Source organism: Cyrtonyx montezumae, unplaced genomic scaffold (assembly GCF_038088225.1).
Source record: "Cyrtonyx montezumae isolate F1298 unplaced genomic scaffold, pur_monq_1.0 scaffold_2, whole genome shotgun sequence".
Classification (NCBI taxonomy): Eukaryota; Metazoa; Chordata; class Aves; order Galliformes; family Odontophoridae; genus Cyrtonyx; species Cyrtonyx montezumae.
Window position 1 is genome coordinate 60,156,368 of NW_027071936.1, and position 72,089 is coordinate 60,228,456.

The following is a 72,089-nucleotide window of genomic DNA, read 5'->3' on the forward strand; positions in this document are numbered from 1 at the left end:
TCAGCAGCCGTGCTTTCCAAAAGCACTGCAAATAACAAAAGCTCTTCCAGATAGCAAAGGAATTCAAAACCCAGTTTTGAACAGGAATGTAAGTTCTTCCCTGACGTTTTAAAAACAAAATAAATTTCATGGGTGAAACAGTAGATTTATGATGCATAAAGGATCGACTGAAATGCAGCAGTGCAGGCTAAGCGGCCCCTTTTTGGGCAGGATCCAGTTATTTTTGCAAAGACTGAATAGTGAGGAATGAGATTTGAGAACTGTGCTGGCAGCCAACAGAACAGCATTTAACTTTCTGAACTGCTCTGCAATAACAACTTCTAACAGAAAAGTTAGATTACATTTTGTATCCTATTTATGGGAAAGAAAACAATAGGTAGTCACCTCTCTCAGTTACACACGGACAGAGACCACAGCCAGGACTTCACTTTATAGAAATCACATGAGCTAGTGGATTGCTTCACAGTTTATTCCGATTGTATAGACACACAAAGCTTAGAGACTTATAAAAAGGTTCTGCAAAAAGGACTGAAAAATCAAAAACATCCTAAGTTCAACTTCTTCATTCATCAGAAATTATTAAACCTCACTGACAGGTCTTACATAAGCTCTTACATCCTGATTTAGAGACAAGAGGCTCTTACTAAAGCAAGGCCAAGCTGAAATCCCATAAGTATATCAGTTTTGCTTTCCAGTCTAAAATCAAGTCTTAGCACAGTCCTAACTTATTACAACAGAGAACAGTGTCACTAATGTTAGACTGTCAAAATAACATCCACTATTTCATGCTACAAAATCCCATTTGCTAATACTTCTGCTGTTCTGAACTCCTCCTCTGAGGTGCAGAGACTTGGGAGGGAAGAGGCGGACAGAATCTAATTTCCAGATCTACCATCAGTGCTACAGCACTAATTAAACATTAAACGTGCAGAGAATTTCAAGTGACATATAGTCAGACTTTTTTTTTTAAACAAGAGCTTATCCTTCAATATGCAATTTATATCTGAAATATAATAAATCTGAAAATGAAATTACTGCCACTGTTCTGCAGTATCTCATTTTTGTCGATGGATTTGCTGAAGAATGACATCATAGATTTAAAATAATTTCTAGTAACATTCATTGCTACTTATGATTATGTAATGAACACTAGCAAAAGGAAAAGTAACATTAAGAAAGTTATGGGCAATTAGTGTAGCTGCGCTGGCAGTTTATGAAATCACAAAAAGAAGGACTAAGTAACAGCATGCCACCACCTGGCAACACAGCTGTGAGCCAGCAAGAAGCAGCAAGCCCAAGCTCACACTTCACATACCTTTGGAGATCCTGCAACAAATGCCCCCAAGAAAAAACAAATCCTACTTCATGAGACTGGCAGGTCAAGATCTTTGAGAAGGAACTACCTGCATACGCACGGTGACGAGATGCATGAAACTCAGCCATTATTTTCTGGCAGAGAATGCAAGCAACTCAGGAACTGCTGCAGTGACTACAGAGCGACGCTGCAGCCAGCAGCCTTGATACACTGAAGCATTGCTAATGGGTGTGCTAGCAGCCAGAGCTAGGAGAGAGAGAACTAGGGTACATAAATGATGCTGATGCTAATACGGAGACTGGAGATTCCACAGAGGCACAGATCAGGCAGGTAAAGGCAGCCGAGATGTTGGATTTTTCATGAGTGCATCATTCATGTTTACCTGAGGCTTTCATAGGTGGCACTCCCCAGTTGTCTTAAACTTTGATGGGAGAGGGAGAAAAGGACAAAAATCCTATTAAAATCCAGTACTAATTTAGTTTTTCGATACAGTAGAATCGTTTGGAATGCTAAAATCCTGATTCAGAAGGAAATAAGTATCTTTTATAAGTTACTGTTTCAGTTACTAAGAAATACACATCAATATGATACAGTCTGACATGCTTGAAAACTTAACCTCAAGAAACTAAGTATCTTGCTATAGTAAACTTTCTAATCCATGCAGAAAAACCAGAGAACACAAAGCTAAGATCAATTTTGAAGTAAACCTTCCCTGTGAGACTTTCACATCACTTTCAAACAAAATCTGATCCAAATGCAAACCTTTAGCATGCATCATCATCCTATTTCCAAGTCAGCTAACAGCCAAGCTTATTTAAATTCAAAACACCTCCCTTACAAGGTGGTGAACCAGGCATTTCTAAGCCCTTCATGCAAAAGTATAGGAAGATGAAGTGGTCTGCATCATTCTTCAACCCTGCACTGAAAATTTCTGAGCACTGCCTGGTACACACATCCTAAATGACAGCTATTAACATCTTCAGAGAGGCCTTGGAAGTGAAGGCAAGACATAGTTCATCCCATTTCACAGTTCCCAAATCCAACAGCATGTTGTTTTCTGCCTCTTGGAGTGGCCTTAGTTTTAATTGAAAGATGAAAGACACGAAGTATGCATAAAAATGTTACTGGAACTCATTTTCCTGCATTAGATTATCATCTGTTCCATATGAGGAAATAGCATATCAAGATGTCCCAATGAATTCTATTTTAGGAGCAACTCATTTCTGCTTTTCTTTTAATGTAGGGGAGTGACAACACGCTCCCAACTCTAAAATTACACAGTTGTGTTTCCTACTTCTGGGTAAACCTCAAGGGTCAAGCACACCCACACGGCAAGAGAAGAAACACCACAAGGAAGCAGCCTTGTGATGATGCCACCTCCATCATCAGGCAACCATTGCACAAGCAAATACAGCTGCACAAACCAGCATTATGCAAACTCAGGCCTTCCACCTGAGACTGTCGCTGTCAAGTGAAAATGAATAAATAAAATGAGAAAGAGAGTGTTTGCTTTGCATTTTGGGGTTTCAGACTCATATCGGGGAGAAGTGCATGAATCCCATTTCTGCAGACGCTGCAAATCACACTAACAGTGGTTATGCCCATGTTAGCAAAGCTCCCTTCAGAAGCACAGACTTCTTCGTTTCAGAAAGCTTGACCATTCTCACTTTTACTGGGACTATTTCTTCATTTCTTAACAAGGACCATTTTAATCTGAGGGTTACATTAATCAACTGAAAGAAGGTGGACAACATACGCAAAAACAAGTCACAGCAGGAAGACAAGGAAAGGACAAAAGCAAGTTACTGCTCAGTTACTGCCACGGAGCCTCTCCCACACAAGCTGATAAGCTATAAGAATGGCTTGCACGGAGGGCCCAGTTCCAAGCACCTTGAGACCCTATGCAACAGAAAGCCTGGAGAGAACCGGTCCCAAGCACACAAGAACCCTTGTAAGGAAAAGCCCAACAGCACAGCAAGACAGGGGTGCATATTTGCCCCAAATAGCCCAAATCTCCAAAGCTTTTGCACAGACATATACAGTTTTTAAAAAACAAATACAACCATAATTGAAGTTGAGAGAATAAAACAAAACTGGGCCTTCTGCATTTGCTGAATTCAAGTCCCAGCATAAAACTTGGAAGGTTACTGTTGGACAAACCACCACTGACACACAGAAGACTTCTGAAAATGTGGTAAAAACTCCCATCTCAAATCTGCTTACGCTTGCCTAGCAGTAACCAGAATCATACAGAGAACCACAGAATATCCCAAGTTGGAAGGGACCTATGAGGATCAGAGTTCAGCTCCTGGCTGCACACAGGACCACCCAAAATTCAAACACTATGTTTGAGAGCACTGCCCAAACATTACTTGAATCCACTGTGCCCTAAGAATCACACAGCATTATGCTTGGTATCTCAGAAACAGAAATTTAAGTTAAATTACCAAACATCAAGGATAAACAGTCGTGTCAAACCTGCTGGGAATCAGACAATGACTCTGAATCATCCACACTCAAGTTGTCAAATGAACTCTTCCTAGAAGTCCTACTGCTGCTCTATTTTACTATCTACAGAGACACACAGTAAGTTACATTTGCTATGCCATCTTTAACTTTAAACTGTTACCTTTCTATCTGTATCACGACACCAGCATGTTCTATCACATCTCCCCCAAAAGCCTCCCCTGTGAGGGATGCACTTTGTGCAGGCCATTCAACTCCAGCTACCTCCAGCCCAAGAAGTTAGTTGCTTCAGATTTACTTTGGTTTTGTTAATAAATACATAGAAGTCTGACAATTCTAGTGCTCAAGTATGAAGTCTATTACTTACTTAGCCAGCTGCCCACTATTATTTCCAACTGCACTGACTTCATGAGGAAGAGATGGTTTCTGTAGCTGCCAGAGTAAACACCACTTGGGGTTTTATGGCAAACACCAAAACGTAGTCTAAGTAGACAGAAATTGCCAAATAGACAAAGTAGTGGCTTAACTTTTCAAACTCTGATAAATACTCTGAACAGCATAGCTAACACACACATCTGCAGAGATTTTCTGTTCTACTTTAGACCATGAAAAAAAAAAAACACCACACATACATTATAACATTCTCATATAACCGATACAAAGAGTGTAATCTTACTTTATACTGAGTTAAAACTCCTGAACATAACATCACGATGCTGTAAGTCCCGTGGGCTAATATGACTTGATAAAAACAGTGTGTTTGAAATACATTCTGTGTAAAAATCCTAGTGAAGATCCTCTACATAACGTAATCCAGACTTTTAAGGTTGTTCCTGCCCTTATGGTATCAATCTATTTTTTTCTTCTCTTTCAATTTGTTTTTCTCATCTCTCTTTCCTGAACTAAACCAACCCCTCCTGACTTGTATTTGCCCACTATTTTCTTTTCTATGTGTACCTGATCTCACTGCAGTTTCAGAAGTCTATCAGCAAACAAAGGAATGGGAAATATTTAAATGCTTTCTTCCCTTTAACTTCAGGCACCTTAAAGAACACCACAGAAGTCTTTATGAAGATGTTCAGTGATACACAACGTATCTCACTCATTTAGGTTATACCAATTTATGAAAGTTATCAGCCCTATCCTTGAGATTCCCCTGCATCAGCCTCCAGTTCCTTGCTCTGTTCCAATGACCTATACAATACCATCACCTGAAACATCATTTGTTTAGGTGTTTAACATACCTTATAATAATTTCAGAAGAAATGAATGTTAGTAAAAACTTAACAGACCATTATCTGGCCACTGCACCCTATATATACTACAAACTTCTCCCAAGTACATAAGAATCTCTAATTCTATAGGACCTAAAACATACTTTAAGAATAAAATGTCCAGACATTCAACTTTTACAGTCGACTTAGTGCTCAAACATTACTATATTCTTTCAAAACAGGAATATATTCTCCTTGTTGAAAGAGCTGCAGCGTGTCTGCTGAGTCATCTACTCGCTGGATACGAGTGCCAAACACTCACAGTCTCACAGTGGACTTTTTTCCTTTTCTTATCTGATGATGCCTCTAGTTCACATGCATTTAACAGTAAATACGAGGATGAATGCCTACATAATTAAGGAGATTAAATATAATTTTAACAATGTTCATATAATAGTAAACAATTCCACACACACAGCAACCTTTAAAATAGTATTTACCTACTTTTGAAACGTAGGCTGTCAAGCACTTTTCCCATCAAGTTCCATTTCTGGAACATAACATGGCTAACATTAACATTTAAGCGTGTGTAAAATGCCATTTAAGTCCTTGACGTTACAGCTAAGAAATCATTTGAGGCAATTTGAAGGACTAAGATCCAGCACTCAGCTTCATACGTTTGTTCTGAAAACATGAAAATACATTGAGCTTATGAATAAAGAAAACATCCCACCTAAAGCACACAGACAGGTCACCTGCCAGACACTGCTCTGGAAATTACTTCTACCTAAAATGAAAAGGAAATTCAACTAACAGCTGAAAGGAAGTCAATAATACACATTAAGCACAGTCAGGAAGGAACCTTTCAAACACCATCACATTTCTATCCTGTCCTAACCACTTTCTATGCTTGAACTTCCTTCCAAAAATGAAGCTTTCTACAAGAACATTTACAGAAAACACTTAGAACAGAAGAACATAAAGCAGATGCTATATTTCTCTTTGTTTCTGTTCACATCCAATAAGGTACACCACTGATACAGGCAAAACAATGGTACGTATGAGCACTTACAAGTTCTCCCCTGGGTCTGAAATACCTCCACAGGAATTAAAGCATGATTTAGCGTGCCATAATAACTGCACAACTTACACTGGGTCCTCGGGCACCATGAATTCCCCAGTCTGCGGATTAGTATGTTTCTGTTAAGGAGGGACGAGGCAGCACAACCCTCTTCTTTCCAGGTCTTCTGCAAAGCCACCCATTTTTTATTGTGCAGATACAAGCAGTGTCTCTTGTTAGCTTATGACACGAATGGTATTAGTTCACCCCCGCCAAGTCACAGGAACAGCAGCACAGTATGTTGCAATATGGCACGCAGGGTTTTGCCACCTCCAGCGCTCTTTATAAAGTCTGCTTATACTGTGTTGATTTGGGGTTTTATAATGAAAATATGAATTCCGTAACATATATCCACTACATGAGATACAATGTCGTGCATTACATAAAAAAGTACTTAAAGCCTCCTACTTGCCTACAATTTTTTTATTCCTTGATATAAGCATTTACATACATCAGAATGCAGCTGCTCTATCTTTCCAAGAAACAGCTCCCCATGTACCTGCAGTCTCTGGTCAAAGAACTGTGTTGCAACAACGGACAGGACAGGAACCATGGAACCAGAGGAATATTCATAGCCCCAGGCACTGTCAAAAACATGTTACACCCCCTCCTCCCCTTACATAAGCTAACTAGCTCCATCTTATAGACAGTTGTATGCCACTACTCCTAAGGGAAGGATGCTGCAGGCTCTTCTGCCTCTGTTGCTTAGGAACCATCTTTTCTCATTTCCAGAGTTGGTTTATTCTTGGACAGTTTGTACCCATTTGTTCTCATACCCTGAGCTTAAGAAGCTCGTTCTGCTCACCTGTGTTATTTCACTCATTTTTATGGAGAATAACCTCTTCATGCCTTGTTTTATGGGCTCTAAACAGACATGCTAGGTGCCTACCCTTATTGAGATAATTCTCAGTTCCCTAGGAAAGAGATCCTCTTCCAGTCTAAACTGTCTCTTTTCCTCCTCTTGATGATGGGTGAGAATTTAGGTAACACTCTCTACTACTTGTGTCCCAAGGCCTCAATTCCCTCTACGCAAAACCTTCAGTATTGACAGCATCTGATGGCAAAGCGTAATGCTGGCATTGGTAGGAACAAATCAACAATAAATGCAAAAACTAACTCTTGGAACTGATCCTTGACAAACACCACTACCAACATACTTTCAATACATTATCTGGTCATCCAGTTCAATTCATACTCAGCAAATCCCAACACCAGCGTAAGTGGTTTTTCACATAAACATCACTCCGGTCCTCCAACTGAACTATATTATGCTCCAGCGAAACGTGAGAGCAGCCTTTCAGTATCTAAAGGAGGCTGAAAGAAAGAAGGGGACAAACTCCTTAGTGGGGTATGTTCTGATGGGACAAGGGAAAATGGGTCCAAAAAATTAAGAGAGCGCAAATGTAGATGGGATGTAAACAAAAAAAAAAAAACCACAACTTCTTCCTTGTTTTTGTTTTTTTTTAATAATAAAGGTAGAGAAGCACTGAAACAGGCTGCCCAGAGAGGTAGTGGATGCCCCATCTCTAGAGACAGGGAACCCCTCCATGTAGTTTTTCATCAGTACCTAAATTATTTTCAGTCTTCTTTTATTGCCTCCATGCTTCCTGATAAGATAGATCAGTCTTCTTCAATTTTCTGCTTATTCCTGATGTTCTTATTCAATTTGCTATTAACCTAATTAGTTCTTGCATTTCCAATAGGAAAAGAAGTCATACTTCTGTATAATAAAAGGTAAGATTTGGTAAGAGAACAATGATTTTATTCACTTGCCAGAATTATTTGCATGTTCTGCTGCAGCAGCGATGCCAAAAGTGGCTGAAAGCACCTCATCTGACAAGCCCTGAGCATTGCTGCAGAACTGGAACTGCAAGGACATTTGGATGCTAAATCAAGTTCTGGTCTTTGCACTATGAATGCTCCCTCCTGTAGCAGCAATTATTAACAATTTCCTGGGACACTCACAGATGGATCTGAGTTTCTGGGGTGTTGGTTTTGTTTGCTGGTTGGTTTTAGTTGGGACTTCATTTGTCCACCCCCAGAAGATGCCTGCTTGTAACATGAAGGAAAACATTAATGCCACCAGGTCTCCCCAGAAGAAAAAAACAAGCTAGGGATATTTAATTTCTTTTACCTCTGATACTAAATCCAAATAAAAAAAAAAAGAAAAAAAAAAAGAAAAAACAAAAACCCCCACCCTTCATTATCAGTATTTGGTTTGAGAACACATCACGCTGCGGCTATCACTAAGCTCAGTTTAACTAAAAAGAGCAGAAATAAGGTTCAAATTTAGGATTACTACAGAAACAGAGGAGGACAGAGGGTTTTCTGGATTACCAGATTACACACTGAGTTCATCACATCTTTGCTAGAATAGATTTAGTGTCAGTCAAATGAAATAAATCTAAATTTATCCCATTCATTAATGTTTATAACACATCAGATTAAGGACTAAGTTACACAAGCAGAAATTGTAGGACAAGAAGTCACAAATAAAAAACCTCAGATTGAAGGACCTGGCTTATTCCTTCTATCATTAACACCTGATTATTAGGACATATCTTCAAACCAGTAATTCAAAAATCAGAAGTCATATTATCCTGGATGATACTCTGCTTAACAAAGAGGGCTTCTAGCACTAATTAAAGGTATGCAAAGGATACAATGCATTAAAAATCTGCCTTATTCTTAATTAAGTGCCTCTAATATCTACACTACTGAAATTGAGTGATAATGTGTCCCTCTAAGACACAGTGGTGATGTGAACTTCCAAACACATTAGTTCTGTAAGTCACCTATGTATTTCAACAACATACGTGAACACAGTAATGACTTAATGCCCTATAAACCTGGGAACACAGAAATAAGCTCTTTAAAAAGGTAACATTAGGATATCCTGGATTTGTGTTTATAAGTAACTAATTACTCTCATCCTTTTCTTTATGTTATGCAATCCTTAGCATTCCTCTTATTTTGGGGCAACAAAAAAAAATTAATGCTTATATAAATAATTAGTGATGGACACTATTCCAACATCAATAAAGAAGTACATTAATAACAACAACAACAAAAAAAAGATGAGAGACACTGGTCTCAGCCTTTTTGGGAGACCAGTTATTTTCGTTCCCTACCCCACTCATATTAGAAAGGATCCTAAACCATGAAAGAATGGAGCTACAAAGGTTTCTTTCTGATGCTGGTAGTTGTGCTTGTGCCCCAGAGGGCTGTCTCCCCACTTCAGTGGCAAGTATTGACCCATAAAGACTCTGCCCCAGGAAACTTTTCCACCAGTCAGAATGTTACATTAATAAGGCTGCCCTCATAATTTGCAGGACTGCCTAGAGTCCAGCTTTTCTGGCTGACATTCAGATTTTAACCACGCTTCCCAACCTTCTGTTCACCACTTCTGGCTTTCACTGAGCAGCTGCCAAAATACCCTTTATTTTCCAGTTTCCAGGCAGGCCGGAGGACAATTTGAGAGACTATTTTCCTCTAATTTGTGCTGCTAACAGTTCTCTGCTCCTGGCTCCTCTCCAGGTTCCTGCAGCAAGGGGAAATTGGAAGCTACTGGAAGGAGTACTGTCCCACAAGCAGAGGTACAGGCACCTTAACTGGGGTTGCACTGCCCATCTCCATTAGAGATGGAGCAGTGTCAGTGTCCCAGATCAACAGAAAAGCCTATGGCAGATGTAGACGTGGAAGTCTCAGTTGCCAAAATGGTTACTCAGTGCTATAATCACAAATCCTTTCCTTCCAGGAGAGAGAGAAGAAGCTCAGTGTAAGATGACCCACATAACTCAGCAGTGTCAGGATTAGCACAGGTTCTCAAGGAGATGGAAAGCAGCGTGGGAAAAGCACCGCAGCAGCCATCCAGATACGGGCAATAACAAAAGCAAAGAGACTGGGAGGGTCCTCTGCCACCAAGGCATACAAGTCCACCATCTCTACTTGCCCTACAGAAGATGTAACAACTTACCCCTAGATTAAATATAAGTCTATATTAATCTGCCTCTCCACTCACACCATGTATGCTACTAGATCTACAGAATGGCAATACACGGAATAATGGAAGTTCCATAGTTGGAGAAAACCTCTTAGGTCATCAAGTTCAACATCAAAACAGAACCAGAACGCTCTGCACTTTATCTCCTGAAGGCCATTCACTTCCTTTGGGAATGCCTGATAGAATTAACTGCTGCCAAAACAAAGCACCTTTTCACCTATACCAACATATAAGCAAATAGGAAAAATAAATATTTATTTCACAGGTACAGCTGATATCTAAACAAACATCTAAGATCGTTATTTTTCACAAAACTGAATGCTTCAGGTAGAACCAGAAGTATCACAAATTACCTCTGAAATTTCACCATCTCATAAGTTCTACTTTAAGCTCCAGAAGTGGTAGAAAAACAACCCCTTGCTATATATACTAGTAGAGTAAAAAACTATATTCAAAAAAATTACTCTGGAATCAAAATTGATCTTTCTGCCTTATAATGAACCTGTTCAAATCATTTGGAAACTTGAAGTCACAATTAAAACATGAAGCAATTCCTTAGTTGTTTACAATTTTACCCAAAAATGATGAAAACCTTCTGTAATCTAGAAAAATATGTCATTAACAAAGAAACACAATTCCCTATCAGTTGAAGTCTGCTACATTTCCCTATTTATCCTCCCTATCCCAAGTCCTCATATTCCTCTAAATGTCCTACATGTCTGTCCTTGCTCCCCCCACACAACTGAGCACAGACCCAGTTTAAACCTCACATTCCTCTGGAAATACCTGCCCCTTCTGCTTCCCCCAAGTGCCCATACACCAATGCAGGCAGCGTGGAAACAAACAGGGCTAACGAGATCTATGTGCCCTCATAGAGCCACAACCTCACTGGGATCACAGAGAAACGGTGAGATGGCTCACATGACTGAGCCCAGGAGAGCTGGTTGGTGCTTAAATGCCACTTCTGAACTCAAGGTTGGTGCATCCCTAAGAATAAGAAATCAGAGAAAGGTGGCAAGAGGCCTGTATGGATGAGCTTGTGTCCTGGTGGACAGCAGGTTGGCCATGAGCCAGAAGTGTGCCCTGATGGCCAAGAAGGCCAATGGGATCCTGGGGTGCATTAAAAAGAGAGTGGCCAGCAGGTCGAGGGAGGCAATCCTCCCCCTCTACTGTGCCCTGGTGAGGCCACATCTGGAGTGCTGTTTCCAGTTCTGGGCTCCCCGGTTCAAAAAAGAAAGGGATCTCCTAGAAGCAGTCCAGCAGAGGACAACAAAGATGCTGAAGGGCCTGGAGCACATTCCAAATGAAGAAAGGCGGAGTAACATAAGTGTGCTCAGCCTGGGGAAAAGATAAGTGAGGGAGAATCTGAGAAAAGCTCATAAATATCTAAGAGGAGGTGGGAGGCAAACGGATGAGGTCAGGCTCTTCTCAGCAGTGCACAGTGACAGGACAAGGAGTAGCAACCTGAGACTTGAACATACGAAGTTCTGTATTAAAATGCATGCAGAAGAACTTCTTTACTTTGAGGATGACAAAGCACTGGAATGGGCTGCCATGAGAGGCTGTGGAGTCTCCTTCCATGGTGGATGCTGTACGCCTACCTGCAAAACCCATTGCAGGGTTCCTGCTTTAGCAGGGGAGTTGGACTTGATCTTCTGAGGTTCCTTCCAGCCCCTGTGATTCTGTGATCTGTGGGGCACAAGTGCAGGACTTGGGTCACCACATTAGCGATAGAAATCCAGTATGCCTGAAATAACCACTTCACTACTTACAGTTGGCTGAATGCAGCTATGCGTTCAGAAACTGAAGTGACACTGCAAGGAACTAAGTCCCTGTGCTTGAGGAATACTTCAAGATGTTCTTATTCAAGATTAATAAGCAAAGCTGAGCTAGGAAAGATTTTCTGGAAGAAAAACACAACTAAGTATGCTGCATCTCTTGGTTAACACACATCATCAGTGATGCCTTTTCACTTAATTTTACATGGAATGGATGTTCTGCACGTAAACATACTTTACAAACTTTCAGCAGTACTTCATGGTGACAATTCAAGAAACTGCATCATCTGTTAGCAAAGAACTGAAGTCACTGAGCAGTCTGTACCTTTCACCTTCACAGTAGGAATGCAGGGACAATAATGTTATGCACAGTACTAAGTAACCTTAAAAAGACACAAACCAAAACCCAGACCAACCAAGCAGAAAAGAACAGAAAAGCAGACAACCTTCATGCGCCCATGGTTGCCTGAGCACTTGCTTGTTCTATCAGGCAAAACTTCATTAACTAGAACAAAGCTGAAATTGTATACCAGACCTTGTAAGATCTGAACCACAACAGAGATAAAAGACACAGATAGCACCACAGAAATTTGATATATAGATAGAAAAAGAAAAATCCAAAATAAGCTAAGTTTCCACATCTGTAAGTCAAATTACAGTTTCTTGCCCCAAGTTTTTTTTAAATACTTACTGACTCCAATCAAAAAGATCTTTGTTAATGATTGCTCCCCTTATCTTTAGTGTGTGAATGGATAAGTACCATGACTCAACATTTATCTACTCTTCTGATGAGAAAGTATCAAAGATGCCATAAAGTGCTACTGATTAACTGCTCATTTATTGCTCACATATTCCATGGCCTCTTCTCAGCGATTCAATTAGGTATATGGAAGAAAATCTCAAAATTCAAATATTTTATTCCCTCTTTTTTTTAAATTTCACAAGTCAAGATCAGAAAACCATACACAACACACGGTATAAAAGATTGTAATTAAAAAACAACAATGCATTTGTCAATTACAAATTGAAAGCGGTATCTGACCCACCTGAAAAGCATGGAAACTCCAAAATCTCAGTTTTGAAAAGCTGTTCTTGACATCCCAGTCTTAAAAGTGAGCTGAAACATGCTCTCTTGCGTGTATTTTGATTTTTAATTAATCTGCAGGGAAACTACTCAGCCAACAGTGAAAGACTCCTTCAAGTCTCACACGTTAATGCAACTGGTTGGAGGTTGAAAGGCAGACCCACCACTGAATAGTGACTGCACCCAAGAAAGCAGGAAGAGATGGTTTCTCAAACCACAACCCAGGAAGCCAGGCTGCGAGGAGGAAGCTGGGCAGGTGTTCAAGCAGTTGTTGCTCTCTTCAGCCACACCTTCAAGGACAACACCTCCAATTTCTCAATAGCCAAAGAGCCAACCCACCAAAGCCTGCAAGCATGCAGACGGGCCAGCCAGCCCAACTGGCAGCATATGCTCAAATCCAGCTCTGCACTAAAATTCAGCTTGCCCTTATGTGACGAGCAGATAAATTTTAAAACTCAAGTGTCAGTAATACTTGACCTGTATTCAGGACCTGGGTGGTTGGTCAGAACACTAATCCAGAGTCCCTGTGACAAATGACATCAACTTACACCTGATGTGAGAAAAGAGCAATTCTAGAAATGGTGCTTCCCAGTCTTTGCTCTTACTTCAGCCCCTACAACTTTTGCAACTACTAACCACACTATGATTTCTGAGCTGACAAGACTGCAGTAAACAATGTCCTCTGACTGAGAGAAACAACTGCTTTCTTTCCTTGACCTGACCAATGGTTATCAAGATGAGTTTCAATAAACAGCAGAAATGTACTGAAATGGTACTAGATGTCATCCAAGTGACGTCGAACATTCCATTCCGCCTCCAAATAAAAGGGCAATTTTAAAGTAGAAATTATCATAAATGGAAATATCTGTACAATTTACTCTTTTTAAGCATCACCATCCCTCATGAACAGATGCACTGGTTTACATGATTCACACTTCAGAACTTCCTTAACCAACAGGTTTGTGCAGCTGCCATTCTCAACCCCATCCAAAAAGGAGCACTTCTGCAGAGAAATGTTAAAGAAGAGGCAAGACTGGACATGGATGACAGGAGCAAAACCTCCAAAACTCATGTAATTTAAGGACAGCTACCTAAAAGAAGAAAGTGCTCTTGAATCTGCTAACACAGAAGTTCTATGAAGTAACGGAAGGCTTCCAGACAGGTTCCTCAGCAGATTCAAATGCCCCACGCAATGGAACCAGAAGGTATAACTTGTGTTCAGATCTCCTCAATCAGTTTTTAAATATGAAGCACCAATAACTCTAAAGGTGTCTAAAAGCCATTAAAGTTAAAATTCTAACATTACTTTTAATTTGCCATGCAGCAAGGACATGTCAAACACGAGAACACTGAGGCGATACCTGTTTGATATGCTCCCTCATAAAGGTAGAGAGAAGCTTTCTTACATAATTTCCTCCCCTCTAAGCAGGAGTCAGTCATTGTACTGACACTCAACCTTCACCGTTATTACAGTTCTCAAATAATTAAGAAAACTACTTCAAAAACTCAAGAAAGCACCAGGTATGAGACTGACTAACCTCCCCAGACATAGAAGGCACTTGGCATATATAAGCAACCAACATACTGAAGTGATTCTTCCACTTTGGAGCCTCTCCTTTTAATATTTTACTCTATTTCTAAACAAAATTAGCCACTTTGAAAGTTAGCTTTTTTCTTCCATGGTATTTCAGAGATTACTGGTAAAGGAGATGTGTTAAAGCACTCCATGCTAGGAAGCCACCCCTCAAAACCACTCAAATGGGCAGAAGCAGCTTCATCCCATGTAAGTCTCTCAGTACTCAGATGGGTTTGGCCACATATTCTCACCAAATGACTTGATTCTGCACCTACATCCAACACCAGTGGTGAAGCTCAGCGAATGAGGATAGAGATGAGTCATTTTCTGCTGGATACATTGAAGAAACTGTCACAGAAAAATAGTGATTCAATAAATGACCTCCTTCACTACTGCATTAGCAAACCATACTCTAATGAACCCACTGGCACAACACACTGGTGAAAGTGTTTGTTTCAGACGAAGCGTGAATATCCAGATTTCCCGTAACATTTTTTATTCACCAACATGAAGAAACAAACATTCAGGCAGCACAAGTGCTTTTGGCTAAAGAAGTATATCCCCCATGGAGCTGCATATGTAAGTCAAGAAGCCAGCAAAAACTACAGAATACCTAAACATTCTGATGCACAGATATAAAACTTTCAGTTCCTGCAAACTCAGAGAAAAGCATCAAATTTAAATTCTGAACCAAACTCCATAAAACACTTTGTTCACTTAAGCCTATTTTTAGATGATCACATCAAATCTGCTTGCTGAATGTAAAGCCACCTGCTGCAGGACGAGGAGCCAGTCTGTTGTTGTGTAATAACAAACAGGGACAGAACATGACTCTAAAACTGAGACACGCAGCTCTTACATCAGTGAATCTGACAAAGGAAATAGGAGCCTAAGTTTGTATTTCTTTATTTTTTAATAAGCAAGAGCAATACCTGTGACAGTTAAGAACTGCTGACTTCTATCAGCATGCTTGGTCGTGTTACAAAGCCCAGAGATGCAAGGAATCTCCAAGCTGAAAGAGGGTAGATTTAGGTTGGATAAAAGGGAAGTCTTTTAAGGGAAGGTGGTGAGGCACTGGCACAGGTTGCCCAGAGATGTGGTGGATACCCCATCCTTGGAGACACTCCAAGCCAGGCTGGATCAGGCCCTGAGCAACCTGATCTAGCTGTAGTGTCCCAGCTCATTGCAAGGGACTTGGAGCAGTTGATTTTCAGAGGTCCCTTCCAACTCTGAGGATTGTGTGATTCGTGAGATCACTGCAGCTTTCTGCAGGGCACGCAGCACTATCTGGCAGCTGCTGCAGCATGAGGATTCGAGAACCCACCAGCAGAAGGTCGGAGCGTTCCGGGAAGCTCCGCACAGACACACGCGGCCAGGCAAGAAAACGTTCCCCCCGCACACTTTCAGTACCGATGAGCAGCAGCAACTTCCCCGAAAGCAGAGAGGAAAACAACATCAGCGGCCAGCTCGCAGCGCGCTACGGCAGCACCTCGTCGAGATTTACCTCGGCGCTCACGGCAGCCCCCGCCTCAACGCAACCGCGGGCATTTTTCCAGCCTGGCCGCGTCTCCCCCGCTCCCCCAAACCAACAGAGATGAAGCGCCAACCCTCAGAGCGCCCCAAACACCGCAGAGCATCCACGCACATCAGAAAGCGTGGACAGCAACGCTTCCAGCGCAGGAAACAAACCCGCTGCCGGCAGCAGGAGAGGCAGCTGAGGCACACGGACGGCACCGAGGATAACGGAGAGTGGGGCCCGGCCCCGCCCGCAGCCTCCGCATCCCGCCCGGGCCGCAGCGCCCAGGTTTCCCCCCCACACCCCGCTGTCTGTTCCCGACGCACCGCCACAACCCCGTCCCCTCCTCGTAGGGCCACCAACACCGCCGGCTTTTCCTTTCCCTTTTCTTCCCCCCCGCCCTCGCGCCTCCTCCGCCGACAGCCGCGCCCCCGCCCGCCGCGAACCGTTAACGACTGCGCCCCTCCGCAGCGCGCGCGCCTCGCGTTCTTCTTCTTCTTCTTCCTCCTCCTCCTCCTCCTCCTCCTCCCACCCCCGCAGCACCGCCGCCTCCGCCAGCGCTCACCCGAGGGCAGATGTGAAAAAGCAGCGAGCACCGGCGCGAGGGAAGGAGAAAGACGGGGCCGCTACGCACAGCCGCTCCGCCGAGCGCGTCGCCTCCGCCGCTGCCCCAGTGCCGAGCTCCGCCCCCCCCCCCCACCACTCCTCCTTCAGCCCCCGCCTGACAGAGTGCGGCCTCCCCGGGCCGCAGGCCAACAACCGCGCCGCCCATTGGACGGCGCGAGCGCGGACAACAAGCGGCTCCGCCATTGGCTGGAGGCGGCCGCGGGGCGGGAGGTGCGGCTGGGGGAGGGGGTTCCCGCGCCCCCGGGCGCTGTGTGGCTGCGAGTGGACGGGGCCAAGTGTGGAGATCGCTCCCCGCAGGAAGGAGGTGGGGGAGTGGCTGCAGCCGAGCAGCAGTGCATTGGAAGGATACCCCCCGGCCCCGCTTTGCGCTATTCTGGCGACTGCTTGTCGCTGCTTGGAATTGAAACGCGGGCGGTGGAGATGCATTAGAGATTGGATTTGATCTCAAGCGCTGAAAACTGTGATTTGTCTGCGCAGTAACACAGGGTGACGCGCAAATCTGATAGCAACACACCGCTGTCACGACAGGTGTCGGTGTAATTGCTGACAGTTAGCAAACAGCGGCTTGTCTGTCTTCGAGAACTCTCAGCAGTTCACTTTGCAGGATTACAGCTGCAGCCAAAGGTACAATACAAACCACATAATGCTTTTCCAGCCATGGTATCTGACGCCTTCACAGTCTTTGCACTACCTCTGAGGTGTGACAGAATGACCAAGTCAAGCTCGTTACTTGTAGCTCCGTGTTTGTTGTATACATATCTGCATGTATACTGGATAATGCTTAATGGTCCACACAAAAACAAACGAACAAAAAAAAAAAAACAACACACAAAACAAGTAGATTTACAGGTAGTACAATGTTCAGACTGTTCATTTGGCATAGATGTACCAGCTGCTGACTCTTCTGCCGTAAGTTATGCAGACTGTCATCAGCCGTGCTACGCTACAGTAGATCATAGCATCAAAAATAAGAGTCAATGCAAATACATTCATTTTCATCAGCTTCATTACCAGGTATCAGAAAATACTGTGCAATTATTTTAATGCAAATCTTTACCTTGGCATTAGCAGCCCTGGATGCTCAAGCCACTTAGCTAGCTGTAAGCTGCACGATATGTGGTTTACATCACAAACCTGGCATTAAAACATTCATCTTCTCTTTTATACAGGGCGTGCCCCTTTCACCTATGCAGTTTTAGGACAGTTTTCCTACCTGTAAGGTGTGACAGTATCAAAATCTCTCCATCTTGGTTTGCTGCTCTCTCCTGACAGTCTGTGTACTGGACATTTCCTGGCAGGACTTGCTTCCCTACTGTGGTCGTTGATTTTCCTCTCAGGCAGAACTTTTACTTCGGTTCTGAGATGAAGTTCTGGTGCCACTAAATAAGCAATGCTCCCATGTGAATTCATTGCTAGTTTTTCCAAAGGCCTTCAAAAGGAAGCCTTAATCTTGAAACTTCCGTGCCAGATAATTGCAAAGTGAGAGGCTGTTCCCAGTCACGCAGACTTGAAGCAGAGGGACAGTGTGGGTAGGCAAACACCAATTATCTTTGTGAAACAGCCATGTGCCTGCGAATCTCACTGATGAATGGGACACTTCTGGTACAAGTAAGCTTATGTCCATTTAGCATTACTACTGAAAAGCTTGTGAGGATCGTTTCTTCAAAATTACTATACTGAAATCTCTTTTTAAAAAGTGATGTAGTGGATCACCTTAATTTCATCTGCATAGAACAGTATTAAGAAAATATTGTGACTTATGTGTAGTATTACAGAAGTTGGTCACTGTTGGTAAGTTTATGCCCAAAGTACTATTAGCAATTTAATTTTTGTCCTGGGCTACAGTTATACTCTTCACAGGAGGAAGGCTTGGTTTTGTTTTAATTTTTATTTTATTTTATTTATTTTTACTCATTTATGTAAGGAAGGAGAACTTACCTATTCTTCATATACAACAGAGAAACATCTGATGGAATAACTACCTGGAAAAGCACATTCTGGTCTGCTTTGATTTCCCTCTGCAACCAAACAAAATCACATCTGATGTTTACTGGAGCTGGAAAAAAAGAAAAAAAGAACTGAAGCTGCAGGTGGAGAAAGGGCAGGACAGTGAGATTTTTCATACAATCCATTAAACTAAGAGGCTCGCTTTGGTTTTAAGTTCTTGACTTCATACTTAGAAAGAAATTGGAAAATGTTTGTACACTATTTGGATTAAATATCAGTCTAGCTTCATGGTTCAAGCCAGTTTTACTTTTGCACAAGGTTCTTAATACAACTTGTGCAATAACAGAAGAGAAAAGACACAGTAATAGACTTCGCCAAAAGGAAAGCAAGCAACCAAATTCCTCTTCCTAATGTTACAACAGTTTGTGGAGATCTGTTTTTCCAAAATCTTCTCCAAGCAAAACCAGTTCTTTTAACTGCAACGTTTATGACTTCATGAATCTGGAAGGCACGTGGTGCTTATATTCCCTACAGGTTGCTTCTGTGCTAATATTGCTGAAAGTTTTAGTTGCTTTTTAACATTATCCCTTCATAACAGTAGTACCACTGCTGGAAGTTATGCCTTTTGAAGAACTGTGACTTCAAAAACAGACCATGGAGAATAAGACAAAGAAGGAAGAAAAAGAAGATATTAGGGCAAGTTCACAGTAATGAAGAGAGCTGAGAAACGTGGAAAAAAAAGATTTATTTTAAGCTTTGTATTAATTTAATTATTACTATGTAGAGGAGAAAATTAATTAATCTTGGGAGAAGCTATCTAATGTTAGAATAACAAATTTTGAAGTCTTTCAAAACAGATTTAATTTAAAAAAGGCAAATTTTCAGCAGCACCCCATGGTTAAGGTGTAGCTGCCATTTACTTGGAAAAATGAGTAAGTATGAATGCTAGCACAGCAAAAATCAAAGCAACATGTAATGACTGAGTCCCTAAACAGCTTGTGAGGCTACACCTGGAACATCCTTCCTTAGTCGTCCTGTGAGAAAACCCTGTTCACATGGAACAGACTCTTTTTTATGTGGTGTACATTCTGATACAAGAAGCAGATGGACCCAGGTGGGGCCCAGAAGGAATTAATATGATAGTGTTAAAAAGCAAAGTGCTAGCCCAAAGAAGGGTCAGATGGGTCTCCATTTCTTGCTCCCCATGTATTTCAAGAGATCTAGTCTTGCAAGCACTTACTACGGTCATTTCTGTACAAAAAAAAAAAAACAAACACAACAACTTCAATAGAATTATGTAGAAGTAAAATTATGTTACAAACAATTCTTATATGGCCATTATGACTTTGAGCATCATGAACCTGAGAGGCTGGATTAAATGCTTCCCAGGTAACTAGAAGTTGTAAGAAAAGAGGTACAGATGACAGACAGTAATGACACTATCCTATATTTTAAGGCACAGGAATGGAAGTCCAGGGTTGACTATGTTACCAGATATACTAAGCTTGCTGAACTCCAGTGCTTCAGTTTGCCCAACTTAAACTGAACTGAAATTCTATCTATCTATTCTGTAAAGGTTTTAATAGCATTTACTATTTTTTTTCCTTTTCTTTAAGAGAACTCTGAGCTCTCATTTAAGAGGCTGGAATCATGGCCATTTAGAGTGCTTCTATAAAAAAATACCTCTTAGTAAGATGGAAACTATTACAACATCAGACACTTATGCTAGGTGAAGTATTTAATGTTCAGAACAACTCCTTAGTGCTTCATGATGTCAGGTATTTAGGCGGTGCTCAGATGCCTGTGGAAATCCTATGATTATGTAAATTCTACCTTAAAGTAGGTTTGTTGAATTTTATATTCCTTCTTGTATTACTCTATTAATTTTGTTGTCATCTAGGTTAAAATACATTTAGATGACTAATTTTGCTAAACAACATTGCTACTTGTGTAAGAAACATGAGCCAAAAGCTGCTTTAATCTTCAAAGACATGGCTCATCAGATTTGCACCTAGATTTAGGCTTTAAACTCTAGCTCCTATCCAAAGTCACTTGAGAATGATGTCCACCCAAATGACATCTGTACATGTTTCATGTTGATACTGCTGTTCGGTGGAGCCCTGCGTGGAAGCCAGGCTGGCTGACCAGCAGATGTCACCAAATTCAAACTAATCATCATCAAGGATTCAGAAATCTGGAGTAACTTGAATTTTCTGAAGCATGACAAAACAGCAGGCATGAATATTCTCGTTGCTACTTACATTCTTTTGAAAACAACTGTTAAGTTCTGAGGGGATAGCTGACAAAAAGAAGTGGTGAATAGCACCCTTGTTTTCACAGAAAAGCTTGATATCGAACGTCCTTTTAGTATCCCTGTTATTCCATTATTTCACTGTATAGATTGATGGTCCCTTTTTAAAGCCTGTATTTTCAGAACTACTTTTTTTTTTTATTCCCCCCCCCCCAACAAATACAAAACTTTCATTGAAATTTGGACAGAAAGCACAGAATTTTATCCAAAACTATTATCAATTGTTTTGACTTGCATGTTACCAAACTCACAAACTGCATATTTTGGCATGCCAAATACTGCTTCTACACTTCTCCCCCAAACCACTGCAAAAGAAGGAGCTTGCAGTGGGGTGTGTATAAGATGTGTAAGAGGCATAGGAGACAGACTGTGAGCTCTCAACTGTGCCTTTCTTCCCCACTGGTGACCCTGCCCACGGCAGGGGGGTTGAAACTAGATGATCTTTGAGGTTCTTATCATTCCAGGCCATTCTACAATTCTATGACAAATACCAGAAATGTAACTTCATCTAATTCTTCATCAAACAGACTAGAATAGTAGGCAGGAGCAAGAAGAGAGTGAGACTTCAGATTTCTTTGGAATCCATCTGGAAAAATTACCCAGTACATCCCTATCTGTCCCTCCTACCTGCCTTCACGAGGCATCAGAGGAACATGCCGAGTTACACCGACCGTTGCTGGGCAGAAGGGCTGTTAGGTGCTGGGAAATGCAAAGGGCCTCTCCTCCCTGCTGAAGAAGTCCTTTGGAGACTTGTCTCTCTCACACAGCACATTCCTGTTCCTCCAAGGTACCTTTTATTATGCTTGTACCTGTGTTTTGTGTCCACGGATAAAATGAATGCTTCAGTCTTCAACTCTCACTCAAGAACCTTGGAAGAAAATGATAAGTTGCTAATTTTCACCTCCAGCCATGTTGTCTGATGGTGGGAATGCCACAATCTGACCTGGCTGATTACGCAAAAAGTTGATTCAGGAGGGCTGAAAACTAATTCTTCTAACCACAAAGTCAGAAGAGCACTACTTAGCACAATTACAAGAGAAAGTATTAAAGCACATATTTGGTAAGTTCAGTGAGACTGCACAAATGGGTAAGTTGGCATTGGAAGTTTATCCATTTCAGAAATACATTCGTATAAAAAAGAAAATTAACATTAACATTTACATATTTGCAAGTCTTCTATTACACAGGTAAAGACAGTGTTATGCTTTATATGTATTGGGTTACACACTGATGATTACAGTTCAAAAATCTTGAGAGTATAATTTCAAACATAAAAATTGAAAAAAAATGAATACCTGAATTTGGCCCCATAGCATATTGTTAAGTATGACTGTCATGATGCAATGAAGTCAATTATTCCAACATAGAGAAGAATTTGCTCTGTACATATAAATACTGTAAAAAAACTAGAAATACAGATGCCTAAAATACAGATACATGCAGCTAAAAATCCAACATTTTTATGAGTGCTTTGTTGGCTGAGCTTTCTTTGCAGGGTGGATCACACTGGATCAGTAAACCATGGGGATACTTGTTTAAAATAAAAGAAATTACAAATATCATATATCCAATACTCAACTGAATCTGAAATTTAAGTACTACACACTCTTTCATTTATGCTCACAAAAAAAAATTATAGTGGGAACAGAAAGCAAATGACTGATATTGTGCTTGTCAGTTGCAGACAAAATAAAGAAATTAAGGCAAGAACTTCTGGTTCTATGTGAAGCCCTATTATTACAGCTTATTAAGAAAAATCCCTTAGGGATTAAATCCTATTTTACTGTTTTCATAAAACGAAATTCTTATTCTGTAATATTTTAATGTTTTTAAAGCTGTGACCATTTAGTTATAATAAGATTAAATCTGACACATATAACCTTTGTAAAGGTAGCAGAAAAGTGGGACTTATGGATTCAAACTGACAGAAACTAGATAACTTCTCCTGTTTCAACAGTTACAGCAAATTATTATTTTCTATTAAGTCTCATGAACATTATTAAAGATAAGGTCATTTTGACAGTACTTTTGAATTAACCAAGTTACTGCAGCAAGTCATTAAAACTGCTTTCTCTTTATTAAAATTCAGGAGTAGGGCAATTTAGAACTACCAAGCCCTTGTGTTTAGGGTACTTGTCCCCACGATATTAGGGAACAAACATTACAAGCACCCTGCCCACACCTATAACTGATAGTGCTTATAGTACATTAAAAACTAATTATATCTTGTTTGCATTGTATTTGTTTTGAGCTAGTAGAGATTCTAACAATGAAAATGTTAATAGACATCTACAAAAAGTAGACTAGAGCAGGATGCTATGCACTAGAACAAAAGAGAATGCAACTGGCTTTCTCCTGTGTTTTAAAAAAACATCCTTGTTCAGAACTAAGGAATGAGACTGCCATTAAAACCAAATCAGGATTACCCTAGACCTACCTGAAGTGTTCTTATGTAAGACATATGATGCCACAACCCTATGAGTTGGACAGTACCCCAGTACTGATTACTGCGGACATTGTAATCACAAATTACATTTATATACCAAGTGGCTTAGAAAATGTGGCATTTCCCCATCATCTTTACCTGTAGTAAACCAAATTATTTGCACAAAATTCTTCACTATTTACACATCAACTATACAAGTAATACAAGTTCAGCACCAGTCCTGACTTAAGGAGTAATAACCTTCAAGTCAGAATATTAGTATTCCCTGTCACAGATGAATTCTGATGTGCTTTCAGAAGTTTCCCTCTTCCATATTGGTTGTATTCACAACAATTCTTTGTTCACGTGGACACTGCTCTCCACATTCCAAGGAGATGAGTAATAGCAGCAGTTTCACAGAAAGGTGCAGGAGTCGCAGATGGCCTTGACAGAATCCTTCTGAAAGAAGGTCTCAAAATCCACTGATCTGGATTGTAAAGCTTTACCAAGAGTGGAGGCATCATTCACGTGAGAACAAATGGTTGAAATAAACTCAGGTTCTGTGTGCAAACAACAGGAAATTCAACAGTGGCAGAAGTCCATGTTTAATTCCAGGACTGTGGGGACCCATTTTTCCTCAGCATTAGTGAATTATGCTGGCCATGTCACCTTGGTTTAGAGTAACCATAAGGACACTGAAGAATCAGGCTGCCATGACTAGGTAGGACATGAGTGCTATAGTATTCAACCAAACTCCCCACGTTCAGAAACATGATGTCTGCATCCAGGTAGAACTTAGAATCCTGTGGTAGAACAGAAACATACACAGTCAAAAGCAGCAATATTTCCTACTTAATTTTTTCCTTTTTAAACATAAAACAAAAAGCAACAACAACAAACACTGACATCAAGAAGTAAAAAAACATTAACAGAACTAAGACCTTTCCATCAAGCTGCTGCTTTGCAAGCTTCAGACAAATAAGCCCAAATTAAACTCAAGAACTTCATAGTCACTCCCCCTAGAATGTGACTGGAGCTGATATTTAGATTCAGATGTTTGCAGCTACTTTGTCTTTTGTAGGTACAGCAATCCAAAAGCCCAGATCTGATTACTTAAATTCTCATCCTGGAACAAATATCTGTAAAGCAGCTTGTTTTTACTTTTATGACTGGGGTAAGTTTGACTCATTGAGATACAGACACATAATTTGCATGCTATGCATACTCAATATTATACATACAGAAACATACACAAAAGCTTCATACACAGGAGAGCTACTAACCTTCTCAAATATTCTGTAGTTTCTCACTTTTTCTGCAGATTGATCCCATACAACTAATACCTTAATGAAAAATGCAACATAATCAGTATAAGAAGCTCAAAGTCAGTGCATAATTAAGGAATTATTTAATTGACCGGACTACAAAAAATTAACTGAAGTTATAATAGTAATTGCTTCGGTATGTAACAACAAGCAAGAAAATCTCAGTTAACTACTTCTGACATAAAAATTAAGCATCTCTAAATCTAAAAGGTTTTTCTAGGGTTAAATTCTGCAATTGCAAGTTACCTTTCCAGCCTTAGTAGATGAGTTCCTAATGCAGTATAATCCATTTTGTGGCTGTCCCTTTGGGCTAGTAGCTTTAAATATCCTAAAATAAAAAACAGTACAATAATTACAAGTGTTATTTATCTGATCCAGAAAATGTTAACATATAATTCTTGTAATCACAGAATTAAAGGAGCTGGATGGGACCTCTGGAGATCATCTAGTCAAGTCATCCCCACCTTGCTAAAGCACGTTCCCTAAAGTAGATTGCACAGGAAAGTGTGCAACCAGAGAAGATGACTCCATAACCTCTCTGGGCAGCCTGCTGCAGTGCTCTGTCACCTTCACAGTTACGTCGGTCTTTCTCATGTTCAGATGGAGCTCTGTGTTCCCGTTTGTGTCCATTTCCCCTTGTTCTGTCATTAGGTGCCACTGAAAAGAGCCTGGCTCCATCCACTCCTGCCCCTCAGATATTTATAACCATTGCTAATTGTAGAGTCATAGAATCAGTGAGGTTGGAAAAGACCTCTAAGACTATCCAACTCCAACCATCAACCAGACATCATCATGCCCTCTCAGCCACGTGCTTTTCTGGTGCTTTTCCACCCTTTTCTGGAATACCTCCATGGATGGCAATCCCACCGCTTCCCCGGGAAACCTACTCCAATGCACTACCACTCTTACTAAGAATAATTTTTTCCTAATATCCAAATTAAATCTCCCAGGTTGCTCAGCTTTTCCTTATAAGGGAGAAGGCTCCAGGCCTTTAGAGTCTCTGAAGTCGTCCTAGTAGTTCCCTGTCTTTTTTGAACTGAGGAGCACAGAACTGGACACAGCACTGCAGATGTGAGTCTCACTAGGTGAGAGTAGAAGATGATCACCTCCCTTGACCTGCTGGCCACACTCTTTCTAATGCACCCTAGGATAGCACTGCCCTTTTTGGCCACAAGGGCACACTGCTGGCAATTCCTATTAAAAATCTGTTTCATGTGGATATTAACTTATGGCACATCATATTGGACAGAATTTTACAGTTCTAGCACCTCAATCAGCAATGTGCCACAGATCTGGCTTTATGTTCCAACTACCATTCTGACAGAACAATCATTTCCAGAGGGTTCAAAATTATAAGTTTTATGTTTTCTTAACTGATACACGAGCACTTAACTCCGCTAGAAAGCGATCTCCATATTAAAGTGATTTAAATATATTCCCATGTTTTTAAACACAAACTATGTATCTCAATATTATTTTTAAACTACTGTTCAGTGCAGGTTTTTATAGGATCTTAAGCAACTTTATAAAAGCCACATCTACCTTTCAACTTCTAAGGATTCAGAGGTATTAATAAATATCGAAGTAGGCAGTTCAACCTGAAGGAAAATACAAAAGAAAGTAAGTGACTGAGAAGGGCAATGAAAACTCAATATACTAACAACACGTTATCCAAACAAGCTACAGTCAGCAGTATCTGAATTCGTTAACAGTGCCTTAGTCTTTACTTTGTTTCTTCATCATGTATACTAACAACTAAAACACAGAATTTATAAAGGCATTCTTTAAATCACACAGCACTGCGTTTTCAGAAGGCTCATTTTTCCCCTGAAACATGTCCCAAAGCTCTCCCACAGAGAAAGGAGGAAAAATGGTCTTTTAAGAATGGATCATCTGTTTGTTCTTACTTTTTCATAGTCGTCATCAGAATCATCATTCCTTTGATTTGGCTTGGAGGGCAGTGCTGGTTTTTCAAACGAGAAGCTTCTAAAACTCTGCCCATCTGGTGGTGATCTCCTGGCAGAAACAGAACAAGAACTGAAGGACATCTCCACTGAAAACAGAATATACCAAGCACTGGAGAGGAAATAAAACTAGAACTTAAAGTTTCAGTTTCAGACTTATCAGCTCTACAATCACAGAATAAAGTAGGTTGAAAGGGACATCTGTAGATGACTAATTCCAAGCTCCTGCACAAAGCAGGCTCAGACAGTTCAGGCAGCTGTGTCTGGTTGAGTATCCCCAAGGATGGAGATCCCACAGCCTCTTTGAATTGACCCTGCACAAGGTGAAAAGCTTTTCCACATATCTAACTGTAGCTTTCAAGGTCATAACTTCTGTCTGTTGCCTCTTACCCTATCACTGCAGATCTTCTGTTCTGTCTTCTCCCTGCCTTCCCATTATGTAGTTGTAGAAAGGAGTGACACCTCCTACTAGCCTTCCTAATAGACAGCAGTGACATCTCCTATTAGACTTCCTAAAGGTTGAACCAACCCAGTCTCACAGCCTTTCCTTGTGTATCATGTGCCCAAACATCATGGTGGATGAACTCAGTCCCATAAATCAATCTTTCTTGTACTGCATCTAAAGGGTTCTTCATTCCTTCTCTAAAGCTGAGTTATCCAACAGAAAAATATTTCCAACTGCCTAAACAGCATAGCTAAATGCACATCCCTTACTAAAGCTGATCTTAACATGAGAAATATTTCCTGTCTCCACAGAGGCCTAAAATCTTTTTTTTTTTTTGTGGTTCACTGACTTTCTGACATAAAGGTTTCTTATTCATTATGATTGAAGGCTTTTAAATCTTTAAGCCACCCACTAAAACAAACTACAAAAAATGGTGTCTTTTTTTTTTTTCAAGTGATCTATTTATTTCTGAATTATTTCAAAAGTAAAATTAACTCCAAAATTTCCAAATAACAAATACCCAGGTAAAAAAGCATGCACCGAGGAGGAGAGGAATGGTGTGGAGAAGACTAGCAGACACGAATGGGAATCTGACAAATGATGTCTGTGAACTGATTAATAAAAACTGAGTGGACAATGCTGGGATGTATTTTTACACTTACTGTAACTGGGGACATGAAGGTTTCTCTGGTCTAGGTTTAAGTACAGGATGCTGGTGGCCTGGCACAGGTGGCTTTGGAAGCACTGGTGGCACAAACAATCCCGGTTTACCATGTTCTCTTGACTCTTTGGTCTCTACCATCTTCTCAGTTATCTGGGACAACTTGGGTTTATTGCTTGGTGGCGGAGGAGGAGTTCGCGGTGAAAGGTTTAAGGTTTTTAGCTTCTCGCATCCTTCTGGAGTAGTGAGAACTTGAGATAGAGGCAGAGGTTCTGGAGGCAATGAGCAAGGTTCTTTGACGCAAAAAGGCTTTTTGAAAAGTGGTAAAGGGGGTACAGGAGGTGGCTGTTCACTTGGTCTCCGGCTGGAGGACTGAATCTTTAGATTGGGTTCAACTCGGCATGGTAACTGGGGCTCCTTCACGCTGAAGAAATCCTCTGTCTTGATCTCAGGTAAGCTTCTTTTTGGAGGTGGTGGCGGTGGAACTGAGCCAGCAGTTTTTCCACTGAAGGAATGCGACCTTGACTCAGAGTAGGCAGCTTTTCTGACATGAGGGACCGGTGGAGGTGGGTAGGCTGGGGGCAGGACCATGATATCTGCACAAAGAAAATACCCAATAATCATGGCACATTGCAGAGAAATAAAACATGTCAAGAAACTAGACTTTCATTTTACATGATTTAAAATATATTTATTAGCATCCTGAAGTAAACACTTTCCAGCACAGTTCTGCATGTTACACGTACTGACCTCCTGCAATTTTTATTCAGGTGTGGCTTGTGTCAACTTAGCAAAGAATTTTTCCTTTGCTGAAAATAAAGGGAAAAAGACCATTTAAAAAGCATTACCCCCTCCTCCTGACTGGTGACCACATACAGGTCCTTCAGGGCAGCAGACTTGCCAGAAAGTGTTACCACTGTTACTAGGCTCTTATCACCCCAAGATTTGATACCTATGTCTTCAGTTATTTTGCCACCAGAAATGCTTTAGGTATGATTAAACCAAAACAATAATCTGTCATCCTACACAAACATGATCTTCATTGCCATCCTTTTGGGAAGGGAATAAAGGCAATCACATACCATCTTTCACTATGTCAGAAGTATCTGGTTGCAAGTAGGACTCATCATCTTCCTCCTGGTCATAATCTGCAGGTAAAAATCCATGTGTCAGATTCAGACAACCACCTTTGCCACAGCACATCTTTCAAATTGTAACGGACCTTCTGGTGTAACACTTTCTAGTAGCATTGCCTTCCTCAGAAAATTCAGACCAGTTACAGAGGCACAACTCCAAAGTGGTATACTTGCTAAACACATTGGAAAAATAAATACTCAACAGCCCGAAAGCAACTACCATAGAAACTTCTATCATTCTGCAGTATGGCTGCCCATGAAAGCCTACATCATCTTCAAAACAATTAATTCTTTTGCCTTGCTCTGGTAACAAAATACACCGCAACAAATGAGTTAAATGTTGTCTGTAAGTCAAAATAATCAGGACATGAAAAGCATGCTGCCTCCAGGCAGTAATTTCTCATCACTAACTATGAGCCTTAAAGACAATACATAGTATTTCCTCAGAGAAAGAGGTTTGGCAAGAGCTGGAGAAAAGACTAAGGTTAGCTGATAAAAATCAGTTAACTATTATAGTAATGATCTTTGTTTAGGTTCCTAGGCCTCTATAAGCATAATTCATATTGTACACAACCCTTCTCTCCCATAAACATCAACACAACCCTATACAAAATGCTGATGAGTGTTTTCCTCTGATTTGCAACAATTCAACCGGATTTCCTACAAAGTCAAACTCCTGCTTTTTTGTCCTAGTCAGGAAACATGGTCAGGAATTTCCTTTCAGGAAATCAGAGTACTTGCTCCATCAACCCTACCCTGAGAAATCTGAAAGGGCAGAAAATGCCTACTAAAAGGAACTGTGCTGGATCTTGAAGCAAGTCTTCTCATGCTGGACTGTATTGTGCTTCTTGACTAAGCAGTTAGTTGCTGAAATAGGCTGCGAATCTGCCTTACAGGCTTTCTGTGAAATCCTCACTTCTATCTAAAAAATAAACACACTGCCAGAAGTGTTACAGCAAGATATCAAACTGAATAAAAAAAAAAATGACTCCACTAAAAATGAGACTCTTCAAGCTTTACTTTAAAAAGTTACTCAGTTTGGAAGTCATTGAAGAACATTGGATAATGTGTCCCACCTAGGCCATTCATATGGCTGAGATCCTCCTGAACTGGGAGGAGTTCTGGTTTGTACTAAGCAGACTGTTACACAGGTGCAACAAGATTCCAGAGTGAATTACCTGCTCTTTAGACAGATTGTTTTTACTGTTTAGATGAGAGGCAGCCATCTCCAAAATGTTTTACCACACCATCAGAATACACTTTAAGGGTGCACTTCCTTCCCACCCCCCATTCCCTCCCCAGGGCGTGGATCCGTGGGTCCCTTCATCCCCCTGTCACAGAAACCAGACTGAACCATGACAGCATACTGACAGGCTACAACCAACGGACGCATCCAAGTACTTTATCTTTCTGCTAGATATAGGCTTTTCAACATGCAATCTTAATAAAAGCCTAAGTTTAAAGTTTAAGATGTTATTACCAGGGGTCACATTAAGATTGTATCAGGTTTCAGACACCTCCTGCCCAAGGATGAATTTCATTAGTTACCACTTACTTTTTACTAATGGTTTTACAACACAAACTGTTCCTGATTTCAAATTACAACAATGCTATGTGCCTCGTAAAAAGAACAATTCTTTAATTCTCAGTTGCAAACTAGATCGGTCTGCTTAAGCTACTGGAATAGTTCCTGCAGAATCCAGAAGGAAAATAAGATTTTAAAAAACTGTTTATCAGTGTCTAAAATTGTCACCTTCATTATCTGCTGAATGATGAGAATATTTGATATCAATGGGACGTTCTACTGAGCCATAGAAACTGTCTGCATCAGAACCAGAGTCACTGCAAAAGAAAAGACAGAGTCACTTTTGCATCACTGTGTTAGAAGTCTTGGAAAAATAAAGACATCTGTGGAGTAGACTGCAGCACTGGAAAGCAATACTAGAAAAGCAGAAGCAATCTATTCATGTATCAATCACCAAATCTGTTGCTGCTGTTATTTTAATGTTTTTCTTTGTTTTTACACAAAACTGACATTTAAATTTCTTGTAGTAAAGAGATGTATTAGTCCTGGTACTCTTTAATCTATCTGTTAGGTATTCCTTCCTTCTTGGAGTCTACTGCAGCTACTATTATTTAGCAGTAATAACTCATAGGTGCAAAAAGACAAAAACAGCACTACTGAGAGCTGGAGAGAAAAGGGGGAAAAGGCAAATGAAGATTAAAGTTTCATACCTGAATTCTGTTATTGTTTCTTTCTTATCATGGTAGTGATCAATTTCCTTCCTCAGGGATAGCATCCAATTCTAAATAAATAAACCCACAACAGTCAACACATTAATCTTTAAATCATTAAACAAAGATGAACAGTATCTTTTTCCTGTAAGACTAGAGTGACTGTGCAAGTGAAATAACATTTATCCACACCTTTATAAACATATTGAAGGGATTTACTAGTCAAAATGTTTTGACTATACATTCCTACAAGAACGTATTAAAATATTAACTTTCCATTTGTGAATTTCCAGCTGTTACTTCTAAAGCCACATACCTTCTCACAGTCTGCATATGGATAGGAGATTTCACTGAACAAGTTTTCATACTTTATCAATTTACCATACAAACATTAATTCCATGGCTAAAAATTAGGAATACAAAGAAAACCGTAACATCTATGCCCCTTTCAGTCATTCCCTACACTACAACAAATTACAGCTTGCACAGATAGTTAAAACTTCAGGCATTATTTTCAGAGGAGTCCAAAGAACCAGATGTACAGACTTTGGTTACAGCTGTGTGCCTATTCATGTAGATTTTAGGGAAGCCCCAGATCCACTTTCTTCATTTGCAATATAATTTTCCTTGAAGTAGAAAATACCTTTCTTTCATCTTCAGAAGAAGCAGAAAAAAACCACGTCCTGTGCTTCTTGCTAATGTGAACTAACTTGAAAGGAAACACATTGCTTGATGTTGTCTCTTCAGCTGCCCGCATAACCCTGAGAAGCAGAAGAACCAATATATAAAAATCCCTTAATCTGTAAAGTTAATTCTGCTGTGCAAGGTAAAGCTCAGAAAGCAGTTTTACCAGCCTGTTCTACCTTGTTGCTGATCTTGGGGATTATTTTCAGCAAAACATCACTTAAATGCTAAAACGTGCAATTATAGTTCTTTGCTGAAGCAATAGAAAGGATAATTCAAGGGTGCTGACAGGAGAAAAGGCACTAGTTCAACCACCAGACTTAGATGATGTAACCTCTTCAATAAACAGTTTTAACATCCTTTTTAATACGCTTTGTTGTTGTTGTTTAAAGTGTATTTCAACCTCTTTCACAAGCTAAATTAGAAAAGTTTCCTGCCTTTTATTTTTTCTACTTTGGATTCCGAAATGAGAAAATACTGCTCTGTCCTCACAGAGGCACAAACAAAGCCTGTTCAAAAATGCATGCTCTACAGTTGTGAAAGAATAAGGAGACTAAAATAATAAGACTGTGGGCAATCTAAAAGTAACATCAGTAAGATTCACTCAGCACATCCTATAGAGAAATACAATAGTAAGTTTCTGGGGCTTTCTTTCTTGTTGTGCCTGTATTTTTCAGCTTGCTAATTTCCTCATATAGTATCATATGTCTGTACATTCTATTTAGGGAAGATGGCTTGTAAACCTACAAATAAGGTTTCACGGACATTTGACTTTCAGTTAGTACCAAATCAAAACAAACGTGACTTTGAGAAAAGCAATAATAATTATGATAATTAAAAGAAATCAATCAGCACCTCGGAGTTGGCACAAAGAACAATGCAAACTGCATTGCTTTTTCAGAGTTAGACTGCATCTTTTTAGATCTCCAACCCTAACTTTAAATTGTAAGTTACAGTATTGTTTTGTTCTGTTTTTTTCTTTATCTGGCCTGAAACAAAGCCACATAAGGAACCTTAGGTTACTTCATTCACAAATTTAAGACCAATAGAGATGTTACTATGGGAAATAACCATCACATGCATGGGAGAGGAGACAAGGATTCCCATATTCTGAGCCACCAGAACTCTCACGTGCTGTCCACTCTTAAAATACGAAGTCTACTGAATGAAATCTGAAAGATGGAAGTCCAGGGGAAGCCTTAGGGTAAGTTGCTTTCATGTACCCTCATGAAACTGCCCAGTCTAACAAATGAAAGTTTCTTTCACTCCAATCTTTTTTTCAATAATGCTTATGTCTGTGCATAACACTAACTACAAGCTGGTCCCAACCCTACAACCAAGGTGACTGCATATGCATAGATATGTAAAAAGCAATGAGAGTTTCTAGCATCACAAAATCCATAGCATTTTTCATAACAGCATGACTACAGAAGCCAGTATCATGGCCAAGTTACAGCAGCATTCCCAGAAAATACACTGTTGTAATCATCAGTTAAAAAGCCTTCCCACTACAACGAGAGAGATTTCCTTATCCTCAAAGTCTGAGAGCATTAAGCAGTGCAGGGACAACAAATATGTTTACGAATGCAATAAATCTGAAGTGGTTAGGACCAACAATGGTTTGTTTCTCTATATTCTGTATCTTGTCCTTTCTTAGCATCATTTGCAACAGCAATTTCCTGAGGTTAATACAGACTGCAATTGGTAGGCCCTGTACGTGTACGCTCAGTGAGATTCTGGTTAACTTGAAGGCAAAAATAAATGGCTTTCAACTTAAAAAGCAAGTATTAAAATTTATAACGTATGGTGGAATGAGTCAGACATGTATTCTCTCATTTTATTACTCCTGTAGTTGATTCAGTTTTGACACCAATTTGTGTTACTGAATCGGGAACTTTAAGTATTCTGCTCTAATTCCAGATTATCTGTCTGGAGGAACCCATATCTATCTGTGTGTGCAAAGTTCACATTCAATAACGAAGAAGTACAAACCTACCACAGTGGCAAACCCTCTGCAACTTTAAAGGCTTTACTGGAGAATTAGAAAAGATGAAGGGTATGTGCTTGTACAGTATAGGAAACATACATACAATCTGAAAAGAATTAATCTCTCAGAACATGAGACCAGTGCTTGACCAAAACAACAGACATAGCTGAAATAACTAATCAAAACGAAAGGCATCTCCTACCCCCATGAAGTAAAAGGGCCCCAGGTGTTCCATTTTAGCACTCACCTGTTATAACCATTCAATGAAAATGCACCCTGTGGAGATGCAGATGTGCTAGTCTTAAAGTAGTAAATACATCCCTCATGGATAATCACAAATCGCAGTGGCCCTGATAAAGAAATAAATGAGTAAGATATAAATCCGAAGGTAGCACATTACTAAATTCTACAACAATAGCTGCACCCAAGTTAGGAGGCCCTAGTGAATGCCATTAATCCTTATAAAAGGGCACAAAGTAGCAGAGTGGCAGCTGGCTGCTCACCAGCCACCTGAAGCTCCTCAAGAGAAGTCCAGGAGGCTGCAAGCTTGACCTCTACCCATGCTCTTTTTCTGGAGGAACAGGCTAACATAAGAGTGCAGCCTAAAACAAGATGAGAGGAATGTAAACTTGAGGTACAAATAGATATTTAATTTGATGTATTATGATTTCGGGTGAACATATCTGCTCTTTTCTTCTTAAAGGCAGCAGTATGCGCATGCATAAAGCTGACAGTAAAGCGGTGCTTTGCTTTCTTTTTTCATTTAAGCTAAGTGTCAACTCGCCTTTCTCCTTTATCAAAGACAGTAATCTTTGCCCTTAGTTGCAGTTTAGTTGTAAACAGGCATAGGAAATAACCAGAATACAAATGAAAATCCAAGTCTTTTATTTTGTCCTATTAAATGTATTCTGATTCCAGAAGTAATTACTATTACTTAGTACAATCTAATCTTAGCAGTGAGAAAATTTCTATTTCACAACAGCAGTAGGAGATGGAGATATTTTTCCAGTACAAAATAACTGTAGAAAAAGATGAGCACTAATTTATTTTATAAAAGAATATTTGAATCTGGTACGTATCCCATCTGTTTCTGCCTTTTTAAGGCCTTGACGGGAGATTTAACTAAATACAAGAAAATCAGTCACAACACATATCGTTTAAGACTTACAGTTTCAAAACAATTAAAGCAAATTCTTTCAACGTGGGTCTTTAATACATAAATTCCTTTTAAAACCGTATAACAGTACAGAAAAAGAGGAAGAGCCTGTTAACAGGAAACATGCTTATGACTCTAAAGGCAAACATTAAAACCATTTAACTTACATTTCAAGATCTGCAGCTGCGTGCCTCCCTTTTTATGAAGATAGCCTGATTTGGTCACTCCTCCAGGCATTGTCAGAAGGTTTTGTGCTCCAATTGCCTTCATTGGGACTGGCCAGACCTGTTCCTCTGTGGCCATCTTCCTGCAATTTAGAATAATTAATTAAGAACAATTTCAAAGTTAGATTATACTTCAGGAAATGAGGACTGAGAAACAAAGCTTGCTTTCTTAACCAAGTTTTCCAAATAACTAGCATGGTTCAGCAGTCAAGTATGCAGGACAGACGCGCGTTCATAGATTCCAGGAAGTTTGTGAGGTATAAAAAAAACAGTGCAGAAAGTCCCGATTTATTTTTATACGGTTCTCAAAAGTGACTGACAGCTGTCAAAGCAATAGAAGAATGCTAAGTAAATGTTATTTCACTATTTATATCTTAAAACTGCTGCATGATAAAACTGAGACTAGAAAGAACATCAGTTTCTTCTCTAAAGCTCTATACCACACGTGGGCACTGAATGTTGTTTTCTGTACAGCGAGGGAATCAACAGTCAGATTTTAGTAAGCATGCAGTTATTAATAATATGCTTCTTACATTTGTATGCGTTATTCTAATAGCATCAGTGTAAAATCTTATACTGAATGCCATACAATGCAAATCAAATCCATCTCAGATGGCTGCAGGATGCAGTTCCACTCATACATCAATCATTAATGCCATGCTCCACCAAGAGCCTTTGCAGTTCCCACTGTTTCTGCCATCATCTCATCCAGGAGAACTACCCTTTTAAGCAGTGTTTTTTTCTTGCCTGATGTATCACTCTAAGACCCTTCTTTCTTCAGCTGGCAACAGAAACGGGCTAAAAACCCAACTGTGTAAAACATGCAAAGAGCAAAAAAAAACAGCCACAGATGAACCAAACAGCAAGTCTGACCTAGACACAAAATAGGCATATGGCTCAAGACCTCTGCTGGTAAAGTTCCTTTGTGAATAAAACCTGTTAATTCATTTCTGAAAAAGCAATCATTGTTCAGAATGGGAAAAAAAGTGTGGTACAATACTGAAATCTAAAGGATCCTGTGTTTGCTTCCCCTTTCCTTGAAAGGGACAGTAACAGAAGTCAATAGCACAGCTCAATACAGGAATCTCAGAGCCAACAGTGAAATGCATCCCATTTTCACTGTGTGTGTTAGGAACAAAGGGAGATGCCAGGATACACTTCAGCAGATCCACCTAGCACTGAGTTCTACCTGCTCAGCCTTTGCTTATAACGTATTTGTGCACAGCAGGGGAAATCAGTAGCCATTTTTGTCAGGGAAATTCCTTAGGCAGCCTGGAAAACTTAACAAGCTTTTCATCCCCCAGTGTTATAGAACAGGTACAAGGGGAGTAGATAGGATGCAAGGCTCTAGAAAGGCTCTCGCAGCAGAAACTGCAAGCACCATGGCTGCCTTGCTCTCTTCCAGTACCTTCCTGCTCACCAAAAGCTGTTACTTTCACTGTTATATCCTTTCTGTTCTAACCCCCTCCTGTTCTTATTGCACAGTTGAGATTTTTCCAAGATGATCTGGGTCTTCCTCCTCCTCTCTGCAATGAAATTTGTAGAAACAGCAGTGCATTAATAGGTCCAAGAAGTGGCTACACATCATGTTTAAGAATTACTAAAACAGTTAGAAGTATGAAGTGCAAAATAATTTAAAAAAAGAAACCAAAAGGAATCCTTCAAAAAATTTCTCCATATCTTGCATAAAAGTCAAAGTGAGGGAAACAGGGCATTAACCAGCAGGCTGCTAATACCAAGTTACACTGCAGAACTAAGAGTCATTTCCTTGAAATGAGGAAGACAAAGGCAAGTCTTGGGCAAAAGTTTATCTTCTAAGAGATAGTACATCAGCATTCAAACATTTGAAACTAATTTACCATTAAGTGATTTCAGTCTGTTTCTAATTATATTCAGAAAATGAGACGAAGCAAAATTTGAAACTGTTTAACCAGCCAGATATACTCTGATCTCAGTTTACTTCATCTAAATCTAGCAATAGTCTCAATGCCATCCAATGGTTTGAAGATCATCATGGGTTTGTTTTCAAACAACGAAGAGCAGAAGAAAGGACTTGAACACCTTGCCTTTGGAATTAGGCAATAATCTCAGTGTTATTGTACTTAGGTGGAAAACATTTCAGAAAAAGGAGAGTTAAGTACCTCAGGGAGGTAATCCAAAACAACTACAAGCTGAGATTCTAGGAAGCAAACACTGGGGACAAGGGTATCCCTCCCTAGGTAAATACAGAAAACACAAATATTTGACTAGGTCAGGGCAGCCTTCTACAGGGATAGCTGCTGGAAAGCCAGAATAGCAGGAAGGTAACACAACAGTTATTACATGGAAACAGAAACAAGTGAGTAAAAAATCCACTTCCACAGAGCAGTCAGTACAGGATTGAACCAAAAGGAAGGACAACAAAGTATCACGTTCTGCTTCCTCTTCTTGAGGATCGTTCCTTATCTTTGCCTGTTTACAAGAAGACAGTTCTGAAAATACAGACCAAACCCTCAAACTTCCCCATCCACCTGGGTGCATAAAAGGAGGTACAGCTGAACTCTGTGCAGGCGAGTATGTATTTCACCTAAAGCACCAAGCTTTCCAACCAGCTTAGCTATGCATATCTTCTGGATCTCATTGTAACTTTTCCCACTTCCCATTCTCATATGTAGGCTCGGGCTGAAGTTACTGACCCACAGGGAGGACTTCGGTATCCTGCATTGAAACATATGAAATAAGTCCCTTATATCAGTACTTTGAATCTATCCCAAGGAGATTTTTTTTTTTTTTTTTTTGAGTACAAAACAATCCCTGAAGAACACTAGATGCTATTTTGCATCCTACTGCTGGGAGAAAGCTGTCAAAACAAAATATCCACAGGATCTTTATTTTAGGGGTGGGATGAAAGAAAAAATGATGCTCTTGAAGATTTTCCTGGTCTTAGCATCACTAATATAATTGTCTTCAGCTCCTTGAAATGCATCTTTCCACTCTTGATATTCCTCTTAAGTTTCTTTGTTTTTTTGTTTTAATCTATTATGTGAAGAACAGATCAATGCTCCATTACCAGGTGTGGCCAACAGCAAGAACTGAAGTCACTGCAGAGCCTAATTAGCTCTGTGACCATTAAGAATGGAAAGGTGTTTTCAAGATGCCTTCCTTCATTCCATTACACTCTTGCAGTACAGGACAAAGACCCCCTTATGTATTTTGATCCCAGGTGCATAAGCAAAGCCTCTTTCACTGAGCAGACAAGGAAGGTAACAGTAGAGTCCTGCTCAGAGCCATCCAGGCCAGACTACCCTCTCTCTGATGCCAGCCCTTTCTTAAAAGACACAAGGTAACAATATTTATGTTTTTTCTTTTGTGCAAGCTTCTAATAAAAGCCATGTACTTTGTTCCTCTCTTCCTCCTGCTCTTATCATCAGTGGACTAGGTAATATTTTTAAATTTTCTCCATCAAGTCCCACACCCAGCACAAGGGCCTCTTAAATCAGCCTTCTCTCCCCTGGAACACTGTTGAAATGAACCATCTGAGTTAAGAGAGGATGACAGCAGCAAAAAGTCTTGCACCACTTCCTTTTTCAGATGACCCCCATGGCAATTCCATGCCTCTGCAGGACACAACAGACTTTGAAGCATAGTGGGAGATACTGGAACAGCAGTTAATAGGACTTGCTTCATTACAATGAGCTAATGCTACTGAGCATGATACAGAGCTTGTACCATCAATACTGTAATTAATTCATACATGCAAACTGGTCCGCGAGACTTTGACAGACCAAGCCAGTCTGCAGCAAACTCTGGAAGTATCAGTAAAGCCAGTCCAAGCCTATCCCATGGGTACACCTTCCTCAAATACTATCAGAATGAACTTCTGCCACATAACACATCTGGAACAGTTTACAGAGGAACACTTACCCCTCCTAGCCTTAAGGAGCTACTGGCATCCAGCCCGATTAAATTGATACAGGCTGATTCAACTGAGGACTGCATCCTAGAAGAGCCAGGAGTCCTCGTTCCTTGCTGAACCTCAGCAGAACATATGGCAGATGTGATCATCCCCACGCCTTGCAGAGTATAAGCCTAACGACACATTAACCTCATTGCTGAGGCTACAGCTGCCAAAAGTTGTCTTAGAAGTTGTTACTTGTTTTAATAATATATATGGTCAGTACTGGAGCCCCTCTGGTCACGATGAAAACAAAAAGCAAGTAGCCTAAATAGCAGTAAAAATTAAATCTGTTCTGGATTTGTCACAGGAGTCTCTATGCAAATACATCTGAGAAAAAAATATAATTCCATAACATCTCATAACATCTAATCTTAAATACCATTCTGAAAGTAAAATCTAGCAAAGCAGGATGTGGATTTCCTTCTAAATATGCACGTAACTTACAGAAATGATGAATGCATTCCTGGCATAATGCAGAAGATGACTGAAGTTTCAGTACTCACAAAAGGTTGAACTAAAACTAAGGCATCGCTGCATATACAGAAAACTTTAATAAAAGTTTTCCTAATTTGCACTCCGCAGTACTGAGCAAAGACGAGCACTCCAGTTCAACCACCTACATCTTTACCATCTGTAAAACAGCTCTCTGCAAAAAATTCAGGTCTTGTTTCCAGTATTTAACAAATAATCCCAGTATTTCTGAAATATTATTCTATATTTCTCCCACTTCTCTGGGTTACACAGTGCATTTCTTAACACTCCCAACAGCCCCTTTCACAATAGTTTCTCAGAAGAACTGAGCACAGCACAAACACTGAGAAGAAATAAATCTTGAGGACAAAGGGAATAGAGAGCTAAGCCTGACAGAGGCGCACATTATAAATAAGTTCACTCCATTCAACTTGCTTTTCTCATCCAGTGCGCATTTCTAACCAACACTCTCCTCATTTTTTCTCATCCAATGCTGTTTTCTGCATAAGATGCAGAAGTTAGAAGTATATTTCCTCAAGCCAGATCTCTTCTCGTAGTTTTAGTCTGCTCTCTATCTAAAAGAGGAAAGATGACAGAAATACAAGCCAGAAACATGCACTCACCTTGTCACCGTGCCTGATCGACACATAGTTTTTCTGCTGACACTTTCACCATAGGATAGTTTCCTTTGTGAGGACAAAGCCATTAGCAGCTGATAGCCCCTCTCAGGCATGACAGGAACATCGCTGTTCTCTCTTTTTTGTGTACAAAAAGGCTGAAAGCAGCGGTGATAACTACTGTACGCACAAAGGAGAAGCTGTGCCCTGACTGCCCGTACATCTGCACTGCAGCGTGGCCAAAAGGGACGCCTAGGCAGTGACTTGTTTCCTTTGTTACTTCCTGTTTCCCCCCAGAGTCAGTGGGCAGCACTGTCTTTGTCAGATTTCCCAATATCCCACAGAGGCTGTAAATCAAACTGTGTGTTACCTCAAGCCTCTGCAAGCCACACAGTGGGGGATTTTCCAGCACTCGCTTGCCTCTTCTTCACCCCTCCACCAACTGCTTTCCCATGGGAGAAAAAGAGGGTAGCCCTTCTCCTTTACAGTATGCTCAGGCAGCACCAGCAGAGGCATGGATCAGAAATGCTGCCATGCTTCTGAAGAGCCTGTGCTTCAGGTCCTTGCCACACAACCACAGAACTATGCTAAGTCCTTCATCTCCCTTTTCTCCCCTATAGCTGGAGCTTGTCCTTCCCTCTCTGGCCCAGTAACTTTGAAATGGCTTTCCTGAAAGACTGTGCAGTATCAGAGCAAGCCCTGTCTGTACATTTGACACAAACCACAAGGTAATGAAATTCTTATCCGTGGGCTTACAACGTAAGGGCAACAATTATACAGGACAAACATCACCAGCAGATGGTGAAAAATAAATTTTTATTTTCGTTTGGAGCTCTTAAAATAATTCAGATGTTTCACTAATCTGGAATCAGCCAAAACGCTGTGGTTCAAAAGCAACTCACGTATGGCAGAATGACTGACAAAACTTACAGACCCTGACATGCTGAGTAAAACTTACTTCCAGAACAGACTCCTTCCAGGCCAGGCAACACAGGAGGGACACGCAGAGAGTGAACACTGTGCACTCACTGTGTGCTGGAAAGAGCAGCATATCAAGACAGCGTCGTGATGCTATTTACTAAGAATTTACTCAACTGACTCTGTGGTTTAATTAACAAATCTTACATAGACAAAAGTTGAAAAGAATGCTACATTTCAGCAGTTAGTGAACTAGCAATTCAGTAGCTAGTCAATGCTGGCAGCCCACAGCTTGGACAGGTATGCTCTTCGCTGGGTAAAGAACTGGCTGCAGGGCCAGGACCAGAGAGTGGTGCTGAACGGAGTTAGACCCAGCTGGCAACCAGTCACAAGTGGCATTCCCCTGGGGTAAGTATTAGGGCCTGGCCTGTTTAATATTTTTATTGATGACCTGGACAAAGGCATCACGTGCACCCTCAGTAAGTTTGCAGATGACACCAAGCTGGGAGGAAGCATCTGAGTGGAAGAAACAGACCTGGGGATGTTGGTTGACACTCAGCTGAACATAAGCCAGCAGTGTGCTCAGGTGGCCAAGAAGGCCAACAGCATCCTGTTTGTATCAGAAATTGTTGCCAGCAGGACCTGGGAGGTGATCATCTCCCTGTACTCAGCCTTGGCGAGGCTGCAGCTCAAATACTGTGTTCAGTTTTGAGCCCCTCGCTACAAGACAGACATTGAGGCCCTGGAGTGCATCCAGAGTAAGGCAATGAGCTGTGAGGGGTCTGAAGCACGAGTCTTATGGGGAATGGCTGAAGAAACTGGGATTGTTCAGTTTGGAAAAGAGGAGGCTCAGAGGAGACATCACTCTCCACAACTCCCTGAAAGGAGATTGTGGCAAGGTGGGGATCAGCCTCTTCTCCTGTGTATCTACCAATAGGACTGGAGGGAATGGCTTCAAGATGTGCCAGGGGAGGTTCAGATTGGATTTTAGTAAGAATTTCTCATCAGAAAGAGTAGCCAGGTCCTGGAACAGGCTGCCCAGGGACATGACTGCATTTCTAGAGATGTTCAAGAAGCGTTTATATGTTGCACTAAGGGACGTGATTTAGTGGGGAAATATTGGTGGCCGGTGGACAGTTGGACTGGATGAGCTTGGAGTCTTTTCCAACCCTGGTGGTTCAAAGATTCCATTAAATTAATTTGTACCATTCACAACTGATACTAAGATGTAACACAGAGTGTTTTAAAGCAAAGAAATGGAGGAAGAAGGACTGCTATGTTACGACTGTTCTCTGCTATCCAACGTATTCTTCTAAGCTTGTACTACTGACCTTCAGCCTTTATCTCTCCCTCATTAAAAAAAACCCACTATGATAAAAAATGACAGCATTTGAGTACATACAGCACTGCAGAACATCCATTCCAAAAATCATTCTGATACACTTTAGCCTTGGTTTTACCCCTCCAAAGTTTGCAGCCATAACACAATGCTCTTTGGGCACCAGACTCATTTTTAACTGATATTTCATACATTCAATGTGTCCTAAAGTACTGCTTTTCCATTCTAACCTTTCTGATGATGCCTTCTTCACTCATAAATAGAGATTTTCCTTTCAAGTTCCAGTATCTCCTTTCAATTTTTCTGGTGATTTCTAACATTGTCCAGATGGTCACAGAGAATGAATACAGTTAGAAGAGAGGCCACCTCACACGTGCACAAGCATGAGTTGGTGTTCTAGCGAGGAACAAATACACACCAAAACCTCCTAAAGGAGCTCATATGTTTCACAGATGATCATTCATACAGTAGAAAGAAAATTAAGCTTAACTTGCTAAACCAAACATTAACCAGAAGGGCTGCGTTTCAAACCTAAATACAGAGCTAAAACAGATGCTAAATTTTAATGGATTCGATTAACGTCTGTCAGGGAAGTGAAAAAGGAATAAAAAAAGTACTCTTCCACAATGCAAAATTCAGTTCTGCAAGTAATTCTGGTATATGGTTTTCAGACTAACCTTTATTTGTCCCTACAAAATCAGTGAGGCCTTGCACCAACACAGCTCAGGGAGAATTTCAATCAAGAGAAGTCGCTCATCTCTTTGACATTATGAGGTCTCACCTGGAAAGAACTGAAAAATCAAAAGCAACTTTTCATCTGTTTTTCTCTCTGTTTGGACCACTGCTTGTGGAAGACAATAATCTCTGCCAATGTTATTAACAGCTTTTGCTTGCAGTCAAAAGTAACCACGCCTACCCCAAGTTTACCAAAAGCGAGGCAATAAAAGATGTACCTCATGCTACACTAACCTCACCAGTATAAACGCACTGGTTCAGCTGAGGTGTTGAGCTATCTGCAGCAAGAGAGCTTCCTCTTACTGACCAATTTACAGGAAACTGCAAGAATGGACCGCAGATAAAAGCGGACTGAGCAAGAGATGAGGCAGAAAAATTAACAAATCAGCAAGAACAAAAGAAAAGCACAAAAACCACCAGAGCAAGTAGCCATCCCAGTGGTCAGGATCCACTTACTGTAACATGAAAGTTCACACCTTACCTCCTTCAGTAAAAGTCTGTAGTATAGTAAGATAGGAAAGACATCTATATTCTGTTCTTGTGGCTAATAAGCTTGAATCAGGAGTAGATTATTATAAGCTTTATGTTTTAGTAATTCAACCAAACTAGTTTAGACCAAGCTTCTAGATCACAGTAGGAAAACATTCAGTATTTTGAGAGAGAATAGATTTGTTAACAGTATACTCTACAACTACACACTGTGAAAGAGCTGGTTTACGTTACTCACCTGAATACCTCATCTGCTAAGTAAGGCAGTCCTGTGGAAATGCAAATAACCATGCATCAGAATTCCTTCTGCCAGGTGACCTGCAGAACACTAACAATCATAATCATAATCAGTAACCAAGGGAAGAAGCGAAGTCTGGATTTCCAGAAATCCACTTTCAATGACAGATAAGTGACAGTTCTTAAAACTTCTGCTATCATTTCCTCATTTTGCTTACTGGGGACGAACTGAAGAAGTTATACTGTAAATAAGTAGACAATATGCATATATTTCTACATATGTACTAATATAGGACTTAATATACACACAGAGTCTACAGTATCTAAAACACACTAAAAGTGGAAGAATATATCTATTTTAAAATGAAATTATAAATTGTTGTTTATCATGTAACTGCAAAGTACAAATGCAACAGACCAAATCCTATTCCTGCACACAGTTCCGCTGCTGACAGATGCAAAGGGAGTTTCCCCAAAATATATGCTCTGAAAGTGGGAGTTTCCCCAAATTATTTATTTCCTTGGCAAAATTCTTCCTCTCGATGATATTACAGTTGAAACAATTTTATTTCCTTGGCTCATTTGTAATGACTACATACTGCTAATTCCATTAGCAACATACTCTATAACTGACAATTTAGCAGGCACTGCAGGACTCCAAAATAAACTCTGCTTATGTTCCAAAATACCACTCAGTATTGAAGCCAGCACGCCTTTAGTACACAGAACACCAAAACAAAAGTCCTCCAGTAGCTTACAAGGGAGAGCCAAATACCTATTGTAGATTATAAAGCTACTTGATAGGTACATTTATTTATCCTGTAGACATTATATACATTAAAGTCTGCTTTTAGGATTTTTTTTTTGTCTTCTTAGAATTGTACTTAAATCAATTTAAAGGATGCTAAGAGTCCAGGTGGAAAGAAAAAAAAAAAAACCTGTTAGACCCTTTTCTACCATTTCTGACAATAATGCCTTCTGGTGAGACAGACAACTTCCACCAGTTCATCATATGCTGTACTGGCCAACACTCCAGCAAAATATAGGAACTACTGTTGCCAGGTAAAGAGATTATGTCACATGAGTGTATATGAGGAAGTCAGCAGAAAATTATTGAACACAAGTAATTTTAAAACATTCAGGGAAAAGGATATTAAAAACTACAAAAAGTGTTATTGAAAAAAGTCCTTTTGAAGCGCAATGAGTAAATAGATTAGTAGCTTGTTACTGTTGTCATTGATAGAGTTAAGTGAATAGCCACACTCAGCAAGCCATGCTTCAGAGGAAGCTTTTGGTCACATTATCCATCAGCCCTTTGAGCTGTGTGTCCCTCTTCTGGTGGCATTCAGTATATATTTTAGGAAATATATCTCTGCAGGCAAGTGGCTGCAACCATCTCCAAAGAGGAAGCCCAACTTCTGCCAACCTTGCAAAACCAAAACTAAGCATTTTCTATTTTTGTTTTGCTTTAGAAGGGGCTGTGTGATAACATTTAAAGATAAAGTATAACCACAAAGACTTTTTTCTATGTTTTACTACTGTACAACACAGTAGATAGTGCTGGTTTCTAACTAACAGTGCACTGAAGCATCTCAAAGATTGCTCTTTTCATACTCGGAAACCCTGTCTGGGAATCAGAATCTCAGAACAAGCTAATAACTATGTGTGTGTCACTGATAAAATTAGAAGGTCCAACTAGGCCACACTGCTCATGCGCAGTCCCCCCCTCCAAGAAGAGCTCTGAAGCCGAGGCAGACAAGAGAACAAAGAAAATATTGCCCAAAGAAAATATTGCCCAAAGAAAATATTGCCAACAGCTCATTAACACATGAAGATGAGCACTGTGCCCAAAACCTCAATCAAGCAAGCAAGCGTTCCAGAACAAACATCACTGAAATTCCAATTTCAATGACAATTCCCTTTTAAAACATGATATAAACTTCTCTTAAAGGATGTTGTACAGCAAAAGAATTTTGCCATTCCCACCTCCAACCACCAAAGACTAAATCACAGCCCTGAAACAGGTAGGAGCATGCATTACAGTAACAAAGACTGAAGGTCACCGTGTATTCTATCACTTTTGAAAATGCAACTTTCTTTTTTATTGCACTGGAAACATGAATCTCTGCCAGTTCACGCTCTTCTACAAAACTGAATTTAGCTGTAACCAGGAGACCGTGCATTGCTGGGATTTTAGGGGGAGAGGCAGTTTATATAAAATGAATCTATATGAACCAACATATATTAGCTCATAAAAATAGTGTATAGCATATACTCCCACAACCTCATTAATCTTCTCAGCAAGATGAGCTGCAAAGAACACCTCACCCTTACGTGCTGTTCTTTCCTAAAAGCTTTAGTCAAGAAGTCCCTCCACAACATTGCAGCCAGAATCTTCTGGAGGTGAGCTGCTTACAGGGTAAGTGCACTCTTCCTTATGATCTCCACTCTCTCAAGCTTAGAACCAACAGCCATTACTTCCAAGGAGTCTGTGCAGCGCTGTCCCATTTGCAAGCTCTGGTACTACGAGTTTATGCTTACATATGGATAGTGAAGCACCTCCAGCAGAAGCTTGTATAGTATTTATAGGGTATCTTGCTGCTAAACACATCCTGGCTATTCTTGAGGCACACAGTCACTTTCCACACACAACGAAGAACTGAAACTAGATCTCACTTGCACAAAATAAATTCAGGAATTGGGGTCAGGGGGATTAGCCTTGTTCCAAACCAACAAATCAAATCTGACACCTCCTTGTGAAGTAACACAACAGCTCTCCTAGACCCAAACCAATCAACAGATGATGCATATCACATATGCATTGATCCAGCTGCCTGTGTTATTGGCACCCTAACATAGAAAACCTACAGGTGCTGAGCTTCAAGAAAGAGAAAAAAACTGCTGTTTCTGAACAGTGTTTACAACATTATGATATTGGGACATTTTATATAGCACTGAAACCATACAGACTTACACAAAAAGCCCTCTAAAAAACTGCACTTATCAATTAGGAAAGTGTATACATGTATTACAAATATGTTTATAGCTGCAGCCATGTTAAGAACTCTCAGCTTTAGATGTGCTGAAAAACAGGAGAAGCATGTTACTCTGACCAGAAAGCCTCCCCTTCCTCCAGAAAACACCAGACAACCCTACAGAACATCCCACTTACCCACTGTTCAGTGGTGCAGCACTACTTTAATGAAAGACATTCTGTCACGTACATCCACAGCATGAATACGTACTTATGAATAAAATCCATTCTTTGCAAAGAAATGCCTTTAACAAAAAGCAGCAGAACACTACAGCTTCGACTAACAACAGTCTTCATAGCATTTATAGCTACTTTGTTTTTCTTGGAAGAACCATGAACAGATGGAGGTTAGATTAGTCCAGCTCTATATAGATAGAAAAAGCTGGCACCATATTAAACAAGTACATCCATTTTCATTTGCACTCAAGGAAGAATTAGCATTAAGGTATCAAAGAAGTGGTTGTTCCTCCTCCAAAGATCTGTTCCCCACAAGAAAAATAAAACTGAATCTGTAATTGATTGCCCTTACTACAATGTAGACTGCTTTATAAAGAATAATTCAGGTTGCTCACAAGACACAATAATACTTGCCTACATTTAAATCTAGACAGAAGACAATTGTAATCAGTATTCACTTCTCTCCTGTGCAGTCTACATGAGGACCAGTAACTGGCATGGCACAATCAAAAGTGAGTGCAAACATTGCCATAGTTATAGATTTAAGTGGATGGGAAAAAATTAAGTATCAAGTCAAAAAGGACAGAGAATACATGAAAGTATTATGACTGAAGTATACACAATTGATTCAGAAAGGGTTCTTGCTGTGTACTATATACCTTGAAATCTTAAAGCTTGAGTTTTTTGATCATTTGGGATGCTGTAAAGTTTTTCTTCTCATTCTGCTTCGTTAAGAGTTGAAATTGTTTGGTTAGAAACCATAAGGAATCCATTCTCCAAGACTCACCACCTCTTCTGATGTTTCAGCTGTTCCACAGGCCATCATCTTCAATCCTTTTCATTACTTTAGTACAAGTTTCCCTCTTCTCTTTCCAGGTGATTTTGCTGAAGTATTGCACATAAAACCCTCATACCTTAGAACACCATGACAACCTTGTATCCTCTACTCAGGGCTACAAAAAATGACAGAATAAGTTACCAGCAGCTGACAAATGACTCAGTGCACTGACCAGAGTGGTTGAAGTGGCACAGATTCACCCATTAATTATTTCCTCCTTCCTGTCTAAAATGGAAAAGAACATTCCAGGAAGGAAGTGGATTTGCTAGGGTTGCCAGGTGAAGTGTTTCAACCAAAAAGACTCGTGCTTGCCACAGTTTGTAGCAAAGACACTGCTCCAAACAACTTCTGCACGCCTTTCTCTCAATGATAAAGAGATAAGACATCCATCACATGCCATATCCCTAGGAATAAAATCTTCCCATCGGGAAGAAAAGCTTATCAGTGGGAAGCTAAGAAAAGGAGCATGATATCGTTGCAGGCCCATTAGACCAGACATTAGTACATCTTCAGGAATTAGCAGCATTCTCACTAATCTCTTGCCATCTGCCAGCCCAAATTTGCTGGGGAGCCAAGTCCCACAGCGCAACGGCACAATACTGGTGCAACCACAGCACCCTTCTCCTTACTTAGGCAACTCTGCACCTCTCTTCCCACCGCCCTAGTCCTGATGAAGCACACATTGACCAGCTCTGCAGGGCAGAACTGCTACCAGCCTGCAGAGAGCAGAAGCATGGATTGCTCTCCTCTATGGGAAAAAGGATGCCACAGTGCTGGGCAGGAGTGCTCCGGCAGCAGCAGCAGCACAGTGCCAATACAACAGATAGCTCCAGGACTCAATCACTTGGATGCCATTTAGTACTGCATACATTTGGAATTGAAGCACTGAATCTTATCAACTCTGTTTCCATTATTATTGGAGAGGTTATCTGTACCTCAAAGCAAAGTATGTGACATTCAGCAAACCCACACATTCTCTGATAATGCTTCAGTTTGTCCCTTCAGACACTCAGATCAGAGGCATTCTGGACTGCAACCATCTTCAAAACAGCTGTGATATTTGCTTAGGCATAGAAATAAGGGATTTTTTTTTTTCCTGGGGGGGAAAAGTTTTTAAAAATGACTCACTGAGGCTTTGAGCTCAGAGGGAAGAGAAGAATTTCACTGTGAGCTCTTCCTGTAACAGCTACTTAAAAATACAACAATTTCCTCTATAAGTGGATGGAGAATGGTTACACTATCTCTGTTCTCCAAGTTTAATGTGAGGAGTACATTTAAAGTATTACACTTTCCCTTAAACGTTTCCCCACTCCTTCTCCCACTGCAGAGTCGTACATTAAATACTTACCTAGCAAAACCCCAGCAGTCTGCTGTGCTTAATTTAATCCTGAATAGGAGGACCCATGCAAGATTATTGATAAGTTTGGGACCAGAATGACTAGTTTTTGCACAGGTTCTCCTAAATCCATGACCACAATTCTATTGCCTAAAATCCCACTGGTACTCTTCAATGTAGTTTGCTCTTTGGAGAGAAGTACTAACCTTACACCAAGACCTCTTTGCCCCTTCTGCAAAGGGATGTTTGAGCTCCTCCCAAAACCCTTTCTGATTACTGCTCTGTTGGGTATGTTCACTTAAATAGAATCACCAAGGTTGGAGAAGACCTCTGAGATTATTCCCAGTCCAGTCATCCACCTATCATCAGTATTTCCCACTAAACCATGTCCCTTTCTACAACTTCTAAGTGTTTCTCGAACACCTCCAGGGATGGTGACTCCACCACCTCCCTGGGCAGCCTGTGCCAGAACCTGACCATTTTCCTAGAGAAATATTTTCTAACGTCCAACCTGAAACTCCTCTGGCACAACTTGAGGCCGTTCCCTCTATACTAGTGCTAGTTACGCAGGAGAAGAGACCAACACTCATCTCACCATAACTTCCTTTCAGGGAGTTGTGGAGAGTGATAAGGTCTCCCCTGAGCTTCCTCTTCTCCAGCGTGAACAATCCCAGTTCCCTCAGTCACTGCTGGATTACGGTACTGAGTGCACCCTCAGTAAGTTTGCACATGACACCATGTTGGCTGGGAGTATCAATCTGCCTGGAGGTGGCGAGGCCCTACAGAGGGATCTGAACAGGCTGGATAGCTGGGCTAAAGCCAACGGGATGAGGTTCAACAAGAACAAGTCCCGGGTCCTGCACTTCAGCCACAACAACCCCAAGCAATGTTACAGGCTTGGGGCAGAGTGGCTGGAAGACCGTGTAGAGGAAATGGACCTGAGGGTATTGGTTGATGCTCAGCTGAACATGAGCCAGCAGTGTGCCCAGGTGGACAAAAAGGCCAATGGCATCCTGGCTTGTAACAGAAACTGAGCTGCCAGCAGGAGCAGGGAAGTTATTTACCACTGTATTCAGCAGCAGTGAGACCACACCTCAGGTACTGGGTTCAGTTTTGGACCCCTCACTGCAAGGAAGACATTGAGTCCCTGGAGCACATCCAGAGAAGGGGAACAAAGCTGTGAGGGGTCTGGAGCACAGGAACAGCTGAGGGAGCTGGGACTGTTCTGTTTGGAGAATAGGAGGCTCAGGGGAGACCTTATTGTTCTCTACAGCTACCTAAAGGGAGGTTGTAGTGAACTGAGGGTCGGCCTCTTCTCTCTTGTAACTAGGGATAAGAGTAGGGGGAATGGCTTCAAGTTGCACCAGGGAGATTCAGACTGGATATTAGGTAACACTTTTCCAAAAGAGTGGTCAAGCACTGGAATGGGCTGCCCAGGGAGGTCATGGAGTCACTGACCCTGGAGGTATGCAAGGAACATTTAGATGCTGTGTTGAGGAACATGGTTTAGTGAGAACCATTGGTGATAAGTGGATGGTTGGACTGGATGATCTCATAGGTCTTTTCCAACCTTGGTGACATATGGTTCTATGAAACATACCTACTTGGCACAATAGTGGAAACTGACTGACTGAAAAATGATGGTGTAACACTTAAATGTTTAAGCCTGTTTGATTAAAGAGAGACACTGAACAGTCACAGATGTGGAGCAGCTGTGCAGATCAGGTCACCCTTCTGCCTGAACACAGCTCAGAGTGCCTCATTTTGATGAATCAAGTTTACAGATAAGATCAGCGTTGATCTAGCTAACTCTAATCCTTTCCTGTGTCAATCAGACCTTTAGATTTACAGGCATGTTTCCTATATGCTAAATTTTGCTGTGCAATATTAACATGACAAAATAGAAAAATGTTCACCCTCCTAGGAATACAAGAAAGTACTGAAAACTAAGAAAAGGAGAGCAGCTCTCACATATACCTATGTATCTGAAGCATGCAGTTTCATTAACAAAAGGAAAAAAAAAGTTTATCATATAGCCCAGGTCAAAACAGCATGTCCTCTAGATTAGACTTCTTCTAAGTGTAAAACAAACTCCAGCTTGATCTAGAAGAAAAACAATTCTGGGACATGTTGTAATAATTACTATTAAGCAACATTAGGGTAATGATTTACTCTTGTTAGTAGGGTTGTCACAAGATTAGAGACTAATATTTTAAGCCTCTGCTGCTTGTAAGAACTAGCTCTCCAGGCTAACGAAGTTCTGGTCTGAAGGCTAACCTCGGTACTCACACACATACAGGCAACTTATGCTGGAATGGAGGGGAACTAAGACTTCCAGGTGAAATTTTCAAGGAAGGAACATTTAAACCAAAACTTATTTCATAGAAGAGTTTTAAAAAAATCTTGTGAATATTCCAATGAGAGACTGCCCCTTAATTATGGGGAAGTGTTATCAATTATGTCAAGCTTTGTGAAGTACTTTAAAATAAAATACAATAAGGAATCTCAAACATCTCAAAGATGTTTTTATTTGCAATGAGATCTGCATGCAGACATCAGGAAAAAATTGGGAAAACTGGGAAAAAAAAAATCTTGTTCCTACTTCTGCAGCTACAGCATTGTATAACCCTCCCCCCAGAATCACAGCTCATGAGACACAAAGCCAAAATGAGCTTTGCGTTGTTTTTTCCTTCCTCAATAAACTGCCATTTATTTAATAGGAAAATATGCAAATATTCATAAAAATGACTGTTTCCAGGATGATGATTAATTTCTATAACTACAGTAACAGTAAGTTAAAAATAGAATGGGGAAAAAAAAGCTTCCTACCCAACCATACTTTTTCTTTCCTCTTTTGGTTTTATGAGCCATACTTCAGCAAATAGCATTGAGACACTCACAGTCTACTTCCGACTCTCTGCTTTCTTGTTACTGAATGCTTATTACATGAAAAATGAAAATGAAAACACTTGAACATTCACCAGGCACTGCACCAGAATCTGATATGCTGCCCTACAGTGCTGCACGAATAAACACGCGTTCTTTGACTGATTTCAGCACAGAAAACTCTCTTAGAGAGAAGAAAGCTAGTTTGTCTGGAACAAAACTGAGCATGAAAGTGGAAACTGATGCACTAAGTGAGATTTCTCTCCTCCAAGGGTTCTTGGTTTTAGTTTTCATCTAAACAGGCTAAGCTAGACCCAATCTTCCTCCCAACCTGCTAAAGCAGAGTAGCACTCAAAGACATGGCACGCTGTCAGCTCCAGCTCACTTGAACAATGAAAAGCTGCATTTTTCACCCAGAGCAACAATGCAGTTCAGGTCACTTTAACACAACCTAATTCACATTCTTGTCTTCACGGAGAAACTCTCACACAAGCAGTCTACTTCTCCATGACCCAGTATGCTTTATTTATTTACCATATAAGCACTTAACTTAGGAATTCTATATCTTCTTGCCTGCTTCTATGACCTCTTTGTTTGGATCTGCCACATACTCCTGAGGAATCTTTTGCTTTTAGTCACCTCTCTGTTATGCGTAAATCACCTTTCACAAAAAGTCTTGCAGTGCACTTCCCATTATCTCTTCCTCCAGTCAACACTGAGAAAACAACCATGACCGAGGCTGCAGCAGATCCAGACACGCACACCAGCACCTCAGCACTCTAAGCCTTTTCTTTCTGTGCACAGTCAGAATTGAGAATGAGGAAAACAGTTCAAATTCCAATATCAGGGTTATTTTTCTACTGCAAGTTGGGACTCATCACATAACTGGAGCAGGGTGTCAGCGTTCAGGCAGGGTGCTGGAAGCTTACAAGGTAGCTGTAAGCCAAGAGATGCGTTGTAACATAAAAGCAGAGATCCCAGTGCTAAGAACTGGGTCCTTTAGCAGACTCCACTCTCTAGAAGAACAGGTCGGACTGTGGTTATTTTTTTTGAACACACAGCCATACTGAAACTGACACTGCTTGAATTCTAGTGTTACTGCAGTGCTGCTCCATGTACACTAACAACATACAGCACTGCTGCACAGCACAGCTACAGATAACTGGGAAAGATCAAAGAGTTGATCTATTTCCTAACTTTGTCACACCACTGATTTTGACAAGAGAAGGAAACAGCAAATGGAACCCCTCCATCTCTGCCTGAAGACTCAGATCTATGACTGCTACCATTTCTATGGCCATGCTGAAACAGCAAGAAGACAGCAATAGAGTTACTGGATAGGGGAAAGAGGGCAGAGAATACAAGCAACTTCCTTCTTAGATAGCTCAATCATTACCTTTGCATATTTGTCTTGTGTTCCTGCCAAAAATAACAGAACTCTAAAACTTGCGGGATTCACATACACAAGAATTACTCAGTGGGCCACCAGACTTCTTAGAAACTATTGAAGCCAGAATTTTGCCCAGCTGTTGCTCTTTTATGAGTTCTACTGGAAATTCCATCCCCATGTTTTGATGAAACAAGCTGGAATGATAGAGCCTGCTTGCTGAGCCCTTACAGGTAAGCTCATGATTAAGGGCATGAATCCAAGTTCCTCCTAGTAATCTAATTACCGTAAAGCCAAAGGGCATGAAATAACGAAATGAAAGTCTTGCTTAAACATACTTGCTAACTTTTCTGTTTGGAGATTGCAAGATATCTCTGCAGTGAAACAAGCAAGAACACCAATTAAGTGTTTTACAGTGGTATCTGCAAGTCTCTTGTGCATGCATGTGATGAAGCAAGATCTTTTTGTATATGTAAACCGAGTTTGGTTAAAATGAATGCTACATCAACAGCAGCCATAATCTGACCACATAGACCACTGTAAAGGTTTGTAAAGTGATCTGTGAGCAGGTACAGTTCTCTAGTTGTTCCATAAAAGTGAAAGCCACTTTCATGCTGGAAAAGTCTCCACAGTCACCAAATTCGAAGTGGAATTAGGAATTGCCAGTTACCCAAGTGCACACGCACTACAATATGCAGTAAAGTCAGTCATACAATGAAGAGCAAAAGTCTAAACTCCACATTCCTAAAAGTTCCAAAGAAATGGTCTACAACCACAACATGTTATTTTAAGTCACAGCATAGTGATTGCATTTAATGACAAAAATGAAAGTTCACCTTCCAATAACGTAAGGATATAAATCTAGCCTGAATTTGGAAGTTCCTTGTGTAACAGATGCACAACAGAAGAGCACGATAGGTGGAAAAGTTAGAAAGGCACACACACATTCCTTGGAAGAGAGAAGATACTTCATGATTCAAGGGCACCTACTGCTCCAAGGACAGAATGACCCCGACCACACATGGTTAATGATGTACAGCTCTTCAGTCATTATCAAACCTTACCATAAGTAAAACAGAAATCTGGAAAGCTTTAACAATAACCAGTTGCTTTTTCTATCAAAGAAAAAAAAAAAAAGAAAGCAGCTTGTGGGAGATGAGGAGAGAAGCACTGCCAAGGATAGATCTGATTTCTGAATTTCCTTCTCCAATATTCCCGTATTGCACATTATCTTTTAATATTCTGCCAAAGATGCTCAGATACATGTAAACACTGCAATAACGTCTAGGAAAAGATAAGAACTGGGTCATTGCTAGAAATGAACTGGCACGTAATCAAATAAATAGATTATTTCAGTTACATTGGTATGTTGGGATAGAGGGAGAACAACACTTAGATTTGTTTCCATAGGAAGCCATGGCTCTGCATTTTTCCCTAATTATTACTTTGCCCTGTTCAGAATTCAGCCCCAGTCTGAGGAAAAACAGTTTTCAGATTCCTGCATGTATTAAATGAAAAGTGGATTCTTCTGCTCCATTTCTTTATAATAAAAAAGAATAAAAAAAGAAATTCAACATAAAAGTTCATAGATAAGATGTAAGAGTGGGAAAAAAACCCTTCAAATGTCTTGGAAAAATACAGTGGATAAGCACACTGCTCTTAAAAAGCAGCATGCTAAGAATGCTGTGACGTGCTCTCATCTAGTTACCTGCCCTAAGCACACAGTGATACATGCAATTCTACTACACAGTAGGGCAAGTAATGCCTGAGTCTTAAAACAACACCCAAAACCGATGAAAAATGCACTGTCTCTCTCTTACTGCCTCAAGTTCTCTGAGCCCTGGCTCCCACTTCCTCTCCCAACACTGCTCCATTGCACCACAAGTTCAAACACAAAGCATTGTCATCAGGAAGCTGATGCTTATTGATGGAATAAGCTCACCTTAAAAGAGGCCAGGAAAATGCTTAGCTATGCGCAAGAGGAATAACCATCTAAAAGGTTGTTTTCCATCCTGCCCCAGAAATTCTCCTCAAAAGACTGAAGGCATTGTGGCAGGGTCATTGTATCAATAGATTCAAATGTAAACAGAACAACTGACTCTGGAAATCCCCTGCTTAATCCCATGAGCTCACTCTTCTATTTACAGGCCCATCCATCAGTTTTGCTAAGAGCCTGAGCTACCAGGGAGCTTCCTGCAAGGTCTGGTAGTGGTAACAAGCCAAGATCCCAATCCTACAGCAAGTTTTCCAACTAATGGGGCTTACCCACACCTGCAAGCACTTTAAGACCAAGGCCTAGCCAACAGCAACTAAGTGACATATCTGGAGTTGCAGGGTTGCACACTCCAAACAACTCAGGGAATCCTTGGATGATTTAACAAGAGTGCGAGTTATCCACTGTCTGGCACCTGGAAGATACCCCAGCACCAGGTCAGAGTTGTCAGCTCACAACTCACACATCTCAGCACTGCAATCTTATCATACTGTAATGCACAGCAACACACACGTGAGCAGTCTGAAGGCTACAGGTCAGAGTGCACACAATGCAACTACCAGAGTCCAAGAGTCAAAAGCACTTTTCCTAGTGGTAAAATGACCATTGTATGTCCACATTCTGGTTTATATATTTGATCATTCACGTTTATCATTCAACATTGTAAGAACTAAGCTAACAGCCTTAATGAGTTTCCATTTCTACCTGCTGCTCATTACAGAAATGGCTACCATGCTCAGATTTCCCAAGGAAACGTGTCTATTTCAGTAAAAAACTGAAGTAGGAGACTTTTCTCACTACCTCTTTTTCTGCAGGCCAACCTGAAGCTTCCTACTAAGAAAAATACAACTGCAGGCTGATCTTAAACACCTCCAAGTCCAAGGGTTCCTCTGCTTGTAGCAGCTTCCAGTTCCACAGCCAATCAGTATGTTCTTGCTCGGACAGCCCTGCCAGAGGTGCAAGGCCTGCAAGACTTAATCTTTGTGTATTCATTCCGAGCTGTTTGAAAAAAGCCTCTCCCAGAACTGGCATCTCTGTATCTTCCTTCTTCATAACTTAAAAAAAAAAAATAAATAAACAGCTCTTTGCTTTCTGGACTTTTTAGTATGAAATTTGTCATGCTTTGTGGAGAGGTTTATGGAGAGCTGGGAGATTTTAAAACAAAAAACACGCTAACAGGAAACAGCATTTAACCCACCACTAAGTTGACCCAGTACTGACTCTTCAGTAATGGAATATTGGCAAGGGGTACCTATTAATCAGCTCTCTTGCAACAGCAAGATGGCTCCAAAATACAGTAACAGGAAGGGAAGGAACATGTGTTATGCTTAAAAGCAAAACAGCAAGTTTACTTTTGCCTGTAGAATGAAGGAGACATCTGAATGAAATAAACTGCAGAGCCATGCTCGTCCTGCACAAATAAAATCAGGAATAAACGGAAGCGTAATTCATCAGACATTAATTCATTTCATACCCTCTCCCTGTAGCCATAAACCACTGAGAGCTGAGTGAAAGTGGAAATCTGCTTTTCACCATAGGAAACATACCAGTGTAATGCAACTGATTTCACACAGGAAGCTGAAGTCCTCCCATGCCCAGGGCAGGCAGAGAACACACACCAGCAGAGGGGCTCAGAGCACCCTGCCAGCAGCACCTGCCCATCAGATGGGGTGGGATGAGGCTCAGAGCACCCTGCCAGCAATTGGACGAGACTCAATCCCACCACAACCTGTTCTCTGCTGGCACCGCCACGACTCATAGCAAAGGTCCCAGCAGACAGGCTGGAAAGAAGGGAATTGCGTACCCACTTCCACAGTTCATTAAGGTCAGCGGTATTATTTGAGTTGCGAGCAATTTCAGGATAGAAGTAGAAAAGTTAACAAACGCAAGCCAGCTTTTCTCGCTCCCTACAAACACAAGGAGTAAAACTCACGAAGTGCACAACCACCTGCAGCTGAATGGGAACTACATCCCCACAGGGAGAAGGCAGCACGAACCACGTCAGGTGTGGAGCAGCCTGAAGACCGTAACATTCAAGAGCTCGCTGTCCGTCCCCCATCCTCCAGCACTCCGCTTACCGGGAGGACTCCAGGAACCCAATCCCGAAGCGGTGCAGCCCAACACCACACCAAAGCCGTCGGGAAGCAGCACAGCTCCCTCATTCGTTCCTTCCCGAAGAGAAGCAGCCACGTTTCCCCTAAGAAGCACTTCCACCTTCCCACCAGAGCGCTCGCGCTGCTGAACCGACCGCCCACCCGCAGCCTGACAGAGAGGGAACGGGGGCACCGCGAGGACCGGGCTCTTACCTCGGCCGTGGCGGCAGCTCAGCTCCGCGGGCGGCCGCTCCGACAGAGCCCGGCCCCGCCGCCCCGGCCGCGCCCAGCGCCCGCCCCTTCCTTCACCTGCCGCCCCGAGCCGCGCCTGGCCGCGCTCCGCCCTCCCCTCCCTCCGCCGGTGGGAGCTGCTGGGACCGTACCGCCCTCCTCCGGCCGCCACCGCCCACACGGAGCGGTTTGTGCGGGAAGGACCTCGGGTTGGATGCCCCCACCGGCTCGGGCTCCGTGGGCAGCCTGGCCGCCCTGCTTCTGCCGTCAGAGAGGCGAGGGCCGCAGTCCTGCGGGACTCGGATGAGAGCAGCTCTCCTGACGTGCGCCTCAATCAGCCACCAACCCTGAGGGAGGCGAATCCCTCGGCTTTGAGCCCATTTACTCTTGTTAACGAGGATGTAACCGAAAAACAGCACTTAATAAAGTAATGTTCCCATGTAAAATCCTGTTGTTTGCATAATTCTTCAGGTTTGTATGAATAAAGACTGGCAGTTCTGTTGCTGATTACTCAGCTAATACTTCAAGTTAGTTTTAAAGCCTTTAACCTTTGCAGTGGCATTAAAATGGTTTCTGTGGTCAGAAAACACAGCGGTGCGGTATTTCCCATGAATGCCATTTATCAGCATCTCTCTTTGTCGTTCATAAAGTTTTGACATATGAAGAAGCAAAAAGAATCACTCGCTCTTCTCAAGAGAGAAAAGTTTCTTGATCTGAGAAATTGATGTGCTTTAAGCACAACAGAGACTAACAAAAGTTGGTTAGGAAATGCAGCGCTGAGCCCTGACAGATTTATAGGTGAAGTACTGTGCTGTTAACACCTACTCTAGGATTTGCAGGAGGCTTTAAGTAAAGAAAAATATCATTCTCAAGTACAAGGGAGTAATTGCACTGGCAGAGCCTAAGGAAAATGATGTTTCTTAACCTTTCCCATGAGAGAAATCTTGGCTGCAGCAGCACCAGCCTTACCCTGGCTGTAGTGTTCTGCAGCATGAAGACAGACGGCTGTAAATGACTGTAGGCAGGCTGTAATGTAAGCACCACAGGAAGAAGTGGCAAGTGGGAAAGTGGCATGTGTGCAGAATTGCCACGGATTTCAGTTCTGTGTCAGAAAATCCTGACTTGGTTGGTGGAAATGACAGCAGTTATTTTCCTGTATGACTAAATCCAGAACTTTCAGTCTCCAGAGAAGACAGATTACTGTTCTGAAGGCACTAAGCTAAAGCAGGTGTGGGGAACCTTATTTTGTTGGCTGAACATGCCCAGTGATTTCATTTCATATGGTACAGCTCATGATTAAAATTAGAGTGTGTGCTATTACTGGGTAGCAAAGCACATCAACATGTGGCCCACCAAATATGTTGGAAAGGCATATTTGATTCTCAGCAAGGAAAACGTTCCCCATCCCCAAGCTGAAGGCTAAACTGACAAGCCTTTACACACACACTGTGGCAAGACACAAGGCTCTTCTCCAGCTTTCTTTTCAGCTGAGTTTTCTTTTCGTACTAGCAAAGCTGTGTGACCTAAATTGCAGGCAGCATTCCAGCTGAGAGGACAGGAACACTTGATTACTCCTCCTAGAAAGGCTGTGCCTGATGCCTTTTAGGATCAAGGATGTGTAACACACATGGGAAATGGTAATTATTTTATGAGCTCGCTCTTCCTCAGTTGTCTCAAACTGATGAGCTCATTACTTACAGTTGGAGCCTTCACTAGCTCACAGCTGATTCTGTTACAATTACATTTTCTAATCACTGAAGCCACCCAGATATTCTGAATTGTAATACTCTTCTGCAGTGAGGAAACAGCCAACTTCACTTTATTAGTGAATGTAACGTGACTTTCATCGAAGAAAGTCATGCTGTTATCAAAGAGAATGGTCAGACTGCTCTGGCACAGACTACTCAAGGGAGGAAAAAGTTCAATTCCATCCCATTTACCTCTGCATCCTTAATTATTTTCTCCTTCAAATCTGCATATAAAATCAGGCAGAAGGGACTATACCTGTGCTTCTGATTTCTTCTCCATTCTCCTTAAATACAGAATTTGCATGCCCCTCATTCTGAAAAACAACATACAATTTTCAGCTTGTCTAGATTCCTCAGCATCGTGACCTGGCTTTCCTACTTGGAAGTTGTGAAGTGGGTTTCCTGTTTAAATATGCAACACATCTAATGCTTTAAGTATGCTCAGGTGTTCTTCAATCTCTTGCTTTACCCCAGCATCATAACCAGTTTTGACTTTACTTACAGCTGTGGCTTCCAGTTGCTGTCCCAAGCTGGGAATGCAGACTGCAATCACGAGTCCGGCTCCAGAGACAGCATCACAGGAGGCCCTAATGGGGGCCTGCCAGTGGAAGTGCATTACACATAAATAATAACACTTGCTCAGAGGTGTTTGAAGATTCTTATTGCTCTCCCCTAGAGGCATGCCTCAAAATGACAACATACTTAGCATAAAGAGGGTACTTACATCTGTTAGTTACAAGTGTCAGAGAAACATGAAAAATGTTTAAATTCCAAAGATAAAGAGAGTTAAAAAAACACATTTTCTTTATCAGTATTCTCTGTTGTGTTTGTAGGACTCTTACCAAGTCTTTGATAAAAATAAAGCCTCTGGGTGTTTTTGTTGTATTTTTTCTTTTCCTTTCCTTCTAATGCTGACAAATACAGCAATTAATTTAAGGCACATCATCTATTCCAGGTCCCAACTGTATCCCCACTGAAACAGAATAATTCCTAATGGATGGGGGAAGTATGCCAGAAAAAGCAGGGCTCTGTGAAGGCAGTTTGCCCAATTCTGCTGAAGCTTTAAAGATATAAACCAATACTTCTGCAACATATTTGGCTGACAGTTATTATGTCCCTCCTTCTCTTCAGTGTAACAGTCTTGCTGATGCACAGGATGGAAGTGATCTGTCTGGGGTCGTTCCTGTTGCTGCCAATATTTGCAGCACTGCATTTGCAATCAAATTATATTGTTCCTCTCTTCTGAAAACAGCAGTATCTCCAGAGTTTCTTACAGTGTGTTTTGTGCTGAAGCAGCTAGAATTTGGGTTTGGCGTGGGAAATGCAAGGACGTCCATTAGACTAACACGTTTTGCAGTTGCACAAAATATCAGGGAAGGAAATGAAAAGCATTTGAAAAACATGGGTTTACAAAAATTCTGAGAAAGAAATCTGTCACATATCTGACCTTTGGAGAAAATAGCAACACTGGATAGCAGAAGTTTTCAGCCTGGATCATCATACTTATTGAGGGAGGATGAGGCCACTATTGAGACCAGAAAAAGGCATTTTCCCAAACTTGCCTGCTCCCGTTAGAAGAAACTACAAACTTTTCCCACATGACACCATCTGCTAATCCATCTTCAGATAAGATAGTTGAAAACCATTGTTTTCCATCTTATGTTCCAAATGAATATTTCTTCCAATCCAAAATATGTTAATTAGTTTCACTTTGAGCACATAAGTAAAAATCACAATAAATACCAAACTTACAGTAGCGGTGAAATTTGTTTTTAGATAAGCACGGTTTTTTTCCCCTTTGAAACTGAAAAAATGAAATCTAGCTGTAGCTGCATGGGCAGAGGATCCCAAACAACACCCTGCTCAACCTCCAGCGTATGATTCATGATTTGAGTGCACCACACTGTGATGTCCTCCTACTCTTTCCAGTCTCTTACTGAAAACTGCAGGGTAACAGAAATCATCAGAGCAATTCCAGTCTGCTGGTGGTAAGTAAAATTATTTTCATGTTGTCAAAGCAAAATAACTCACAGGGCTGTGAAGTTTCCATCAGGAAGCTACTGCTCATATAACTGCAGCCTTTTCTGAAGGTTCATACCAAGAGCAAAGGGCAAGACATTGAACCCAGCATAGGAATACATAAAATCTTTCAGGGCTTTTCACATCCAGACATGCTTGTAAAAGGGATGTACACTGGAAAACCTAGTGACTATGGGTTTCAGTATCATGTAGGAGGGTTTAGGTATGCAGCTGTCATTAGGAGAATAGGAAAGCAGTGCCTCTTAGAATCAGGGCAGAGCATTACAGAAAAGCTGAATAAATGTCTTGTTTTTCTAAGAGTTAGGAAAGTTTCCATGCAAGACCCTGCCTTCATGGGACAGTTAGAGAATCTGTGATAAACTGAAGGATCAGTAGAAAAGGCTACAGATTAATTGAACAAGATGAACTGCCAATCAATAGAACTGGACTGTATTCTGCCATGAGTTCTAAGAGAATAAAGCTCCAACTATGGTATACAACCTCTTGCTTAAAGCCAGCATTTTACCTGCAAAATGAAAGGTAATAAACGTGATGACAACTTTTTTATGGTTCCAAGGAAGAGTCAGGGATCTACAGGCTGGTAGACATGACTTCTGACATGGGGTAAGTTAATGAAAGCCATACTAAAGCAATAAGGAGGGGCAATAAAAATCATGTGCTAAGGGAGAGTCAGAACAGCTTTTAAGAAGAGAAATTATGCCTCACAAGTGAATCTGTTGGTGTTCCTCAAAGGAGTCATTAAGTATGTGAAAGTGGAGATCTGGGTAATGTGTGCTATTTGAACTTATAAACACTCTCCATGCAGTTTGTCACCAAAAACTTTTCAGGAAGCTGAGCATCAGTGGCAAACAAAACGTAAGACTAAAAGACAGGAAAAAAGAGGCAGGAGTTAAACCATGGAAACAAGGCATTTCAATATAGCCATATTCAATATGATAAAATTACTGTAATGCAAAGCTCATTGTGAGAAGGGAGGCAATAAAATAAAACGTGCTGATATCAAGTTGTTTAGGGTAGTAAAGATAAGTGCTGACTGTGAGGAAGAAAACAGTACTGAGCAACAGAAGGAGGTCAAGCTCAGTGTAAATAATACTGAGCTGATAACTACCCCTAAGGAATAAGCTCTTGGGCTGCAATGGTTCCAAAAAGCTGGTGGGTCAGTGCTTAGCCAGAGCCAAGCTGCAAACAGCATCAGTACTTGCTAGCAGAAGAACCAAGAACGAAGTGGAAAAGAGCATTCTGCCATAGTATACATCCAGCAAGCTTCATATATTGGAAGTTATGTGCAGTGCTAGTTTTCCTTATGCAAAAGGAATAGAGACAAGCATTACAAATGTGGTGATTGAATGATTAGACTGTAGGTCTCCTGGCCTCAGGATGCTGGAAAAGCTAGGATCTCACTCAGGTTTCAAGTGAGGCTGGGCAAACCTACAGCAGCAAATCCCTTTGCTGGTTGTTAGAAAGAGATACCATTTGTCCCTCCAGAAAGATCACTTCTTTCTAAGTGTTATAGAAAAAAATACTGGGCTCAATGAACCTTTCATATGATGAGTTGTCTCGCTTTACCAAATGTGTTGCATATATATATTGTATCCATTATTGTTAAACTGTCTCCTTATCTGTTATTTCTGCATCCACCTGATAAACTGTACCATCAGGTTCAGGTGGCTCTTATCACCTGAGTCATATACATTTTATCAGGCTCAACCCATTGCCCTCTCTGCTCAGCTTGAGTTTTGCTGGACTTCCTGTACGACATGGATGAAGTGAGTACAAACACTAAAAACACTGCAAGGTAGCACCTCTGATTTATTCTTTTTTATATATATTTTTATATTTGGTTCATTTTAGTATTCCAAGTCTTAAATTAGAAATATCTGTGCACTGGGCATTGTAACTGAATTACTGTGATACAGCAGTGCTATTGGGATGAAAACATTCTCTGTTCCAAAATAAAAACATGTAGAAAACTGCTTCACCCTTCAGAAAGGTGGTGGATAGGACAGTTAATATCTCAAAAGGGCACAGACACTGGAAGGAGAGCTGAAAGCTCCTTAGAAACCAAACCTAACAACCAAAAGACCCAAAACAGTCTTGTGATTGTGACTGCTGAAGACATCTGTCAAACAACTGTGCCAAGAATTCCACTAATACGCAAAAACCACAGCCAGAAATGAACAAAGGAGTGTTGTCTCCTTGGGGAAGTTGTCTGGTGCTGTGTAGTTGCCCTGAAGAGCACATACTCTGTGTCACCCATAATACAGATGACTACAAACCCCTATACCCCACTTTAGATTCAAGAATGTATTTTAAATGCAGTGTTTTCAAGGCAAGTTTGCACATCAAACTGTGACAGCCCTAATGAAAGCATGTGAGCCTTGAACTGGGAATAAAGAAACAAAAGACACATGAACTGGCATTTTCTATGACTCATCACTTGAAGACAGCATCATCATCCATAAATCAACATAACGTTGTACAATAGATAAAATTATGTAAACAATAAATGCAATGCATGCCCCACATAATCTATAGGCAGGGACAGATATTATATAGGATGGATCACTATAGAGAGCACAAGAGGTGCTGTAAAATTATAGAACACAGCTGAAGCAAGGAGTATGGGCTGTGAAGCTTCACAGTGGAAAGTCAGATCACAGGAGGAACAAGCAGCAGTCTGATCTTTGATGGGACAGCTCTACTGTAATATCTCTCTGTGTGTAGTAATAACACTGAGAAAAAATAGAAGTCACAAAACATCATTACTGGTAAAACAAAATCTATAGGAAAAGAATTTTACACAATATTTTGTCTACTGAACCTTTGGTAAGACAAGGTAACAGCACATGGTGCAGAATATAATTGTCCTTGCCTGCAAAGACTGAAAATCTGAAGGGCATTTAAGATTTTCAGTCTGAAGGGCAATCAAATCAGAAGGGCAATCTCATCCCAAACTGAGCACAATCAGTGCTCATTTTGTTTCCCCACAGATTTTTTTATGACTAGTATTTCTACTTCTGGTACAATGGTAAGGAAACTTATTTGCTTTTTCCAAACAAATCTAATCACGTATTTTCAGTATGATGTGAATTTTCTTTCATCTTTACATCAGCAAGTGTTATAAAGCTAATTTTCTTACTGTTTGTAAAGCAATGGCACACAAGGCTCTTCACACAGATGTGTTGATACTCTTCCCCCTCCCATCCTCACTGCTGCTGATATATTACTGGTCAAAATTTGAGGTCATGGTGGCACAAAGGGCAGAAAACTGCTGGTAAATCTGCTTCTACAGAACACCTGATCCTTCAGCATGTCTGTATAGATGAAGAGTAAACCACAGAAATTATTCCTTACTCCAGCTACGTTTTGATGTACAATTTAAAAATGTTAGCTTTTAAGCCAAACTAAACACAATGTTAGCCTTGGAAATAAAATTATTTTAGCCAGTGGCTGAGATTCAGCTCCAGATTAAGATTCCCAAATTTGAACATCTAACATTGCTGTCTGTATGTGAACTAGCTGAGTGATTTACCTTTGCCTCCAGTGGAGTTCTAGGGCTTGAATACAGCTTTGCACTGCCCACAGTCAAATGGCTAATGTCATCTGAGGTGCCATACAGTGACATGGGGTCTGCACCTCAGCAGCATCCAGAGGCCAGCTGAGAACCTCAAGGTACCTCACTAGCTCCACTGTGCCTCTGTTGAAGCAACTGTGTCCTATCCCTGGTCAGCATTCCCAAATTGCTACCAAGCTTGTCCAAATGCACCACCCATGCTTAATCAAATGACCAGAGAGCATTCACTTGAAGTTCCACAGGTTATAAAGGAAGCTTGTTTGTAAATGAGATACTTGCACTTAGCTACCTAAATTAAGGTGCATTAATCTGACTCCCACTCAAGGGACTTAATTCAGTTGGCTACACGTTTGCATTTTATGCCATCTGAGATGCCTTAAGGTATCCTGGACTTTCACATGGAGCTGCCAGGTATGACACAGGAACCGCCCTTGTGCACTGCAGAGCACTTCAAATGTGTTCATCTCAGAGCAACCAGGAGAAGTTTCATATATCTGCGTGCTCTCTTTTCTTTCCTCCTTGCTATTAATCAGTTTAATTGGTACAGGAAAACTTCATCAAGCCCAGGATCTGGCACTGTGCTGAAGATAGGATGTGCTAACCATTTCCTCATGTGGTTGGGTTGTTTTACTTTCTGTGGCCTGTGAAAAAGGCCCCACCACTGCATCCTCCTCAGTGGTCAGAGAGTCTGAGATGAATGTCAGGTTCTCAGGGTCTGGCAGGCTCATCAAACCTATACCCTGACCTCAAAGTATTCTGGAGCATAGTGGGCTAAGTGACCTCCTTACTGCAGACATCTTCAGCTTGTCAGGGGATCGGCAAGCACACCCAGCTGCACCATGGGCAGCTCACTCACACACATCTGTAACACATTACATTCTGTGAACTTGAACAGAAATGTTTTCCCTACAGCCAAAGTCATACACACAGACAAGGATAGTTTCAGCAGTTACCAAGCCTTCATGTCTTCTATGTCACAAGTGACTCAGATCCTGCTGTAAAGAATAGAAAACTGGTAAGAGGTGAAATTGAGAGTAAAGTTAAGATAGAAAACAGAAGAGAATAAACAGAAGGCTCATTAGTCAAAGGAAATGAATCTCTTAATAACACTTCAGAAAATGCAGAAGTGCTTAAGAGTTTTAGTTTGTATTTGGAGGAAGGGATACGATATACCCATATGACATGAAGATGATGAAATAGCAAAGAAGTCAGATGGTAAAATGCATCTGTTTGGATAAATACTGTAGCATCAACCAGCCCACATCATCTGTATCCAGGAAAAAGAGCAGGCTATGGACTACCTTTGGTCTATTGACACTCCTTGATATATTTTGGTATAAATAATATCAAATGAAGTCTAACAAGAACAATTAACACCTGGGGGGGGGTGGGAGGGGTTAAGACATGACAGTGAAACAGAAGATTTGTTAGTATGTGTGTCTCAGACAAAACCGTGAAAAAAGAAATAAAGGATTCAGAGGAAGAATAAGTACTCAGCATCCACCAGTATGATTTATGGGGGAAAAAAAAGCCACATTTAAAAAATAGTCACCCTCAACAAAACAGATTTCTTCTTGAAATGTTAAATTTAGGTGATAAAAGCAATGGATATATTTAAGCAAAATAATTTGTGAGATGGTTGAACCAAGATATCCTGATCCAAATGCAGCACTATAAAATACAAGTAGTCCAAACAGTCATGAATTTAGAATCAGCTGAAAGATTCCAAGATGTCTATATTGGTTTCTTCATTGAATGGTATGTTTCTGGTAGAGTTTTATGCTGGACTAACACGGCTGAATATTTCCATGATTGATACAGAAACAAAAAGAAAATAACCACAAGTCTGCGGATGACACAAAGATGGAGTCCTGAATAAAGCTGAACCAATTATCATGTAAACGAATTGAAACCTGTGCTTATTCACCCTTCTGGATGAGTTCTGACATTCACATGAACATTTGCACAGAATTCCAGCCTTGATTGAAAACTCAGAGAAAATTCCCTGGAACATACATTTTCTTATCTGCCCTCCAGTATTTGTTATATTTGTGTGACACCTGAGGACCTGAGAAATTTCTCTGATTATACACTTGCCTAAATCTAAATTCATTATTATCTCTCAAGCAATTTGGTACCAATTCCTAGAGATTTCTCTAAAACAGGATTAAATGTCATGGAAACAAGGCTGTGACAACAGCATGTTGTTTTTAGCACCATATCTGACTCTTATGCTTCCATCTGCTTAATAGTCTGCTAGTCAACGCAGTCACTTCTGGGGAAGGTAGGACAACCTTGGCAGATAAACAGCCCAAAGGACACGCTCTGTGTTTCCTGCAGAGGTGTTCTTTCTGCCCTTGACAGGAGATGGACAGCTGGTACACCTCTTCTAGAGGACTGTGGTAGAAATTCAGTTGCTCCACCTCCTCTCTTAGCCTTCATGTTCTTTATGGACCAAAATTGGGTGTACTTGATTATTTCCACCAGACTTTCCTATGCATTTGCATGCCAGTCCTCTGTTTTTAAGCTGTATTTTGTGTTTTTAAAGGACAGCTAAATGTCAAAAGAAGAATTACTCATAACTAGTCATCCTTGTTCAAGCCATATGTAATTGATCATAGCTTTGATGAACAGATTTTTATAGAATCATAGAATCACAAGGTTGGAAATGACCTATAAGATCATCTAGTCTTCTCTCTATGTTTTGTATCCATACAAAGGTAATTTGCTTGGAAATGCCTTTCTTACTTCCTAGACTGCTTTGTATACTGTTCTATTTCATCTTTTTCCACTGGAATCTATGCTTGTCATCACTGACAGCTATTGTTGAAATCATACACAAAAAAAATTTAAGACATTTCCCAGCAGCATTACAGAATTTTCTTATTAAAAATAATTATACGTATATATATATCTGCGTGTGACCCAGATTAACTAGGCTAAGAAATAGAAACTCTACTGATAGATACTATAAGGGAAAATAATCTCTTTCTCACTGATAGATTCTATATGAGAGGCCTCCAGCACAATATGATGTTATGAATTAGCAAAGGCTTATGTGAGAAGTAAGGCTCCTACAAGGCCATTTGCTTTACAGTGTTGAGACTACATTTACACAGTACAGTGTGCTACTGTGCAGAAATATCAGAGCTGGCTCTGAATGAACTGGCTCAGAAAGCAGAAGCGGAGTGACTGCTTAAGTACTGTTTTCCATTTAGGCTAATTAGTCCAGCTAATAGACAGGCTAAATTAGCCAGCACTGAGCTCTACGACTCTCCTCACACTGCGTTATTACTTCAGCTTGTTCATCAAGAGCCAGGGCTGATATTGCTAATTAAAGATCTGTTCTCTCATAAATGCCAGCATTTGCTGCCACAAATCAAGCCCTTATAAGGTATACAGTGTATGTGTATATATATTGTATATCTGTGTGTGTTTATGTATATATTTACCTGTGCAACCTGGTCTAGGGAGCCTGTTTTGGCAGGGGAGTTGGACTAGATGATCTCTAGAGGTCCCTTTCAACCCCTACAATTCTGTGATTCTGTGGTATAAAGATAACCCTCTTACTGGAAAAAGGATAGCATGGGGGCTTGGGCTTCTGCTGCAGGAAGATGGCACAGTACACATGCAGTGCCATACAATGTGTATGATGGAGAATCCCATAGGAAGAAACTGCAGTCTGGGCATCCCCCATGTCTCTCTCTTCTCATGAGCAGGTATCCATCAGGGGTATGTGTCATCTCAGACACAAAAGAAAGATTTGAACATTGATTTCCCATAGTGTCACTGCAAATATTATCACCACTAATACCAGTGTCAGACTATTCTTAGCAAATCTGTCCTGAGATTTCCAGACTTGCAGTACTGCATGGTCCCTCAAAGCTGGAAACTGCTTCACAGGGACACATGGGGATCAGGTAAAGTTCCTCTTTTTTGCCACGTTGAAGAACTTCCTCTCTGCCACTAGCTACTGATGCTTCTGCTGATCCCCACAGCAGCCTACGCAGTTCCTGTGGACAATATTCCCGTACCTTCTGGATACTTCACAGCAGTGTAAGGGAAGCTGAAAACTTGTTTGGGGTGTTCCAGTGTTAAGGATCTCCACATCTTTAAAATAAAATGTAACAAGAGGCAGGTACCTGAAGTGAACCCTATCTTCAAGGAGAGATAATGAAAAGAGCCTCGGTGGCACGTCATGTGTCCCATCTGGAGGCAGGACGAGCAGGGAGGGAATGGAAGCAGCACTAGCTCCACTTCTTTCAGCAACATCTGAAGACTTCCCTCTTGTATTTCTTGCCTTTCACTACTCACCACAACCTTCACAAGTAATTCTGTGCTTGTAATTGCCTAAAATTTACAAAATCGTTGGCATCCACTGAAACTTACATTTTATGCCTATTTGTAAATTGAGAAACTCACTCAATACAAATATATATATGGAATAAAACTACATGTTAATTATAGGCTTTTTAATGAGATCAGACTGTATGGTAATATTAATACGGTAATATAAAAGAGGAAACTGATCACCCAAATTTATCTTTGAGGTATTTTGTATGAACCTTCTGTGTGCAGCATCTCTGATTTTACCCACAAGATAAGCTCTCAGATAAAGCACAATGAGATATTGCTAACAAGAAAAAATAGTTCAGCCCTTGCAGCTTTTGAAAGCTTGATGAAAACATCACAAAGTACAATGCACTTTGATACCCTCTTTGAGGCCAGGAGATTCCCTCACCTCTGAAGCATGAAGTTGTAAATATGTGTTTTCTAATAAGACTGGAGATAATACAGCTGCTCTTCTGGGGAAAAAATGCAATGTGCTGTGCATGAAAGCAGCTTTCTTGCTAGAAACCAAGAAATATTTCTGCCCCTACCTTAAGCACCTACTGTAGCTGTCAGTGCAATGGGCAGCACCATGACCCACATGCACAGTCCAGTGACACCGAGACCTTCTTCAGACCTCCAGATGGGTTGCAGATACCTCAAAGCTCATGGGAACTGTAACATCCAAACCAAGTCTGCCTGGAAAGGAAAAGACAGAAAATGTGAGTAAAAGAATGAGGAAAATTGCAAAAGAACCACTCAGAACTAAACGTTGGTGAGTGAGCATGACTAATACACTGTAACTTTAAGCGTCACGTCGCTCACTGAACATAGGACCTCACAGGTTGGGTGTTCAAAGAAACCAGAGTTAATGAGTGGCAGCATTGGTTGAAATGACCAAAATTATTTAGGGTCATGAGATGCTGGAAATGTACTCACTCCACTGCCAAACTAGACAGAAGAACAAGACGTGGACTAGTTGGGAAGTGTATTCAGCAGAGCTCTGCTGGCAGAAGGTTTTGATGTACAGAGTCAATCTGTGCATTTCTGCACAGGCACCACTATCACAGAACTGTAGGGGTTGGAAGGGACCTCTAGAGATCATTGAATCCAATCCCCTGCCAAAGCAGCTCCCTAGACCAGGTTGCACAGGTAGGTGTCCATTTCCACTCATCCTACTGCCACACACTGCTGAGAAGAGTCTAGCCTTGTCCCTTTGCCTACCACTCCTTAGATATTTACAGACATCAGAAATGAAATTGTAAAATAACAAAACAAACACCCCACCACATAACGTTGTAGTGAAGAGTCTAGCTAGAGACATAACTCGTAAATTTACTTGGAGTTAAGCCACAGTTCCACAATCATGGCCTTGGTAGGAGCCCAACCTTCAGTCTTAGGAATGCTGAAACAATAGCTTGTTTCAAAGGAAAATAATTGAAATTCAAGCTGTAGGGTTTTGTATCATGAAGGAGATGGAAAGGCCAAACAAAACAAATATCAGAGCAGTTCTTGAGAGACAGCAGAATCTAAACTATATTCCTCCTTGATTAATTCAAGTTTATTTTAACCCTCCTTCCTCCAGTTTTATCTTTTGCTATACAAGAATGTTTGCAACCAGAGACTCAGACCAGCACTTTTTAGCCTTAATTGTTGATTCCATCATTCCTCTGTTTCATTTGATATCTGGAAATGATGGTGGAGTAAACGAAGATGAGAGCAGAGTTGGGCACTTCACTGAAGTTCCTGCATTCATTCCCTGTGTCCTTAACCTGCCAGGTAAGGGCACAGGGAATGAAAGCAGAGTATAGAACAGACTAGAATTTCACTCTGTAACCTTCCATGTACTAATTTTCTTTCAAAAGTAGTCCTTGTTGCATACAAATTCATGCCATGTTTGATCACATTCTTAAATGTGAAATGAAGCACTAGGCCCTCTTAGGGCTCCTCATCTTAAGCAACCAAGAAACACTTTAAAATACAAAAAGTGTGGGTGTGCAGTATGTTAGCTTTATTAATATGTTCCATTCAACTGCTATTATGAAAAAGAAAATGATCAACATCTATAACAATTCTCATTTGTTTCCCAAATTTTTCTCCGTTCTCAAAAGTGACTCAATCAATCTTTTCAGCCCACACATCCACACTAAAAAAAAAAAAGCAAAAGCTCAGATTTGACCTGTCAGCCCCACATTTATTATTTGTGGAAGCACTTTTTGAATTATTTTTGGACTGTGGCTTTTCAATGAGTCTAAAAATAGCAGCCACCCCCAGAGTACCAATTGCGTAGGAGGAATGTTTTGTACACAGAACTACTTTGTTCCTTCCTTGTCTCACCCGCTTCGCCTACACCTCTCCTCTTCCGAGACACTTTTGCGTGCAGAACAGTGAGATGCACAAAGCAGAAGCCCAGTTCTTGGTTAGCAGTGTTAACATCAGGAAGTTCAGTCAAGCGTGCTAGCTTTTGACTGCTTGTTTCAT

At 40.9% G+C, this 72,089-nt stretch overlaps 2 protein-coding genes across 4 annotated transcripts in view; both read right to left on the bottom strand.

Moving 5' to 3' along the window:
• ADD1 (adducin 1) overlaps positions 1 to 16,650 on the bottom strand; it is a 51,882-nt gene extending 35,232 nt beyond the window's left edge. Inside the window, exon 1 of the mRNA XM_065735859.1 lies at positions 16,638 to 16,650. The gene's annotated coding sequence lies outside the window, so the exon portion shown is untranslated. The remainder of the gene's footprint in view (positions 1 to 16,637) is intronic.
• A 7,191-nt stretch (positions 16,651 to 23,841) lies between these two features.
• Positions 23,842 to 57,918, bottom strand: SH3BP2 (SH3 domain binding protein 2). Of its 3 annotated transcripts, XM_065735868.1 has the most exons (14): positions 57,900 to 57,918; positions 43,944 to 44,023; positions 35,143 to 35,282; positions 34,067 to 34,169; positions 31,792 to 31,909; positions 31,149 to 31,219; positions 30,667 to 30,755; positions 28,860 to 28,925; positions 27,779 to 28,373; positions 26,615 to 26,723; positions 26,250 to 26,305; positions 24,954 to 25,035; positions 24,666 to 24,725; positions 23,842 to 24,185 (listed from the first exon to the last, which is right to left on the bottom strand). In XM_065735868.1, the coding sequence occupies exons 2-14, from the start codon at positions 43,994 to 43,996 to the stop codon at positions 24,048 to 24,050; spliced, it is 1,680 nt and encodes a 559-aa protein (XP_065591940.1). In that variant the 5' UTR covers positions 43,997 to 44,023; positions 57,900 to 57,918; the 3' UTR covers positions 23,842 to 24,047. The 3 variants fall into 3 exon arrangements, with proteins under 3 accessions (XP_065591940.1, XP_065591939.1, XP_065591938.1); XM_065735867.1 differs by lacking the exons at positions 43,944 to 44,023; positions 57,900 to 57,918 and adding an exon at positions 40,231 to 40,457 and having other exon boundaries at positions 26,615 to 26,720; XM_065735866.1 differs by lacking the exons at positions 43,944 to 44,023; positions 57,900 to 57,918 and adding an exon at positions 40,231 to 40,457.
• Between the last annotated feature and the right edge of the window lie 14,171 nt (positions 57,919 to 72,089).

Coding starts and splice junctions, on each gene's coding strand:
- SH3BP2 (XM_065735866.1), bottom strand. CDS start 40,340: ATGCCTGAGAGGGGCTATCAGCTGCTAATGGCTTTGTCCTCACAAAGG. Junction 35,283..40,230: donor CGATCAGGCACGGTGACAAG/GTGAGTGCATGT, acceptor TCTAAATTGCAG/GAAGATGGCCACAGAGGAAC. Junction 28,926..30,666: donor TCATTCAGCAGATAATGAAG/GTGACAATTTTA, acceptor TTTTACCTGCAG/ATTATGACCAGGAGGAAGAT.